The sequence below is a fragment of the Nyctereutes procyonoides genome, unplaced genomic scaffold (genome assembly GCF_905146905.1).
Source record: "Nyctereutes procyonoides isolate TBG_1078 unplaced genomic scaffold, NYPRO_anot_genome, whole genome shotgun sequence".
NCBI lineage: Eukaryota > Metazoa > Chordata > Mammalia > Carnivora > Canidae > Nyctereutes > Nyctereutes procyonoides.
The window spans coordinates 16,068,450-16,138,915 of record NW_026575037.1 but is presented as its reverse complement, the minus strand read 5'-3'; the positions used below and the strand labels follow the sequence as shown (position 1 = coordinate 16,138,915).

Sequence of the window (70,466 nt, the reverse complement as noted above, 5' to 3'; positions counted from 1 at the left end):
AATAATATGGATAGTTCTGTCTCAGTCAGCTCAGGCCACCATAACAAAAATACCCCAGACTGGGTGTGTGTGTGTGTGTGTGTGTGTGTTCATTTTCTCATGGTTCTGGAGGCTGGAATCATCAAGGTGCCAGCAAATTTGGTTTCTGGTGAGAGTTCCCTTCCTGGTCTTGTAGACCGTGGCCTTCTTGCTGTGTCCTCACCTGGCTTTTCCTCAGACTGAGCACTTGGAGGGGCGAGGGAAGCTCTCTGGTGTCTCTCCTTATGAGGACACTGACCCTTTCGGATCAGGACCCCACCTTTAGGCGCTCACTTAACCATAATTACTCCCTTAGAGGCCCCACATCTGAAGAAAGCCACCCTGGGGGGTTAGGCCTTCAACATCCAACTTTAGGGCAACACCAACATTCACTCTGTGACAACGACGCCCACTTCCTAGGGTTGTTGTGTGAGGGAGGGATGAGTCCAGGCTTGAAGAGCACTCAAAACAGCATCTGGCACATAGTACGTTTTGGGTAAATATTAGCAATAATATATGATAAAAATATTGAGGGTGAGGGCTTCCTCTGGCGTTCTGTAGGGCTCCTTCTGCCAAAAGCTACGTCATCATGGACACCCTCTCTGCTTCCCTGTTATCTTTCATAAAAGCCAAGGAGAGTGTTAGAATTAAGAAAGGAAGACGTGCTGGCACATTTCTCCGGCGGACCCCCTTCCTCGAATGGGATACTCAGGGAGCACCAAGGGGGCTGCTCAACGCGAGACACCGGGGTGCTCTCCTCAGGGCAAGCCCAGCCACCTCCTCACAGCGCTGGGCCCATGTTCTTTCTTCAGCACATCCAGGAAGGCCTTGGCCTCGGGACGTGCTTATCCATGGTCTGGCTACGCGTGTTTAGTTAAGTCCTCGTTCCATCTTACCTGCCCTTGCCCTGCGTCTCCACGGGTGTGAGGGTCCCCGGGAGGCACTGGGCCTCTGCCTGGGTCCTGAAGACCGAGGCCAGGGGTCACCTCCGTTCACCCCCAACCTGCTTTCCGCTCTGCCCTCTGCCCTGGAGGCTGCCCTGGGCGCACCGTGCTCCTGTCTCCTGCTCCCCCAGGGCTCCTTCAGGCCCAGGGCAGGGACCAGCTCCGGGCTCCTCAGATACTCAATGATTCCCCCCATCTTGTCGGTGCCTCCGTCAACAGGCCCTTCAAAAGCTTTATTACACATAAACCTTTCACAAATTTTTTGATTTATTTATTCACTAGACACACACAGAGAGAGGCAGAGACACAGGCAAAGGGAGAAGCAGGCTCCCTGTGGGGAGGCTGACGTGGGACTCGATCCCAGGAGCCTGCGATCACAACCTGGGCCAAAGGCAGATGCTCAACCGCTGAGCCACCCAGGTGCCCCTCACTTAAGCCTTCTTGAGACTTCCACCTGTTTCTCACTCGTCTCTGACTGATACAGGAGGAACCAGATCCGCACATAGTTTTTCAGGGGACAGAACAGAGATCTGAATCCAGAGAAACTTCTCAGTGGCCAGGCGTGATAGGGTTTGCATGCATTGTCTTCAGGGAAGGTTGTCCGACTCCAATTTCCCAGAATATTCATAATATTCATCTTGAGGCGTTCCCTACACATCAAGAAGTGGCTTCCTGCCTCACCCAGGATGTTCCAGGCAGAGCTAAGATTAGCAGGTGGTGTGCCTCTCACATCCCAGAGGGTTCCTGGACCGTCAGAAACCCCCCCAGGGTAGCTCCTGTATGACATCAATCCTGTGCCTCTGTAGTAACTGCTTTAGGTCTCATTCATCAGCGGGGCAAGCCGGTCAGTGTGTTCCCATTTTCCTTTGGGACACAGAGGCTATATTGTTCAGCTTACTTCATTTTCACCTTCCTAAAGTACCCAAGAATCAAAAGGAGAGCTTTCTTGGGGCACCTGGGTGGCTCAGTGGGTTAAGCTTCTGCCTTCAGCTCAGGTCATGATCACAAAGTCCTGGGATCCAGCCCTGCATGGGGTTCCCTGCTCAGCGGGAAGCCTGCTTCTCCCTCTCCCTCTCTTCCTCCCCCCTGCTCATGTGCTCTCTCAAATAAATAAATAAATAAATAAATAAATAAATAAATAAATAGCCTTTTTTAAAAAAAGAGCTTTCTCACATAGCCTAACCATCCCACAGCATGTGAGCAACTGGTCCTCTCCATGTGAATCTCAGGAAAATCCCACAGGGGCCAAATCCAAGTATTGGCAAGAGGACTGCTGCTGCAGAGTGAATGTTTGCGTCCCTCTGAAATTCATTCGTGAAATCCTAACCCCCAATGTGATGGTATCAGGAGCTGGGACCTCAGGGAGGGGAGGAGGTCATAAGAGTGGTGCCCTCGTGGAAGGGATCAGCACCCTTATAAAAGAGGTCCCAAGGAGCTCTTTTGTCACTTCCACCATGTGAGGACACAGGGAGAAGATGGCCACCAATGAGGGCCAGGAAGTAGGTCCTCAACCAGCAGCTCCTTGAATCTGCCAGAGCCTTGATGTTGGACTTCCCAGACTCTGGAACTATGAGAAACGAGTGTTTGTTGTTGAAAAGCAATGCAACCTATGGTATTTTTGTTAAGGGGTAGGCACAGAGCCTTCAGCTGCATTGTCCGGAATGGGACAACAGGTTTCTCCTCTGAAAGCAGCCATTGTGACAGAAGGCAGTAATTTTACAGCAGATGATTCTCTTATTTCTCTGGGTGAAAAGTAGCTGTAATCCAAGGAAGTCTTAAATTTCTGCTCCCGTGGGCCAAATGTCCTCAAAGGACCTCACAACCTCAACCTGGTTGGAAGGACCATTGTCCAGGGTCCCCGTGCTGCCAGTGGCCTAGTCAGGCCCCAGCACCATCCTTTCCCTGGTGGCTCCCCTGGTCTTGCTCATCCTGTTTCCCATTCTCTTCATGCTCCCCGCCCTCTGGTACCCTCTCTTCAGGGGATATTAGAAAAAATAAATAAGCTTGAAATTCAAGGGACTCCCCATGAGGTAAAAGTTTGAAGCATCAGGACAGGTAAACTTTTCGGTCATAAGGACATCTGGGAATTATCTGTGATTACCACTTAAGTCCATGTTCTTCCTGCTGTTAAAAAAAAAAAGTGAAAAGAAGGAAAAAGAAAAGCACTGGATCAGGAGGATCTAAGTGTAATTCCCAGTTCTGACACTTACTAATTTTATCATCTTGTGCAAGTTACCTAACCTTCTAAAGCCTCGGCTGCTTCCTTTGTAAAATGGAAATAATACCACCTATCTCACAGGCTTATTTTTTTTCCCACAAGCTTATTATAGTAGACATTTACTCTGTTCTCAGGGGTTATTCAGTTCCCCTGCTTTTTAAAATGTTTTACTTGGAAATAACTGAACTTACGGGAAAATGGTGAGTATAGGAACAGTGCAAAGAATGTCCATATACCTTTTACCCAGATTCATCTACTGTTAACATTTTGCCTTATTTCCCCTCTTTTTCTCTGTACATATGCATGGCAATATGCACACACACAAGTGCGCACACATGTGTGCACACAGACAACAGTGCTTTTGTTTCTGAACCACTTGAGAGTCAGTGGCCCTTTCCTTCTCTATGCCTCGATGTGTGTTTCCCAAGAATGAGAATCGGGATAGTCCCTGGACATCACTAGGGTAGAGTTTATCAACTTCAGTAAAGTTAATATAGATACATACTTTTTTTAAAAAAATTTTTTTACTTATTTATTTGAGAGAGAGATAACACATGCAAAGGAAGGGGCAGAGGGAGAGGGAGAAGCAGACTCCTCACTGAGCAAGGAGCCAGACTCGGGACTCGATCCCAGGACCCTGAGATCATGATCTGAGCCAAAGGCAGGCAGGCAGATGGCTCACCCAGGTGTCCCTCAACATAGACACAATACTTTTATCTAATCATACATCTATATTACTATTTCATCACTTTGTCCAATAATTTCATTCACATCATTTATTTCCCTGCAGGTCAAGAGCTAGTTTTTGGTCAGGTGTCACACTTAGTTGCCATGTCTCTTTGGTCTTCTTTAATATGGAACATTTCCACAGATGTTGTCATTTACTACACTGACAGTTAAAACATACAGTTTTAAAAACAGAATGCTCCTTATTTTGGGTTGGTCTGATGCTTGTTCTTTTTTTTTCTTCTTTTTTTAAAAGATTTTATTTATTTATTCATGAGAGACAGAGAGAGGCAGAGACACAGGCAGAGGGAGAAGCAGGCTCCATGCAGGGAGCCTGATGTGGGACTCGATCCCGGGACCCTAGGATCACGTCCTGGTCTGAAGGCAGGCGCTAAACTGCTGAGCCACCCGGGCTGCCCTAATGCTTGTTCTTTTTTATTTATTTTATTATTTTATTTTTTTAAAGGTTTTATTTATTTATTAATGAGAGAGAGAGAGAGAGAGAGAGAGAGGCAGAGACACAGACAGAGGTAGAAGCAGGTTCCATGCAGGGAGCCTGATGTGGGACTTGATCCTGGGATCCCAGGATCACGTCCTGGGCCGAAGGCAGGCGCTAAACCACTGAGCCTCCCAGGGATCCCCTGATGCTTGTTCTTGATTAGATTTGTGCTATGGATTTAGAAAGACTGAGTTCCCATCAATACCTCTAACTCTAGTTCATCCCACATGGTCCTTCTTTGCTTCTCCCCATCCCATGCTGTTCCCTCTTCCATATGAGGACACTGTCTCCCAACACTATCAAGGCAGAGACTCGTCTGCTTAATCCTATCAGACATTTCAAATAGTTTCAGAATCGTGCAGCCTCTTTTGAACACGCTGGTTATGTCTGGGGGATTTTCTACCATATGAATCTTCTTTCTCAAGGTGAAATCTGGAAAACTCCCTCTCCTATTTTCTTTGCAGATAAGGCATAAAGTGGTGACTTGGGTTCCACCAGTGACACTTACTACATTCAACCAACATGAAATATTGATTTCCAACAAGACAGAGGAGGACAGAAGCTCTGCACTAAATATCTGTTTTGCTGGTGAGGGTGGGTGAATAGTCCAGATTTGGGGATTTACCCTTTTTCCAAGAAAGATACAAATCCCTTCAGTCATGAAGTCTCCTTCAAGGTTGTGGCAAATTACAATCTCCAAGATCATCTAAGGGAAGAGAGTCAATGAGTAGAGCTACAGTTAGTTGGATTCAAGCTACTATAGCTCATCCTAAGGCTGGGATTAATATTCATCATCTCCCTTCCCCGTGACCCATTCTAGACTTCCTTCACTCTTGTCTAACGCTTCAGCTGCTTTATCTGGATTGGTTACCTGACTGGGTCATCTTCATATGTGGGAGAAGGTCACTCTTTTTTTCTTTTTTAAGAATTATTTATTTATTCATGAGAGACACTCAGAGGAGGCAGAGACATAAGTGGAGGAAGAAGCAGGCTCCCTGCAGAGAGCCCGATGTGGGACTCGATCCTGGAACTCTGGGATCACGACCTGAGCCGAAGGCAGATGCTCAACCGCTGAGCCACCCAGGTGTCCCAGGTCTAATGCTTTAATGGAACTGCCTTTAATGAGTTTAATTGCTATTCCTGCAAAATTATTGCTTTCCCTGGAGGTACTCCAGTGAGTCCCTAGAGTTCCCTGCAATCCAGGAGAAGCAATCCAGGCCCCTTGAGGTGATCAGAATCACAATACTGTAACTCCTTTCTTTGCCCTGTGGCCTGAAGTGGCCAAAGCAGCCAGGTGGCAGTCACTGCTTCTAGGGCAGTGGAATCTTACTGTGTACCCTGGCAGAGCTATCTCCCTGGAAACAAGAACCTCGTACCTAACAGACTCCGAAGTTTCAGGGACAAAGAGCCCAAATTCCTCAAGTGGGTCATGGGCTGTAATGGTGAAACGTGCCACTTGTACTTCCATCCCTTGGTTCCGGGATGCATTCTTTCTAGCTATCGAGGATTAAGTGCCATTTGATGGTTGATGGTCATTAGCTGAAAGCACATCACAACCTGGAGGACGTACCACGACTCTGCAAAGTATTATAGGCTAGCTTTGCCTGAACTGATTTTCAATAGGCTTTTTCGCTATATTATGGGGTCAGCTGTTTCTGGGTGTGGGATTTGTGGTAAAACCAGTAGATCATGGTCATGAACTCATCATTGCCCCATTTTTCACCATAAAATGGGTCTCTTGCTCTGAGGAAATGTTGTTGTAAAAAAAAAAAAAAAGAAAGAAATGTTGTTGTATAAGGTAACATGTCAATAGATAAGGTATTCTGGAAACTTTCAGATGGTGGTACTGCCTGAAGCCCTGTGGGCAGGGAAGGCAGTAGATGTTTATATTGATTGTGGTAAAGTCCACTCACTGTCCCCTCCAAGGTAGAAAGTCCATATAAATTTATCTGCTCCCAGGTGGCTGTCTGAGCAATGTTGTGAGACTGAGTGCTTGGCATCAGTCTCTCTGATCGGCCAGTTGGGCTCACTCAGCAATGGCAATAGCTTTGGGCCAGATGCGACTTAGATTTGGAAATGAGGTGAGGATCTATGATCTTTCCCTATGGTGACCACAGTCAGCCTTCTGCTCACCAGCTATTTTTTCTGGTTCTACAAATCAAGCAATAGCCTGAATGGCTGCTCCTCTGTCTCAGCCTCAGTAGGGTGACCACAGGCGTCAGTTTGACTGGGATGGTCCCCGTGTATACCACTTGTCCCCATGTAATCATTACTAGCACACCTTTTCACTCTCGAAAGGAGCTCAATGTGGAAAATAAGTTCTATGAATACCCGTCCCTTAGGGACACCATGATCTATTAGCCAGCATGAGTCTACGCAGAGTCTCATGGATCACTCTTCTCCTCTGTTGTCTGTTGTGATATGTTCACCTTGTCTTTTATGATTAAGTGCTCTCCGCTCACCTCTGCAATTTGGGGATTTTTGTCATCTTTGCTAATAGTAGACCACCCACTTACACAGCACCCTTCCCCCTACCATCATCCCTGGACTACAAGGACAGCCGCTCCCAAGTGCCTCCTTAGCAGTGCATCCTTTATTGCCTTTAGTGAAGTGAGCGTCCTAGGGGCTAGCCCAGGGAACTAGTCCTGTGACCGGTTCTTGAGCCTTGCTTAATAAGACCTTCTAATATTCCCTCCTTCCTGACTCTTCTGATAGCTTCCTCTATATTACACAAGGAAGTCTGCTTTTCCCACTTTGCTATTATGGAGACCAGGCTTCAAAGACCCATCCAAGCCAACAAGGGGATGAGAACAAGCTCCAGGCATCCTTGCTAAAACATTGAATGCTGAGTTCTGTATGAGTAACCCCAAAGCAGTGAATTGTTTCCATTGAGCTCTGCTTCCCGCCCCCACACACTACCCCCAAATAGAACATCTTCAGGATCCACACACTTTTCCACAGTTCCTGCCAGGACACATTAGCCAAGCCCTACAATATCTTTGGCTGGTAGCTTTTTCTCCCTGGAGTGGGGCTTCTTCTTCTTTTTTTTTTTTAAGGTTTTATTTTATTCATGAGAGACACACACAGAGAGGCAGAGACACAGGCAGAGGGAGAAGCAAGCTCCATGCGAGGAGCCCAATGTGGGACTCGATCCCGGGTCTCCAGGGTCACACCCTGGGCCGAACGTGGCGCTAAACCGCAGAGCCACCCGGGCTGCCCGAGTGGGGCTTCTTCTTTCCAGTGTGGGCCATGCTAGCACTTGACTCTGGGTATTGGTGGAGGCAAGAAGTGGTCTCGAGGAGAACAAATCATGGAGAAGGTGGTTTCTCTGGGCAGGAGCATTCACAAGGGATTTGAAGAGTCAAGAACCCTCATCCACTGAGACAGCCCTATACCAGGACCCCGGGTCCCACTCTTCCCCTATCAGGGCTCTGACTATGACACGGAAGCCAGCGAAGTCCCTGTATTTAGTATCCTTTGCAGTTCTGCTACTGTGTGATCAGGTCCTGGGCTTGATTTTAAGAGTCTATCCTATGGTTATAGGAAGTAAGACTCTTAAACTTGCCGTGGAGGCTCTCTGGCTTTCAGAGCATTCCACGAGCTGGTAATTAACTGCTCTGAGCCTGTCATTTTCTGTTTCCAAGGTCTCTCATACCTTATAATTATCATTGTTTCCAAACTGATTGAGTGCCACAGCCACTTGATCTCCTAATGTCTTGCTCTCCACCCAATTCACCCCAATTAAACACAAGTGAAAGCTGTGGTGCTCTTGAGTATCAGAGTTACTACCTTTCCTCTTATCACCAGCAAAGGGTTCCACTGACTTCAGACAGGTAGGCAACTGGAAGTCCATCCTGAGCTCTATAGATACCATTTGTGGAACCAATTGTTTTAGCTGTTTCTCTAGAAAGCAGAATCTGAAGCAAAGATGAAATCTGACCAAGAAGGCAGCAAGGGTGAGAAAAAAGGGAAAGGGGATAGGATAGGATGAGAAGCAACGCAAGGTGGTATGTTATCATGCCAGTAACTGCTTCCTGACCAACTGCAGAGAGCCATGGCCAGTCAACAGGCATGTCTGCTCAGCCACACAGGACGTCTCCAGACAGGCTATGTTGAAAAATCATGACTCCAAATTGTCCACAGAAGGAAGGAAGGAAAGTGACCTTATCTGCCCAGCTCCCTCCCACCTCCTGTTTCTCATTGATCAAGAGGCTCCCCACAGGGAATTGATTCCTTAAGATGCATCATCCAGCCCCTCCGATGGCTGCTCAGAAGCCACATCCTGCAGTGTGGCATTTCCTCTGAGTCTAGAAGTAGTGGGGGAGTCAGAGACTCCGCACATGTGGTTGGCCAGCCTGGCTGTGGAGCAGTGGCCAAGAGGGACTTGCCTGGGGCAAGTGCTTAGTCAGCTCCAGGCGGCTGATCTGCACAGATCTAGTTGGCTGTGGAGGTAGCTGTAGAGCCAGGAGAAGGGTGAGGTTTAGCCAAGCTTGTTTGATACACACTTTGGTAGGCTATTAACATCAACAAGTGGTGGAGCTAGAAATCCATCCAGGTCAGATTTTGTCTGAAGTCTCTTTGAGACCCAGCAGCTGACACTTGAAAAATAAGACACTATTTCGACCCATTTTTCTTGTTCCACACCTTCCACTACACATCTCTGCTACTCTAGTCATTATGTCAACAAATGAAATTGACCGTGCTCTCAGCATCTAGTCACCACGTGTCCCTGTTCAAATCAAAAGTTGGCTCTGTCCCACTGTGTGGATATATATGTGGCTACATCACTCTTACTATTTGAACTTTCAAAACCCATAATCTGTCTGGCCTGGGTTCAGTGTTATATAACACTAAATACACAAGAAAATGAAGAATAGAGTTGGCTGGTCTATGCAATGAGCACAGTTCTCTAATGCAAAAGAATTCTCAACAAAAGGGCCCCTTGTCTCTCCGCCCTTCATTGGGACAGCACAGTTCACTTCAGAAGCCTTCTTACCACCTTTCAGGAAAAGTAGGCAAATCTCCTAGCTCTCTTCCTATGCTATGTCACCTGGGTCCCTACCGTACCCCGCCCCCAGAGAAGAGAACAGACAGTTGGAATTTTGGAGATGAACAACAAAATCTTTTCAGGGAGTTCTGGGGGGGGGGGCCTAGAGCAGGAACGTGAGCTGATAACCTTCTCTGGACCATAGGATTTGATTCAGGTAGCAGGATCCAGGCCCTGGTATAACAGGGTAATTATACTTGTTTGGACTTGGCCTGAGTGGGACACTGGGAATTGATGCCAAGGAAGGTGAAACTTGCCAGACATTCTTTGACGTTCGCCAACTGATCACTTGAGCTTTGAGAGCTCAATTTTCTCCTGTGGGATTGTGAAGCCAAATTCTCATCCCATGCCTACAGGGCTTCATCCTGGTATCCTCGCCTCTTGGGCTTGAAACTGGGAGGAAGTTTCTCCTTGAAACTAAGGAGAGAGGGGGCAGATTGGAGAGACGAATGAGCAGAGAGGAAGGATGTTCACGGTGAGAAAACAGATCACTCACTGAGGCATGTTTTCTTTCAACTGAGAAATAAAACCTGAGACAATTATATGGTGAGAGGATAATTTTCTTTCAGTTTCTTGATTTTTTTCAGGGGTGCTGTTTCATTTGCATCATTCACAGAATTTCCTGAGTCAGCCCATTTTTTGTTGTCTGAATGGACTTAAGTTATTGTTCTCATTGTCCAGAACGCAGGTCTCCCTGCCCAGGCCCGGGCTCTCCGCTGTGCTCCAGGGCCTCTGCTGGCCCTGGCTGCTTACCATGCCCTCCATCATCAGCGGCTGTTTGATGATCATGTTCTAAACTCCAGGTTAACTTGGCATTGCTCTCACAACTGCTTACCCTCTCAAAGCTGGCATGGAGTTTAAAGAGAAAGGACATTATGGCCAGGCTCCTAAGTGTCCCTGAGAGAGGAAGTCAGAGAATCACAGAACCTTAGAGCCAGAACAGAACTGGGTGGGGGTGGGGCGGTGGGTGGGATCTGTTCTTTTCAGACCGAGAAATTAAAGCCTAGAACGGGCAAGTGGCTTGTCCTGGGTCACACAGCTTAGCCAAGTGATAACCCTGGACTTAAAGCCAGCCCCTAGGTCAGTAATCGGGTGCTCTTCCCATCTCGGTTTTCTTTTTCTTAAGGGAAAAAAGGGGAAGGGGATGCCTGGGTGGCTCTGTCAGTTGAGTGATGGACTCTTGATTTCCGCCCAGGTCATGATCTCAGCGTTGTGGGATCAAGCTCCACATCTGGCTCTGTGCTCAGCGTGGAGTCTGCTTGTCCCTCTCCCTCTGCTCCTTCTCCCCTCAGAAATAAAATCCTTAAAGAGAGAGAGAGAGAGAGAGAGAGAGAGAGAGAGAGAGAGAGAGAGAGAGGAGGTGCCTTCTTTAAGGCCAAAGTGTGTCGTGGACAGTGCGGAAAGGCTCCCACTTCCCCACGGCTTTCAAGCATCTCTCCAGCCCCTTCTCTAACTCTAGCTGTGATAGAATACTTGGGGCCTGGCTGACCTCCTGGATTTTAGTGTCGCATATCAGCTTGGGCTTAAAAGGAATTTATTAATCACGACTAATGTCAGAGGGTACACGCTGTGCCCCCTTTGTTGGTTTTGGAAAGTCTGTGAATTGGGTGCCTTCGTGTGACAGCCCCTGCCTAAACCGCCCCTCACTCCCTGCTGGGGGCAGGTGACAGTGTCCAGCCCTCCCGAGGGAACGAAGCTCTAAGGACAGGCCCTCCAGTACCTGGGGGCGGCGGGGTGCGTTTCTCGGGCGGCTTTGTTCCCGCCCTGCGCTGCACACCTGCAGACCTTCGCGGCGCCCCGCTCCGGCCTCAGGGCCCCGGGACCAGCGCTCCGCCCCGCGGCGGCCGCCAGGACCCTCCACCCCGGGACTCCGCGCGCCCGCCGGGCTCCCCCCGCGCCCCGCCCCCCCGGCCCGGGAACCCGCGGAGCCAATCAGAGCGCGGAGCTCGCGGCGCGAGTCCGAGCGCGGGCCGCCCCTCTTTGTTGCGGTGGCCAATGGACGCGTTCGGAACGTCGGCGGCCGCCCGGGTGACTCGGCCTAGGTCACAGGATAACACTCGAGAATGGGACCTGGAGTGAGGCGACGGCCGCTGCAGCCCGCGCCGCCGCCCGCAGAGGCTCCGCGGCCATGAGCCCGGCCGGCCCCAGGTAGGGTCGGGGGCTGCGGCCGCCCGCCTCGCGCCCCGCCCGCAGCCGGTCCCCGGGGCGCCGCGACTCGGGTGAGGGGCGGGAGGGCCTCCGGGCGGAGGGGGGCGCCCCCGAGCCGGGCCGCCGCTGCGCTCACGTGCCGGCGCTGCGCCCGTCCGCCCCGGGACCGCGCCGAGCCCCGCGGGGCCCCCGCCGCCTTCCCGCCGCGCGCTCCGCACCCGCACGCCCCTCGGGTCCCCGGGGCCTGAAGCTCGGGGGCAAGGTGCGGGCCGCCCTCCGCGGAACTGCAGGGCTGCGAGCTCGGGTGCGCGTCCCGGCGCGCGCGGGGAGCGGGGGGCGGGGGGCGGGGAGCGGGGAGTGACGCGCCCCGGGCCACCCCGGGGCCCCGCCCCCGTTGGACACAGCGCCCCCCCCGCCCCCGCCCCCGCCCCCGCCCCCGCCCCGGTCCCCCCGGGGTCCACTCACGGTGGCGTGGGCTGTGTCTCCACCTCCGCAGGCTCGGCCCCTGAGCGGAGCTCCAGCCGCGCTCCCCGTTCGCGCGCCCTGCGGCAGCCTGAGGCATGGAGAAGGCCGTCCCCGCGGGGCGCTGACCCCCGCGCCCCCGCGGCCCCGCGGCCCCGCCCCGGCCCCACCATGACCGGCTCCGCGGCCGACACCCACCGCTGCCCCCACCCCAAAGGCGCCAAAGGCACCCGGTCGCGGAGCAGCCACGCGCGGCCCGTGAGCCTCGCCACCAGCGGGGGCTCGGAGGAGGAGGACAAAGACGGCGGGGTGCTGTTTCACGTGAACAAGAGCGGCTTCCCCATCGACAGCCACACCTGGGAGCGCATGTGGATGCACGTGGCCAAGGTGCACCCCAAGGGGGGAGAGATGGTGGGCGCCATCCGCAACGCCGCCTTCTTGGCAAAGGTCAGAGGCTTCGATGGACGGGGCGGGGCGGGCAGTGATGGGAACACCTGAGACCGTACGTACGTGGCAGGTCCAGGTGATGTCCATTTTCCTGGTCCCGCCATGAACTCCTTTATACTCCCCATTCTTCCGACCAGCCCCCACCCCATCTCGCTTAATTGAGATGTCTGTCTTGGAAGCCTTAGAAATGCGGGAGGGAGAGGTAGCGGGCTTGCTGTCCTGGGACTGTGTGGTCTGGTTGTGCCAAGGTCCCTTTGAATCTCCAGCCGAACTCCGTGTACTCACCACCCCGTGTATATCCTCCTCCAGCGAACGCTGTAGCCGCCAGGTAACACCAGGGGTGCTAAGAACGACCCCCCCCCACCAAGGATCCCACCCTGCTTTTCCTCTTTGGAGACTCTAAGTCCCCCCTGTCTCTCCCTTGCAAATGACTTATCAGGCTGTGAATGAATTTTGCAATCAACCAGTCAGACTTCTCAGCGTGAATCATTTCTAGACTTTTTGCCAATTTTTTTTTTCATGGGGGTGACTTTCACCTCTGAAACTTGCAAAGCAGTGAACGATCTCTTTTCCCAGCTTATCTGGGCTCCTCGTAAGGAAAAAAAAAAAAAAAAAGGAAGAGTTTTGGCTATGGCTTAAAAGGGACTTTCCAGGACACATGGTGCATTAGTCTCACTGGATAGAGAAAGAGGCTCAGGAGTGAAACTCTTTCTACCTTGGAGAGAAGCCAGCGCGCCGACTGAGTTTGGTGGCCAAGGATATAGTTAGTAAGAAGGAGGGAGGGAAGATGTGCGGTGGTCACTATATGAGACATCAAAATGCAGGCTGCGGAGAAATGCTGCAGATGGTTTCCGTCCCCCCCCCCCCCCCCCGGGAACACTGGTGTGGCTGAGAAGATTCCTGGGCTGGTCTAGGAATTCCAGACCTGAGACCTGAAAGGCCATCTGGCTGAGTGCCCAACCTGGAGCATCTGGTGACCTGAGCATCTGAGCCCCGCAGGCTGGAAAGCGGTGTGTGCCCTTGGGGAAGTGACAGAGCCCGGTGAGCTTCCTGCTGCAGCCCGTTAGTGTTTTATTACCAGCAGGTCGAGGAGATCTCCGTTATGCCCCATGAGGCTCTGTCCTGCTCAGTGTCAAGCTGCGATCACTCTTACTGGGTTTTCCTTGAGCATGAGAATGACACTGGTCCTGGCTGGTTGTTCTGACTTCAGATCTCATGCTAACGTGAGTGAGCCTTGCTTTGCTTAGGGAGGACCCGGGGACCCTTTAAACCTGGAAGAGAGGTGGCCACAGGCCTGTTCCTGCTGTCCCATGCTGCCATTCTCATTCAGCCTCCTGAGCACTTGACCCTGCTTCTAACTGTGATGTCATCTTCCTCCTGGCCTTGTGTGTGTGTGTGTGTGGGGGGGACCCCTTTTCCCCGTAGGAATCAGGGGATGTTTGTTTTGGTGGAGACCCGTCTCCCACCTCTCAGCACAATCCCTTCTTTCCTAAAACCTTGTTAGGGCTAGAGGGCTTGCCACCTCCCAGGCAGCTGGCCCTGGGGCCCTGCCAGATTTGGGTCTTGGTGGTTGGGAAACTCTTGGTTGGAACAGAAACTCCCCTTCTTCACCTTTAGCCCCATGTCCCCACTGATTCTCATGCTGCCCTTTGAATCGGGGCAGCACATGTCGTCGACCTCTGAGCACACAGCTCTCAGCTCCCTAGAATGTTAGGACTCGGCGCCCTGGGAGTAAGGAAGGTTGTGGAGTAAAAATCAAGGGCCTGAATTCTAGCCCTGGTTGTGCTCCCTCTAGCTTTGTGGCCTCAGCCACTCATTTAAAATCTCTGGCCTTAAGTTTTCTCATCCATACAATGGGAGTAGACCAGATTTCATGCCAAGTTCTTTCCAGCTCTCCAGTCCCTTGGGGAGATATGACCCATGTGTCTCCAGGTTTCCCGTGCTGATCTGTGTGACAACAGAGTTGACTTGGAACAAGTCCTCAGAACTGTCACCTTCCCTCATTCTGAATATTCCTTTAGTTCTTTGTTCACACTCCTTTAGCTCCTTTCACTGTGTCGTAGTGTCACAGTCCCCAGATCAAAGCACTCTCCTCATCCTCTTTATTTTTATTTTTTAAGATTTTATTTCTTTATTTGAGATAGAGAGCGAGAGAGTGAAAGGGAACATGACTGAGCATGAGTGAACAGAGGGAGAGGGAGAGGGAGAAGCAGCATCCCCACTGAGCAGGGAGCCTCATGTGGGGTTTGATCCCAGGACCCTGGAATCATGACCTGAGCCGAAGGCAGATGCTTAGCCAACTGAGCCACCCAGGCACCCCTCCTCATCCTCTTTCTAGGACCCTGGCTAGTTTGTCACCTCCAAAACAAGCACATGTGAAACACAATATTCGAAATGTTGCCTGAGCAGTTTCGAACACAGATTACTACTCCCTGAGGCCTGTACCTGATGCTTCCATTATTGTGGCTGAATACTGTGTTCTTAAAGAAAAAAAACAAAACAAACCAGATCCCTTTTCTGTATAGCAGTCACACCATATTATATTTTCACAGTGACCTGAAGTCACATGAGAATTCCTGCCAAGCCAGGAAAAACCCTGGCCAAGCATAGGCCTTGGCACTTTGACCCTAAATAAAGAAAAGACCTTTAACATTTCTTTTACATTGCATCATAATAGCTGGTCCTGCACTTCCAGCTCTTCCCTAGGTGTCCCCCTCCCCCAGGTCCTGACATTCCCTGACCCCTACCTAGGTCCTGAGATGGGAACAGCTTCAAAACAGCTCCTGGTTCCAGGGGGTCACTCCTCTCTGGTCCAAGGGCTGTTCATGCACTCAGCTTGGCACACTTCTCCCTTTGGGCCCATGTTCTTTTCTCCTTTAACCAGTGTCTTGCTGAGGACTTTGTGTAGAAGCGGGTTGGGGCAGAGGTAGTAAAGGATTGGAGAGTTTCAGGGAGACTAACATTTTTTGGCAATTAAATATAGACTAAGAAGCAAAAGGTGACTAGGGAAGATACCAGAGTTTAAGAGGAGAACTGAATGACACTTCTTTGCAGGACATTTTGTTAGCAGCGTGGGAAGTTCTGCCCACAGGTCCAGGTACCTCTGCCTGGGGTCCAGGTACCCCTACCTGGGCTGGGGAAGGGGAGGCAGCTACTGCTTCTGCAAACCTCCTTTTAAATGTGTGGCTTCAGGCCTGTCCCCAGGTGGTTACTGGGTCCAAGGTAGCAGCTGACTAGGTGGAGGCCAGGGCTTTTCAGGGAAAGTATGAAAAAGCAGCAGAGTCAGTTGGAAGATGATAGAGGAAGAGAGGGGAGAGGCAGAGACAGTGGATGGCCCAGAAAAAACAGCGAGGTGTGCTAGGAAATAGCTCCTCTTGCTCCTGTACTGGCTGAGCTGGACTCTCCAAGGGGTGACCAGAATGGACTCAGCAGGAAACAGCAGTGGTTTCTTAGAGATCCCATGTTGTTGTGCCTAATCCTCATGTTGATTCTAAATTGGGAAATTAAAAATAAATACAAACAAACAAATAAATAGGGAAATAGGGAAATAATTCACTTTTAGAGGGCTCAGCTTCGCCCGAGTAGAGAAGTGTGAGCCTGAGTGGAGATGTGTAAGTCAGGACCCTGCTGCTGCCCCCCACTCCCCACAAGCTCACACAGGTTGAGCCCACTCCGGCCTCTGTCCTGGATTCAGAACCATGGTCTGTCCTTCCTGCTTGGCCCAAGGTTGAGCCCCCCCTCCCCCAGAGCTCTGTACCAGGCCACCACCGGCAGGTTCCTGGCTGCCCCCGATGCGGAGGCCTGGGGCGTCCATCCTGGGCTCATGAGTGGATGTTCCATGCTGCTTCTCCAAGTTGCCAGAGAAGACTCTTCAGCCTGGTGTCTGCACAGGTACCTGTATTTTCCAGAACAGGGACAGCAAAAGGCTTTGCTTTCTCCGTGTTCTTTCATGTTGAAGATTCCTGATGCCAGTTCTGGCTTGCCTTGCCGGTTCCTTTTCTGGCTTCCCCCTTCTCTTGCTTGTGGGGATGCCAGTTCCACACCTGTGTCCGTTCACATCTCTCTCTGCATTCTTTGGACAGGTAATTACGTTTGCCACGAATGGGATGAGAGAGAGCCTGGCCGCAAAAGCCTTGCCTGTAGTTTGTTTCGTGTTTCTTGAACAACTGTCTTTCTGTCTACCCTGCTCGCTCCTAACCTCCTGCCCCCCACCTCCCGGGGTCCCCCAACTCCAGACCATAAGCACGGTGCCTGTGTAGATCTTCCCTCTGGATTCCACCTTCATCACCTGGACTGTGACGTGAGGGGCTGGGGGCAGGCAGCAGGAACCTTGAGAGGAAGGACCATGGAAGGTCTAGGCTGGGGTTTCGGGTGAAACAGGGCAGGGAAATAACACCAGGAGGGACTCTTAGGACCTGTCAGGGAGAAAAAAAAAAAAAAAAAGGAGTGTGCTATGGGCATAAAAAGGTTGTTACTAATTTATGTTTCGTCATGCTTATAAAGAGCATCCCTGACAGCATTAGGCGTCCACATTTCAGAATATTTCTGCTAATTGGAGGTGAAAGTGGCATTTGATATTTCTTAAATGATCAGTGAGCTTGAATATTTTTTTTCAAATCTTTATTCATTTCCTTTGGGAATTGTCTTTTCATGACTGGTTAAAAAATTGTGGTAAAATGTACATAACATATAGTTTGCCATCTTAACCACCTCTAAGTGTACGGTTCCGTGCATGAAATAATCACACGGTTGTGCACCAACACTGTTCCATCTCCAGAACTTTTCCTTCTTCCCTCGCTGAAACTTCCCTCCCTCCCATCGGTCCCTGGCAACCACCTTTCTGCTGTCGATGTGAACTTGATGACTGTAGGAGCCTCATAACAATTGTCCCCCCTTGTCCACTGCTTCGCTTTCCATGGGTTCTGTCACCCAGTGTCCCCTGCCATCTGGAAGCAGATGATCCTCTTTCTGAATCTGTGATCAAAAGGCTAAGAGTAGCCTAATGCTACGTCACAATGTACCTCATTCTCCTCATTTCATTTCATTATGTAGGCATTTTATCACCTCATATCTCAAGAAGGGTGAGTACAATAAAGAGATTTTGAGAAAGATCATACTCCTATAATTTTCACTAGAGTATATTGTTATCCTTGTTCTTTTTTATTGTTGATTATCATTTTAATCTCCTTAACGTGCCTAATTTATAAATTAAACCTTATCATAGGTATGTATGCATGGGGGAAAAAAACATGGTATATATAGGGTTTGGTACTATCTGCAGTTTTAGGCATCTGTTGGGGGGGGGGGCGGAATCTCAGAATGGATGCCCTGTGGATAAAGGGCGACTGCTGATGAGAGGTGTCATATAATATTTGTCTTTTTGTGTGTGGCTTATTTTCACTTATCATAATGTTCTCAAGGTTCATCCATGTCGCAGCTTGTGTCAAAATGTCCTTTTCTAAGGCCACTGTATGTATATAGTACATTTTAAAGAATAAGGCACACCCAGCGTGGGGCTCAAACTCACCATCCCTGAGATCAGTAGTCGCATGCTTTACTGACTGGGCCAGCCAGGGGCTCTGATACCACATTCTGTTTGTCTGTTTGTCCATTCACCTGTCAGTGGACATTTGGGTTGCTTCGACCTTTTAGGCCTTTTTTTTTTTTTTCCATTAAGGCCTGAAGAGTTTTCTTGTATTTTATATTATTTTAAGTAATCTCTACACCCCGTGTGAGGCTGGAACTCATGATCCCTAGATCAAGAGTCGCATGCTGTGCCCTCTGAGCCAGCCAGGCGCCCCTGAAGAGTTTTCTTATAATTTTGTTGGAGGTCTTCATGAATAAAGGTTATTAGCTCATGGTCAAGACGTGTCCCCATGGGGAAGTGGATGTGTTCTCTTCCATTAGGCTGAGAAGGCATCCTTGTGATGTTCTACGCAGAATCTGTCTTCTAGTTGCAGAAAAGTGAAGACTATTCATGCTTCCCCAGTCTAGATCCTAAAAACACGTCGTTGATGAATAATAACATAGCCAACCCTTCCAGACTTTCGAGGGCTGATCCCAAGTTGCCTGCTTTATACATTAGGTCCTCCAACCCTTACAATTGGCCCAGGAGGTTTGAAGTAGGTGATAGTCTCCTATTTTATCAGGAGAGAAACAGAAGCTTAGAGAGGTCATGGAGCTTGACCAGGGTCCCCTGCGAGTAGGTGACGGAGCAGGAACTCAGATCTTTGTCTCATAATTACCGGCCAAGGAGCCCGTCTGGTTTATTATATAGTCCATCCTCCGGTGGGGGCAATGCTGGCCTGTGGAGCTGGTTGGGAGCCTGCCCCCAGCCTGAGCCCCAGCCAGCTCTCCCAGACAGCGGGGTGAGTTGTAGCCTGATGACATCAGCCCCTCAGCTGTCTCAGTTCGTCTCCCCACTGCAGCCCTGATCCCCAGCTGGGGCTTGTGGAATGTGGCCACAGCTCCTGCATTCTCTCAGCCTGGACTGAGGTAACCAGGCAGCTGTTTTCAAAAGCCCTTGGGCGCCAGGGGGCTGCTATTCTGAGGACCAGCTGCTGCCTGGCTCCCCCCCGCCCCCCCTACCATCATCTGGCTCTTGTGGGCTCTGTTGGGCTTGGGGAAGTTGAAATGATTTGGTGGTTGGCCTCTAGAGACACCCCTGAAACAAGTCTCTCTGGCTATGGCAGGGCTCTGGGCAAGGGACACCCATCTAAGTATCCCTTAGGTGGCCAGTGATTCTTTGGGGACGTTTCTCCATGCCTACCATCTTTTGTGTTAAACAACACTTTTCTGAGTAGAAATACACTCATGCCTTAATGCTGTATAATTTCCCTCCATCCTTCCTCCGTTTCTGCATTCCCTCCCCCTTGAGCTTGGAACGTGGCAGGTGCTAAAGAAATGTCTGTTCACATCTCCCCTTCTCTCCTCACTTCTCTGTGAAATCTCTGGCACGTTCGTACACAGACTTCCAGGTACGGGTAGATCAGTGGATGTTACTGCGAAAAAACAAGATTGAGGCTTCTAGCCTTTGTAAGGGCAGAAATACAAGGATACATAATATATACATTTACATAATACATAATATATACATGTAATCTCTGTGTGCCTGTGTGTGTGTGTGTGTGTGTGTGTGTGGTGTGCGCACAGCTGCCCACATGGGAGGGTCATGGAAGCCAGTGGCAAGTGGGCAGATTTTGCTCCCTAAAATTATTCTCCAAGACAGAAACAAGATTTTTGATGTGTTGTAAACAAGATGTAGTTTGCAGAACCGCTGTGCGTGCGTGTACACACACACCCCCTCACATTCACACACACTCAGCACCTTGGCTGTGAAATAGGACGCGTGACAAGTTTCCTTTCTGCTGAAGGGGCAATTGCTGCGAAGTACAAAAGTTGCAAAGCCAAGAGGAAAGAGAAGCTCCGAGAGGAAAAGAATGTCAGGTGGCGTTCTTGCCGCAAATTGCCACTAAAGGTGTAGAAGGTGTGGAAGGTGCGGGAGTCTGGAACAGGCCCTGCCGCAGGCCCCGGGCAGCGCACCCCTCCAGTGTCCCTGCCGCGCCTGAGCATGCACAGCAGGGAGAGAGCTGGGTCCTTCGACGGTGTCCGTCCCTTGGGGCCCAGCCAGCCTCCCCCGCGGGTGCCTGGATCTCTCCACCAGCCGCTTCACCTTCCAGCAGCTGAGCGCTAAATCCCCAGGGCCTCCCTTCCCTCTTTTCTCCAGGATAAACTAATCCGTCCTGCGGCCCCTTCTGCTCCTCCCTAAGTGGCTTAAGCCGGGAGGAGCCTTTTCTTTCCTTCCTGGCGGCAGCCCTGCTGGAGCCACAGGCTCACGTGGGCCACCAGTCTCTGTCACCAACAGCCCTGCCTCACCAGAGGCCAAGCTGAACAGAGTGAGAAGCGAATGGGGAAAGAAGGTGCTCACCGTCCCTTGCCTCCCAGGAGTGGCTGGATTGGCCGCCCCTGCTTGTTTTTATTCTTGGCCTCGTTGGCAGGGCCGCTCAGAGCTGCCCGGCGTCTCAGAGCTGGTATCTTAGCTCTAAATTCCTGAGAAGAGGCACTTATCTCCCCCTTTCCTTTCTCTTGTTAAGACTTTATTTATTAGAGAGACAGTGAGAGATAGAACTATGGCAAGTGCAGAGGCAGAGGGAAAAGCAGACTCCCTGCTGAGCAGGGGGCCTGACGTGGGGCTCGATCCCAGGACCCTGAGATCATGACGCTTCACCGACTGAGCCACCCAGGCGCCCCTTACCTCCCTATTTCCAGTCCTCACCTGCTGTTGCTCCTTTCTCTTCCCAGCTGTGCTTAGAACTTCGTGCCCTCAGTTGTAGACACTTGGTGAGTGTTGACTCAGGGGCAGGAGAGGAAAGGAAGGGGCTCCTGGGCAGCTGGGAGGGGTGAAAGGTTAAGATGGCTCATGAGTCAGAGGGGCTGCACTTACCTGGAGTCATGCCAAGGGGGGAATCTTTCCTAATCCACTGGGGCCAAACTCAGGGAGGTGGCTCATGAGTGCCATGGGTGTGGTGTTGAGGAGAGATGGCACATGTGGCGCCACGTTGCATTTCTTCAGGGCACCATTCATCTTGTGTTCATCGGTGCCTTGGAGTATAATGGGTCACACCAGCCATGCAATGAGAGGTTAGTCATGCAGAAAAAATGTGAGGGTCAGTGGGGCACCTCTGTGAACATCCTGGGCCGGGCTCAGTGGGGGACGCTATGGGACATGGTCCTTGGTTTCAGGGAGACGCTGAGGCTCCCAGGAGGAAGCTGGCTGCGTTCACATTCACAATACACAGAGGGCCACAGAGAGCTGTGCTGCCCCAGGGCAGAGTGTGTATGGAGGGAACACAGAGAAGCAAAATTTCAACAAGGTGACCACCTGGTCTGGGGAGACCTTGTGCAGGTGGCCGTCTGCTGTCAGGAGCAGCTCTCTGGTGCTCTTAGCCTAGTGCCTGCCTTCAGGCCTTGGGCCCCGGGGCACCTCCTTGATAATGAGCTCTCTCTCTACTTCTTTGCAGCCTTCAGTACCCCAGGTTCCAAACTACAGGCTGTCGATGACGATCCCAGACTGGCTTCAGGCAATCCAGAACTACATGAAGACACTACAGTATCCTTCCAACCAGGGTCTGGGCAGACTCAGCCAGGGGACGGGCGTGGTGATCTTGAGCCTGCTGGCAGGTCTGCCCCTGGCTGCTCCGCAAATGCTCTCTAAGGTTGGTGAGGCCGGGCCTAGAGGGATGCCCCAGTGTGAGTCTAGAAGGCACGATGCTAGAGGATGTACTTGCTGTGATCAGAGCCTTCCCCCTTCAGGGAGGTGTGGGCCGGGACAGCAGGGTGCAGTGAGGCAGCAGTGGCCACCTGGAGCCCTCTTCCTTCCTCCCTCCTCTCTCTCCCCTCTGGGTCATCTTTGTCTCCACACCCCCTTCCTCTACTGTCTTTCTCCCCTTCCCTCCTGGGCCTCTTTCTGCTCTTTTTCTCTCCTTTCTCACCTTTCTGCCTTCATTCTGACCACTCACAGTCTGTAAGAGGCCCACCTCGTGCTGCCTTTGGCTCCCCAGGTGCCCCAGACTGGCGGCCTTGCTCCCTTCCACAAGAATAAATGGTCCTCTCCCCTCATGTGAGTTTGGAGAAGCGTGGAGGAGCCCTGTGGGTGCAGGCTGGATTCAGACCAGCCAGACTTCAGTCTTTCTGTCCGCCAATGTCCTCGGGTTGTTTGTAGCCAGGATTAGATCTGTTCTGCGGGCCGTAGCAGCAGCAGCAACACTGGAGAACAAAGGGGCAGAGGCGGGTGGTTCACTGGCTGCTGCTGGTATTTTTTTCAGGGATGGGAATCAGATGGGAGCTGGGCTGACAGAGGCATCTGTGAGAGGGACAGACCGTTTGCCTGCCAACAGCGAGCATCGCAGAGCTAAGCCAGTATCAGACCCCACCCAACTCCCCGAGGCAGCTGTCAGCACCCTCGTCCCCAGCACGTTGTCCAGGAGGTCAGTTCTCTGCTGACCTCTGTCCTTTGTCCCGAAAGAAGAATTCAGCAGAAAGGATTTCATGGGGCACTGCACACATGTCCCACGTGCCCCAGAAGAGGCCCTTCCTCTCTGTGCTATATGCAAGAATCTTTCCTGTGGATTTTTGTGTCTTCTCTGAAGGGAAGGGCATACCAGAGGGGAATAACACCAATTTCTGCTCATTTGGGCAGGGAGACTACTTCATTAGCCACTCAGTTCCCACTTCACAGAGGATGAACTCCCCTGCATGGCATCTTCCCAGTGGAATCCTGAAGCAATAGTAGAGGGGCAAGTGGCACCAGCCTCCAGGGGTGAGGCGGACAGGACAGCCCTAACCCTGAGCACACTATCTGCTATTGGTGCCAATCCCCAAAGTGGGATCCCTAGGGAGTTCGTGTGGTCCAGAGCATCAGTTTCTGCCAGGGTAGCCTTGGACCCCAAGAGCCAAGCCTTCCTGGGTGTGACGGACTTCTCGTAGAACATTCCAGAAGGTGACAGAAATTAGAAAGGCTCCCCACTTCTTCTTCTTTTTTTTTTTTTTTTTAAGATTGTACTTATTTATTCATGAGAGGCACACAGAGAGAGGCAGAGACACAGGCAGAGGGAGAAGCAGGCTCCAGTGGGGAGCCTGATGCGGAACTCGATCCCAGGACCCCAGGACCACGCCCTGAGCCAAAGGCAGACGCTCAACCACTGAGCCACCCAGGCATCCCTGGCTCCCCACTTCTGTGTAGGACATGATCTTCACAAGGATCATGCAGCCGGAGATTAAAGAGAATAAGCCTGGCTCAGGATGCCCTGACTGGTGAATTTGCATGTGCTTTACATCTCATTTGCTCATTCTCCCATAAACCTTGCAGCACATTCTCAGCCAAGTTTTCATAATTTGCCTGAAGGATCTGCTTTTTTATTCTCTTCTCTGACCCATTATGATGGTCACTGACCTAGATCACCGACTGCGGAGAAGGCCGAAGAGGAAAGCACTGCAGGCTGCTGGGATCGTGCTCCTGGTCACCTAACCATTGGAGCCACCACACAAAGAAGGCAGAGTGTGATCTCTTTGTTTTCTCTTCTGACCAGACTTTTACAGGCACACCTCAGAGACATTGCAGGTTTGGTTCCAGGCCACTGCAATAGAGCAAATATGGCAATAAAGCAGATCAAATGTATTCCCAGTGCATATAAAGTTATGTTTACGCTACCCTAGAACATCTAAAATAACGTGTCGGAAGCATGCAGTAACATATCAAAGATAACAAGCTACATATCTTAATTTTATTTATTATTCTTTAAAGATTTTATTTATTCATGAGAGACACAGGTTGAGAGGCAGAGACATAGACAGAGGGAGAGGCAGGCTCCCTGTAGGGAGCCTGAGGTGGAACTCGATCCCAGGACCCCGGGATCATGCCCTGAGCTGAAGGCTGATGCTGAACCACTACAGGCGCCCCTACATACCTTAACAGGTTTTATTGTCAAGTAATGCTGACCATCATCTGAGCTCTCAGTGAGTCATAATCATTGATCACAGGTTACGATAAGAAATTATAATAATGAAACAGTTTGAAATATGAGAATTACCAAAATGTGGCACAGAGACACAGAGAGAGCAAATGCTATTGGAAAAATGGTGCCAACAGACTTGCTTGATGCAGGGTTGCCACAAACCTTTGGTTTGTTAAAAAACAAACAAACAACTAAACTAAAACCTGCATGGTACCTGCTAAGGGCAGTAAAGCAAAGGGCAATGAAATGAGTAACGCCTGTATTTAGGTTGTTGGGACGCCCCCCTGCTTTGTCCTGGACAGAGTAGCACATCCTACCAGGCCAGCCCTGACTGCAGACATGCTCATGTGGGGATATGAAAAATGAATCCTTCCTTCCCTTCTGACAGCTTCAGAGTGTCAGCCATCAGTGTCAGCTGATCGTGCATGGGCTTCTGGAAAGATAGGTGCGCCCTGAGCTCTGCCGCATGGGGAGAGGCCTTCTGAGGGTCAGCTTGGGCTCAGTCAGTCTCACTCTGAAGGCAATGTTTACAAGAGGCTTCCCCCCTGCCCCCAACTCACTTTCTGGGGCTCATAACTTTAAGGAACTGAGAAAGGAATGCAGGCAATTTTTTGATATTTTATTTATTATAGGTTTGTCTCACTTTACACACAACGTATATAGACTAGATCAATGAACAGGGAGAAAGTTAGGCATACAGAGAGAATTTTTGCCTTTTGAATTCTACTTTAAATATACCGGCATCTCACTGTTTGAATGAGATCTTTGGTAAAGTAAAAGAGTCACTTTATAATGAGGTCATGTAGCCCCTCATTTTTTTTTCTTTTCCCTCTAAGGTTTTCTTTATTGCATTTTTCAAAGGCTGGGCAAGCCTATATACTGTTATGGGCTATTCTTATGGCTCGTGCTGATAATTTCCAGCTTGGTGAGCTTGTTAAAATCATCATCTGGCTCTCACCCTGGAATCTCAACACAACAGTCCAAGGCAGGGTGTCTCTGAATGACATCTAGGGTTGAGACCATGACCTGAGATCGGAATCTCCAGGGGTGGAGCCCAGAATCTGCTTGTAATGAGCCCTTCCCTCCCTACTAGTTGTTATATGTGCTTGTGTCGGAGGACGGGAATCCTGACCCTCCTCGGGAGGGTGTGCAGTGCCTTTAGGTGCTCAGCCCCACCTTCTGCCACTGCCTGTACCACTGTAGGGCCACACATCTAATCTCATACACCCTGTCAGGGTTACAAGTCCTTGATTCATTGGCACCTTCCCAACATGCACTTTTTTCTATAGGATTTTGTTTGAGGCAGGAAAGAGAAACGTGTAAAGCAACTTTTCTTTCGGCTCTGAAAAAATTAAGCTCTAGTCTCAGCATGCCATCAGGGAATCTTTGTTCTCTCTCAGCATGACCTGGTGCAGGCTTGCCAGTCCCTGACACTTTCTGGGCAACCAGCTAAATCCCAAGCTGTGGGCAATAGTGTCGTCTTCTCAGGCTTAGTAATCCTTGTCTAGCGTCAGTCCAGTGAAATGAAGATGATGTCTCCACAGTAAGCTTAGCTGCAGAGACTGTGCACTAGTGAGAAGCCCTACTGCCATCCACCTACCCTTCTACCCACAATTCTTCCATCTTTCCATTCCATCTATCCATACATCTGTCCAACCAGCCACCCACCTGCCTACTTAGCCATGTATCCATCCACCCTTGCATTCCATCTACTCCTTCCGTCTACTCATCCACCTCTTCTATGCATCCATGCACCCTTCCAATCCATCACCCTTCCATTCTATTCATTCTTTCCATCCATCAGCCATCCATCTATCCATCCATCCACCCACCCACCTTTCCATTCCATGTATCCATCAATTCATTCTTCCTTCCTGCCTTCCATTCATCTATCCACCCTTCCACCAATCACCCATTTATCCATTCATCTGCCCACCCATCTATTCATTTATTTCTCATTCATTTAATAATATTTGCTAATGAATATGTTGGACTTTTGCCAGGCTTGTGGGTGATAGAAAGATAATAAATAAATGGTCCTAACTCCCAAAGAGCTTATAGTCTAATAAAATGAATTAAGACATGTATTCAACTAAACAGAATACAGAGCAGATTGAAAGTAGCTATTATAAAGGTCCAAGGCGTTTGGGAGCTTAAGTTAGAAATTAGATTTTCAAGGCAGGTCAGTGAGGAGTAAGAGGCTCTTGGCTATCTTCTGGCCACTGAACTTTCTGGAAAGCCCCTCATTCCTCACTCCTCATCCCTTTGAGAAATCAATGCCTAGCTTCCTCTGCTGAATCACTGGGACCTTTGGAATTTTCTATCACTTTCCCTTTACATACTTCACACAGATACAATCATACAGGGACCCAGTTCTTTGAAATTAGGAAAATGAGACCGCTGAGTGGGTAAGTGGTGCATGATCTGTGGGCCAAGGGTCGTCTCTTCTACTTGAAAGCTGCCAACTCCCTCTCCCACCCTTTCTCCCTGTATCCCCTGCTCAAACATCCTGGTCTATAAGGGTTGGGGGTGAGGGGTGCCCCAGAGCCAGGTTGGCTTGGGCTTAGGGGCTGGGCCACTCTGACAGCTAAGCTCCGTGGGGGAGACTAGCTCTTAACAGGAATGCAGGAAGCCTGTGAAGTTGTTTTTTGTTTTGTTTTTTGAGTAGGCTCCACTCCCAGCATCACACAGTTTCAGGCTTCTTTTTGGCAATGCAATCTCAGAGTATGTTGGTTTTTAAAAATAGCTTCCATGCCCAGCGCAGAGCCCAGTGTAGGGCTTGAACTCATGACCCTGAGATCAAGACCTGAGCTGAGATCAGGAGTCGAACGCTTAAATGATTGAGCCACCCAGGCGCCCCTGAAGTTTGTTTTATGTGGCCTCCTTTACTTGCTCCTTATAATGCCCTTTGTCCTCGGGCAATGGGAGGGTGCTGTGGAGTATAGGCACTAACCTCCAGGAACTAACTCTTGGAGAGGGGAGTGGAGAATTGAGTTCTGCTGGGTCTAGATGTGCTTTGGTTCCATCCTGCACAGCAAGCTCTCCCCTTTCCCCCCATAATCCTGCATGGCACCTAGTGTGGAGACAGGCACGCTGTTGGACTGACGGACAGACTTCATAATTAAAAAACTCCTGAGATACTTTGCTGTGCTCTACCCCACAGGTTAATGGAAACAGCGAAAGAAATGACTCGGGAATCCTTGCCTATCAAATGCCTTGAAGCTGTCATCCTGGGCATGTATCCTTGAAGTTATGTTTGCTCTAGTTCACTCCATAGTTGGTGGCCTCCAACTTTGGGGTTGACTATGCCTTCGTTTGTCCTAGACTCACAGAGAAGATGCCCGTTGTCTCCTTGTGAGAGAGTGTCTTCTCTTTAACTTTCATCTTTTGGAGTTGAACCAAATCAGAGTTGGGCTCCTTAGATCATCGTCATTGTAACCTGAGGCCTGCATTAGGGCCAGCTCTCAGGCCAGATCCACTAGTCACAAGGAGAATTCCAACTTAGAGACCCTACAGAGAGAGCGTGATTCACTATTTTGTGCATTTGTCTGGCATTGCAACAGGATAGACACTCAAGAGGAAATGGCATTAGCCACACGCACCTCTGGGGAAAATTCTAAGAGTGGATGGTGGAGGAGACTAAGCAGTGGTGTAGAGGCTTGACTCTGCAGAACCTAGAGCTGAAACAAGGGTCTGGTCTCTCCCATACTTTCTGTTCCATTTTCTGCCTGACTCCTGGCTCCTCAGCCTGAGGGGAATATGGTCCAGAAAAGCTGTGATGGCACTGACTTGGTGCTGATGGCAATAGAATATGATGTGTTAGGAGAGCAAAGAAACTTGCAGTCCTCTGGGGTGGATGGCCAGAAGGGGCAGTGCCCAAGGCAACACAGCAAGACATGAACTTGGTGGGTGGTCCCAGGAAAGACCAGTTGGGTCCTTGAGTGCTGTGCTGAGAAGTGTGCTGAGAAGTGTGACCTTCCTTCAGGAGGCAATGGGCAGTCCCATGAGCTCTCCGGAGCAGAGGCAGGACACCATCAGGTGTGCATGTTAGAGAGGTGGTTTTGCAGGCAGATTGAAGGGCAGGCTGGAGAAGGAGCCGGGTCTGCAAAGCCGGTTAGGAGCTGCTCCGTTAGGGAATGGTGATGCTCGAACCATGGTCCTTGCCAGAGGAGTGGATGTGAGGGGACATCCAGGACATAGAATCTCCAGGACGTGGAGGCCAGCTGAGTGACAAGTTGATGAGGAAGGAGTCAACCAAGACAGGTTTCTGGATTGGGCGACAGCCTGTGGAGGACAGGCTGGAGCGATGAGGGCGACCGAGAGGTGACATATTTCGGCCTCAAAGCCGTGAAGGTGGAGGAAGGAGCTGGGGGGGGGGTGGTCATTGATGCCTGCTGTGGGCTGGTGAGCTGTCAGAGAGGAGACCGGCAAGGAGCCCACGTGTCCGCCTTGGAAAACTGGCTGGTCGGCTAACTGCGCTGCAGCCTGCTGAAGGACTCAGCGGGGAGAGTCAGATTTATGGGGAGCCGAGTTCAGATTCTAGTGTGTTCAATTTGAGAGGCCTGGAGGAGGTCGGGGTGGGGCATTCAGGGCATGATGCTCAGGAGGGGGTTCCGCACCGGAAATAGAAATTGGGGAGCTGCGAGTGTTCAGGGAGCAGAAGCTGCTCTTCAGGGAGCGAGAAGGGATAAAGATCAAGGATGAAATCACCCTTTTTTGGTTTCGTTGGACACGGTGAGCCCATGACAGAGATGAAGAAGGAAAGTCAAGAGAGGCGGAAGGAAACCCCAGAGAAAGAGGGCAGCATGAGGTCAGTGGAAGGACCAGGGGCTCAGAATCAGACTGGGGACAGTGGGACAGGTGCCGTCTGTTGGCTTGGCCTCCTGCACACGTTCACGGGAAGGCGTTTCTGGCCGTCTGCGGGCGCTGGCGGGCCTCCTCTGAAATGAGATCGTCCACAGGTGCCCAGACTTGAGAGATGGGAACTTGAGCCTTATCGTGGTCCTTCCCCAAAGTTCTGTCCTCCCTCCTCCCCTCTTCCTTGCTCCTCCCAAAGGAGAGGAGATGTGTGCCTGGGGAGCCCAGCCAGAGGGTGAAGGCAGCAGGTGGCTGTGGGGAGCGGGGGCTTCTGTGGCAGGAGTCAGCCACAGCTGTTGGGCAGAGCCTCCTGCAAGGTTAATGGGGGTGAACAGTTGCTGGGGGGGGGCAGTCAGTGAGGGAGAACCCCAGCACAGGCCCTTCCCTGGGTGGACCAGTGACCTGCAGACTGTCTAGGTGCACCTGGGCCATCTTGCTTTACGTGGGTTCTGAGGGCTACACCTGTGACTGGCCTCTGGCCTGGTCCAAATCAGAGGACGTTCTTAGCCGTATGACCCTTTAGGGAAGTGCAGGGGAGGTGGGGAAGGGTGGAGGAATGTGGCTCACGCTGCTGAACGCAGGGAAATTTGACGCTTGGGCACAGACCAGAAACACCGACCCGGATTCTGAAAGTTACAGCATCTTTGTCTTTTCTCTTTGCTCTTTGTCAGCATCCCTGTGGCCTGCTTTTCCCCCGAGCCCAGTGAAGGGCATGACTTGGCCCATCGGTCCGTGTCTCCCACAGGCCCCTCTGCAGGTCCTGGGAAACAAATGGCACCTCAGCAACTTTGAAGCAGGTCAGCTCAGCTGCTGCTTGGAAGCCCATGTCCCCTGTCCTGTCCCCTCCCTTTTTTCCTCCCGTTTGATGCTAGTCCAGGGTTCAGGATTCGCTCACGAAGAGCCCCTTCTTTTGCTCTTGCTTTGCACACTTTCATGTGCTGCCGACAATAGAGACCTTTGGTTCCAAGTCACCTTCAGAATCCTGGCCGCAATTTTGGGGGCCTCACTGACCCTGAAGGGAGTTAATCAGGGTACTAAAGTGTCATGGCGCATTCAAGTGATGGATTTGTTGTTAGAAGTAGATGCTGGGTAGATCTTCCAGGAGCTTGGGCAGCTACCCCCTCCTCCCTAGAAAAGTTCAGGCCACTTCCCAACCCTTCTCTGCACTTCCTTGTCCCTTCCCTCTCCGTGCCCATTTGCTCCAGGTCCCAAGGCTTTCCTGATAGCCATAAAGATGGAGCCAATCCTAGTGATGGTGACTTGTGTCAGGATGGACCGGTGGTCTCTCCCCCCACCCATCTTCACCCTGTGGCTGACACTACTTGTCCCACAAGACAAATGTCAGTATGGGCACCCCGTGGTCTCTTCTCTGCTTTCTTCAGGATGCTGGCTTGCCTCTTGTACAGCACACACCACACTGAGGTGGTTCTTCTCAGTTTCATCAAACACCACTGATGTACATGCTGTGTAAGTTGAAGGTGGACGGCATAATGGCTTGACCTACACATATTGTGTGTGAGTGTGGTGTTTTTCAGTGAAGTAGTCATACCATAAATTTACCATTTTAATGATTTCTCAATGTACAGTTGAGTACAGTTGAGTGAGAACATTCACGTTCTGTAAGCACGGGCACCATGCTTCGTCTTCCCCAGCTGAAATGCCGTGCCCAGTGAGCACTATTTCCCCACTCCCCCCACCTCCACCCCTGGCAACCACCATTCTACTTTGGTCTCCATGAATTTGAGTACTCCAGATATAGAGTGAAATCATATAGTATTTGCCCTCTTGTGACTGGCCTATTCCGCTAAGCCTAATATCCTCAAGGTTCATCCATGTGGTAGCACATGTCATAATTTCCTTACTTTTTAAGGCTAATAACATTCCATTGTATGTATACACCACATTCTGTTTATCCATCCATCCATCCATCCATCCATCCACAGCACGTGTGTTGCTTTCCCCATTTGGCTCTTGTGAACAAGAAATATCTGTTCGAGTTCCTGCTTTTAATTTTTGGGGGTACATACCTAGAAGTGCAGTTGCTGGATCATATGGCAACTCTGTATTTGTTTCTTTTCTTTCTTTCTTTTCCTTTTTTTTTTTTTTTTTGAGGAACTACCATCCTGTTCATACTGTGTCCATGTTGAGGTCTGTCTCCCCAACAGGCTTCCAGAGAAGGGTTGCGTTCTTCATCTTTGGCTCCACGGCCCTACTGGTAGGCGGTCTGGCACAGGAGATATGCACCCTGTTTAAGTGTTTGTTATAACTAAAGATTCCCATTGTTCCAGCCCCAGAGAACTCAGCCCCCCAAAACAAGCAAGAATTGATGTAAGAGGACTCAGAAGGTTGTGATTTCATTCCCTTACTGCTGGTTAATCTCACATGAAGAAGTGAAGAGAAAACAGGTAACTTTTTATAGAGAAGAGCTATCTGTGCTTAAATTAAGGGCAGAGGACAAGGCTGACCTCGAGGCGGTGGGCTGGCTTCTATTAGCGTTTTTTTAAGGGTACTGGATTGGCCCCCACCGAGGCAGTCTTGTTAAGTGTAAGGAAGGTATGTTCACCTGGAGTTCATCCCTGCAGCAAGCATTGGCAAAGCACTTCTGTGTGCCAGGCCTGTGCAACGCCCACGGACGCCAGCTGGCAGGATGCAACTCCCACCCTTACGAGATGCAAACAAATACTTACAATACTGGATGATTAAACACCAAGTGCTACAGGGGTTCTTGGGTGGTAGAGGGAGGTCCTTAACTCATACTGAGAAAGGTCAGGGAAGGGGGTGAGCGGGGAGGGGATGGCACTGAGGATGTTCCAGCCAGGGTGCCGCCCATTAGAAGATAAGCCCACAGCATCCTTCTCACTGATGATTTTTACAAGACCCCAAAGATCTTTGCCAGGTTTGACTCCCCTGCATCAGAAGGCTTCTGTGTGAGTGAAGCCATAAAAGAAGTCATACTACAATAGGAGGCATCGTGTAGTGCACAGAGGGCATTTAGAGGCATTTTGTTGAAAGTTTCGTAGGTCACTTGGTCTCTCAGTTTTGTAATGTAAAGGTTACTTAAAAGTCATTTGAGACTTTCACTTATATGTGACTTCACACTATGAGGGAATATATGTGCCAAGGGTACAGGTGTGGATTCTTTATGGTCTTGGAATAGCCTTCAAAAATGTCTTGGGTTGACTGTAGGTCCATGGGCTAGTCCCGGGTATGGGTTTAATGAAACTGGACAAAGGAATAATGAGCAGGGGCTGAATGGTGGCAGGACTTTGGTAAGGGATTTGGACCAAGTCTGGAGAAGATGAGAGACAACGAAAACTGAAGCAGTAGAGTTGACACATGCCAAATTCGGGCTTGAATAGAACATTCAGGGCTTTGTGTGGAAAGTACATTGGAGTGGGGCAAGAAATAGCGAAGACACTCTCAGAGAGTGGAGAACCGTACCTACTGACCAAGCACTTACCATGCACAAACCACCTCGTGGAGCGCCTGGATTATGATTTACCTTAGAAACACCCTGGAGTCACCAATGGTTTGTAGCAGAAAAGTGACACCATGAGTTTTCAGCATCTCTCTCCAGAAATGCTGGCTCCTTGCTGGAGTATCCTGGGATTTTGAGATGGGCTTGAGCTTGTGGTACTTCTTGTCCATCCCTCCAGCGTGTGGAGTCAGTGGGGTAGTTACTTGATGCTGCCCTCTGTGGGATTGCTGGTCCCTAACCAATATGACGGTGAGAGACGAGGTTGCCCAATCCAAATGGGCTGACTGGTAGAGAAAGCCAATCTTAATACCAGGTGCATTGGGGAATGAGGTTTGGGTGTTGGAGGCAGCTTTCTGTGTGGTACCCATGGCTGTTGGACCCATGAGAGGAGCCGATGAGGGACAGACGTGACTTGTTCTGATGCCTTCCCATCCAGATAATCAGCCAGTCTATTTCTTTTATGGCTCATTACCTTGCCTTGATTCTGGTTTTCATTTCTCTCCTGGAACATTGCAGAGGTCTTCAATTTCTGCTCTGTCCCACACACGCCCGCCAGAATTAAATGTCTGAGAAAATCATTCTGATTACAGAAAAAAAGCCTTTAATACTCACATGCCCTGTAGAAAACCAAGGGAGGGGTAAAGGTCATTATTTTGTTTTGCATTTATCTAATTACTAAAGTGGAAGGCAAGTTTTTCTCATTGCCCTGTTTTAATTTGGCTTCAGCATGCACCGTATAATAAGGTACTCAAAGATACTGAGTGAATAATTTTTATTTATTTATCTATCTATCTATCTATTTATTTAAAAAAGATTTTTATTTATTTATTCATGAGAGACACACATAGAGAGGCAGAGACACAGGCAGAGGGAGAAGCAGGCTCCATGCAGGGAGCCTGACATGGGACTCGATCCCGGTCTCCAGAATCAGGCCCCGGGCTGAAGGCAGCGCTAAACCATTAAGCCACCTGGGCTGCCCCGGAGTGAATCATTTTTAAAAGGATTAGTCTGGAAAGGTAAGATGTGGGCCTGCTCAGAGATAGAGCGACGGACACTTACTTTGCCCATATGGGCCACTTCCCTTCCTGGGAGGGGTCCAAGCTCTGAATTTTCAAGGCCTCCTTTCTCTTCCTTGACTCAGATGGTCTAAGATACCTAACCAATGGACAGCCTTCCATCGAGCGATTCCCCATCAGCTTTAAAACCTACTTCTCAGGAAACTACTTTCACCATGTTGTGCTGGGGATTTATTGCAATGGCCGCTATGGCTCACTGGGCATGAGCCGAAGGGCTGAGCTGATGGACAAGCCGTTGACCTTTCGGACTCTCAGTGACCTCATCTTTGACTTTGAAGACTCCTACAAGAAGTACCTGCACACAGTCAAGAAGGTCAAGATTGGGCTGTACGTCCCCCACGAGCCTCATAGCTTCCAGCCCATAGAGTGGAAGCAGCTAGTCCTCAATGTCTCAAAGATGTTGAGGGCCGACATAAGGAAGGAGCTGGAGAAATATGCCAGGGACATGAGAATGAAGGTAGGTGCTAGGAGGGCGAATGAGCGACGCAAGAGTGTTCCATTCCCATCCTCTGTCTGTCTCCCTCTTGCCTCATGCCCCATGTTTCTGGGATGGTCAAAAAAGCCTCTTGAGGTCATCTTGCTTCGTAGCCACCCTATTAAAACAAAAAAATGTAAATCATCTGCTATTTGACATGGACAATTAAAGCTTCTCATTGTATGTACTGCTTCAAAAACTGGAACTAAAGTCAATTTAGATGTTATCGTTAAAGCAATGTCATGGCCTCTATTTCCTCCTATGAAATCAAATCTAAAATGTTAGATTAAGGCTCTAGTCTTGTTTTGTTTTAGTGTTTATAATAGGGTGACCAGTCCTCCCAGTTTGCCTGAATCTGGGGGGTTTCCTAGGCCATGCAATTTTTGGCACTTAAAACCAGGAAGGCCCTGGGTACATGAGGGGGAGCGGGTCACCCTGCTTTCTAATCTTACGCTGAGTCACCGTATATCTCTGAATTGCAATGCATTTTGGCATGAAATTCTGACCTGGTGTCACAATAACAAAGAAGCATTCACTGTGCTGGCTTCATATAAACTGTACTCATAAGCCCTTCTTCCTTCTATCATGTCACTGCCATGGTGATGTGATGGCTGCTTGTCCTCGTCCCTCTAGGCCTTGTGGAGTCACTGAGAGAAAACCTGTGTGTACCCTGAGGACCACCAGGGAAAGTGATTTTGCTGACCTCAGGCTTGGTTCTGTTTAGTTCCTGGAGACTTTTCCTCTTCACTGTGAGGGACCTGGAGAGGAAATTCTTGACCAGTGAAAGCACTCTGTGCCTGTGGGTGGGGTGGGAGGGTCAGAGGGAGACGAGCTGGTTACTGGGGGCAATGTAGATGGGGCTTTGCCTTCATGGGACAGCACCGGGCCCCAGATGCAGCCCCAGGCGGCTGAGGCATCGGGCTCTGCTCCTCTGCTGTGGAAGGGGGGCACAAAGTCATTGCAGCCTCTGGGAGAGGATACTTTGCTCCTTGCAGGTGCAGACCGAGTGATCCCCCTTGAAGTCTTCCAACTTGGTACCATCTAAGCCTTGCAGTTGTGGCAGGTGGGGGGCTGAGATGCTGTAGGAGGATGTGGGGGTGGTTCCCTTGCGGAGCCGGTGTGGTAACTCCTCACATCTCTTCCAGATCCTGAAACCTGCAAGTGCCCATTCTCCAACCCAAGTGAGAAGCCGGGGGAAATCCCTGTCCCCCCGAAGGAGACAGGCGAGCCCCCCGAGACGGCTCGGCAGGAGAGACAAATCGTGAGTAGTGTTACCTCTTCCCCAGCTAAAGGCCCAGTACACACATCCGGGGGGGGGGGGGTTGTCCTGGCCCGAGGGGACAAACCTCTGTCCTGGGTGTGGCATCTGAAGCAGACAGAGCTCTCTAAGAGGACCGGCCCGCATTCAGGGGGCATCCCTGTAGAGAAGGATCCACTATGCCTCTGATTCCCCTTGCTCTGACGCCACCACTGCCAGTTATGGACTCAGATCAAGGGACAAGCTCCGGACTGCAAGAGATTGAAGGATATCCCCAAATCCTGGCAGTGTGGGAAGAGCAATGGATTTAGAATTAGGAAGCCTGGGTCTGGAGCCGGGTCGGGTCCTTGTGAGCTACATGATGTTAGGCTTACGTTCCCTTAGCCAGAAGATGGGATGGTTAGAACTGATGAAACTTCCCTAAAACCCTATAGCCCTCCGTGCAGAAATCAGCAGAAATCATGACCGTTCTTTGGATCATGGCATCAGAAATACCCACAGGCTCATCCTCTTCCTTGCCGACTCTCCTATCTCTGTCTTAGCTCTGAGGCTGGTGATTCCACACCTACTTTTTAAGGTCAAAATGAACCGCTTGAGAAATGACAGATTGGAGATACTGAGGAAGCCCAGAGTAACCAGTGATAATCCCCTGGCAAATATTTGGGCCATAATTATACAGGGGAAAAAACACCACTTTTCTTCATACCAGCAACATGCTGGGTCACAGTAGGCTCTCGCCCTGCCAGGGACTGTGGGGTTCAGTGGACGGAGGCCTAGGGTGAGCCCGGCTCTGCCGCCTGTGTTAGCTTTGTGGCCTGGGCAAAGCTTTTAGGAACCTTAGTTTGCTCCTCCGTCAAAGAGGACAAGAATGCTTTCCCTGCCTGTCTCTCAAGGAGCCATAAGATCAACTTAGAAGATGTAGTGAGGGCGGTTAGCTCGTGGTGAACTGCTTTTCACACGCATGTAATTGTTGTCGCATCGATCCTGTAGACTAAGGAAGGAGAGTTTGAGTCTTTACTTTCAAAGGAAGAAACCAGAACACAAACAAGGCTTGTTATCTTGTGTTGTCTTGTAGCTGGTCAGTGATGGGACGGGCTGGAACGCAGGTCTCCTGGCTCTGGGAAGGTGGTGGGGGAGGGAAGTGTGGGTTCTGGTTTTGGAAGAATAGGACAGGACCAAGTGTGCGTTCCGAGGAAGATTCCCTGTTGTCTCTACCCTCTTTCCCACTCCCAAAGCCAGGGTGCTGAACTTACAGCCAGAAGGTATTGGCTGAGATAACTGGGGTCCAGGCTTTGAAAGGGGAGGGGAGAAGAGGGTAGAGGGGAGTGTTGGGAGCTCCTGCAGCAAGAGAAGCTGGAAAACATGGAGGCTTCAGCATGGCTTTGTCCTTTCAGGGAGCGAGATGGCTTCGGATCTTTTGTACATGCCCCTGACCCTAATCCTGCCTCTGCTGCTGACTACTGCCCTTGCCTTTTGACCCTAACCTTCACCCCACCCCTATCTCTCCCCCGCTCTGATGCAGTCATCCATTCACTGGCATCCCTGAACAAAGTAGCAGTTGTCTCAGAGGGCTGCGCACATGTGAACCCTTCCCAGAGGGTCATGAAGCATAGAACCAGTGACCCAGAAGTAGGAATCTGGTTACTCAAGAAGCAGAGGAGGGGCCCTTTTCTCTGGTTTGTTAGCTTTTCTGCCCCAGGAGGGCTAAGTCTTCCCTTAGGAGCTTCAAGTCTGCCGCAGACATTGAGCTGTCCATAAAGCCTTGCTTTGCCCTCTAAACCCTAAAGTCCTGAGTATGCCACCTGATGGATTTATGCACGGAATGGCAGTGTGGGTTATTCAGACCATTTTTGTTGCGTGCATTTTACTTGCATCCCCAGGAACTTTGCAGTCCAAGGCATGTTAAATTTTTAACCAGAAAAAGTTAACCGTGAGTGTCCAGAGATGGCAAAGCCAGCAGGATCTCAGACACGGGTCATGGAGACAGAAATCAGATGCCACACTAGGTGGTGGTGGTCTGAGAACAGTAGAAGAAGAAAGTGCATTTGAGCCTGGGCTTGTGGGATTTGAGCCACTTGTCCGGCATCCCAGGCGAGCGTCCTACAAGCAGCTGAGAATGCAGAGCTGAGTTTGAGGAATAGAGATAATGACATTAGAGCCATCTACTTAGAAGTGACAGTTGGAGCCATAGCTGGCTAAGTCGGTGAGGAAGGAAGGAAGAGCTGGCAGGCCCTGAGTAGCCCAGAGGAAGAAGGACCAGAACAGGAGACGGGGAAGGAATAGGCGGAGACGATGGACCAGGAGTGTGAAGGGGCCTGTCTGCACCTGCAGGAGCCAGCTGTTAAGATCATAGGAGCAAGGGAAGGGGGAAAATAAGGGAGAGTTTAAGGTCATGTAGAAGAGGGTAGAAAAGGCATTACGTGGCGTTTATCCTGCGGGGGAAGGAGGTGCGCCGTGAGGTGGGAGTGAGGAAGAGCGGGTGGGTTTTCCACGCGGGGTGGAGAAGGGGCTGCACGCAGCGCAGCCTGAAGGCCCATCTGAGGACAGATGGAAGGATCCTACGCCCTGTTCTCAAAGTTAAGCAAGCACAGAACCCCCAGAGGGCTTGTTAAAACAGACTGCGGGGCCCCTTCCCCCAGTGTTTGTGATTCAGCAGATCTGGGTGGGGCTCCAGAACCTGCTCTTCTGGCAAGTTCCCAGGTGATGCGGATGCTGCTGGTCCAGGGACCACTCTTGGCGAGCCACAGTTTGCTCAATCAGGATGCGAGAACTGATTTGGGGGTTGACTCTAAACACAGCAGCAGAATGTCAGGGTGCAGGCACCCCAGTCTGCTGAGGGGGGCAGATGAGGCTGAGTGTGATTCCGGGGCTCAGCTTTCCCCAGGCCTGCCTGGGCCTCTGGAGACCGAGGTGCTGAGGTGAAGCCTGTGACCCTGGCCTCACTGCCATGGTTGGGCTCTACCGAAGACACTCTGGGAAGGGCCCGTCTGGTCCTAGGGGCCAAGCAGAGAAACTGGTTTTCAGTCCCCGCCAGGCCATGTCCATACCCTAATCTCTGGCTACTTTGTCACACAGCCAAGGCAAGCGACCACGCCTGCGCCTGCAGAGGACAGCTCTTAAACTGCCGCAGTTGTGAGTGCAAAGCCACCTTCTAGTGCCGGGTCCCCATGGGCCCTTGCCCCTCCTGTCGGCCCAGAGGCATGAAGTAGGCCTGGGGATGGGGAGAAAGTCAGTAGGGAGAGGGCAGTCATCACCGGAGGGGTCAGGAAGAAAGACCTGCAGGAAGATGGGGGTTCAGTGCCACCCCCCACTTCCCTCCACGCCCCGAAGTTGATCCCAGCCCCAGCAGGCAGGCCCCGGGAGCACAGAGGTGATGACAGCTTGTGGTTCAGTGAAAACATAAACTTCTCCAAAATGGCGAAGAGTAGTTGCAACCAGTTCTGGAACCCCCCAGACCCTTATCCTTTCCCCACACCTTTCTCCTGGGCACAGCACTGGTTCCCAGGAGTCTTGCTCTATCAACTCCCCCTAGTGGGTCAGGGATTTTCTTTTTCACAACCGGGGGAGGGTGGCTTTGGAAGAGTTTGACCATCGAGGGAGCCCAGGTGGCTTTCAGGTTTCTGTGGACCACTTGACATGAGCCAATCCAGGAAGACCATAACCATCCTTGGTAGTCGAAGCCCCTACCACTTCTTTTCCCAGTTTGGAGGTCAGGAGGGGAATCTAGAGGGCGGGCATCTTGGCTGAAGTTTTCTTTTCTTTTCTTTTCTTTCTTTTCTTTTTTTCTTTTTTCTTTTTTCTTTTCTTTCTTTCTTTCTTTCTTTCTATTTATTTATTTATTTATTTATTTATTTATTTATTTATTTATTTATTTATTTATTTATTTATGGCTGAAGTTTCAAGTGAACTGAGGTGTTACAAGGTGTCCCTGATTCCTCCTAAACCCCACCTTCTGGGTTGCAGGACTGGGTAGGGGATTACAGGGGCCAGAGGGGCCAGAGAGGCAAGGGTGGAAAGTTAAATGGAGGGCTGCGTGAGGAAGGGGTACAGAAAGGACCGAAGCTCCGAGCCCTCCCTCCCCCTCCACATCCCAGGTCCCACCATTGCCACAGACTAGAAACCAGGACACCCTGGTTCCTAGAGGTGCGTCTGGAGAGGAACAGCTTCTCCGCTTCTACCCATGGCCTTCACCAAGCAGGCTGTTCTCTAGGTAATCTTGACTTGATGAGGAAACAAGAAAGGGACACATCTGGTTGTGACCCAGTAACTCCGCCAAAATTCTGGGCATCATACGGTAGAATGGCCAGGGACTAGGGAGGGTTTGGTGGCCCTGTCACCGTGTTATTTTTCCAGCATTACACAAGGCCATCAAATCATTTCTAAATGTGTTGGGTGCCATAATGAAGCTTGGGAGAGGCCCAGAGGGTGGAATATTACCATAACAGGCAAGAGGCCCAGCAGCTGTGGGGTCCCAGCCCCTTTCTGTGCCGGGATAATTTTAGTGGCTTTTTATCCCTGTCAACCTCATGCCTACAGCCGGAGCTACTTGTAGCCCTGCATTCCTCTCCATTTTTGCACTTGTCTGAATAATCTTTCTGGAAAGGAGGATCGGTGTCACTGGGTTGACAGAGGAGTCAGCTGGGAGGGAGGGCAAGCGGCAGAGCCTGCCCTAGTGTCAGCCAAGGCAAGGTTTCAAGAGGGAAGCAGGGACTCTCCCACCCTCCGCCCACAGTCCTTTGTCATACTCTGCCCCCCTCCCTGAAGCCCCCTCCACACAGAGCAGTCACATCGTTCCGTGTGGTTCTAAAAGAGAGAGGGATACCGAGGTTGAGATCAACATTGAAAAGACCTGCTGTGAACCTCTACCGGTTGCTTCCCGATGCCGGGCCTGGGTCCCCTTGCGGCTCTTGGCTGAGGGCGGTCGCAGTGCTTCTCCACGGCAGCCAGGAAGGACATCCTTGGGGCACAAGGGTTAGAAATGAAGTAGGGGGTCAAGTTTTTGCTTATAACCATGATCGGTCCCAGAGGGGGTGCCAGGGATGGTAAACCCCCTGCAAAGCGCATGCTCCCCCATTAAGAACCTTTTCCGCCTAAAATGCCAACAGTTCCCCTGATGAGAACCGCCGATGCTCCTTGGGGTCCTTTTTGTCTCTGACAGTCCACACCTCTTGGCTTACAGTGTTGGCCTCGATCTGGGAGCGTAGGCTTGAGCAGACAGTGGTTTTCTGGCTGGGCTGCCTGTGTCAGCATGAAAGCCGCTCATGCCAATTGGAGTGACTACGTGGAACATTCTTCGCAAGTGGGGCAAGAGTCCCTAAGGACCCCTGGGAAGTCTTTGTTCTCCCTCCGCTTTTGGACTCCTCTCTCCCCCTTCTTGACCCTCCTCTGCTCTTCTTGGCTATTTATGATTCTCTTCTGTCTTTTTCTTCCTTTCTGATTCCCCGTCTTGGTCATCCGTCTCTGTGGTGGTTTGTGGCTTTAGGGGCCTTTCCTCACCCTGTTGGAGACCCTCAGGGTCACAGAGGTTACTAAGCCCCATCTTAAGATAAGGTCTCCTTTCACTGCTGGCCCCAAGCTAGACAAAGGAGTTCCTGCTCCATTCTGTCTTGAAGGATTGCAACGATGCCTCCGGGCGATTGCTCTGGAGTGAGGCCAGGAAGTCATGATGAAGTCATAGAGAATCCATTTGATTCCGTGGCCTAATCCCGTGGAAGATGTTTTGAATGAGGATCAAGAAGGCATTCCATTCTCCTTTGATCCTAGATGAGAAAATGTCCCCAGAGGTGAAAAGGAGGTAATTTCCTTAGCAAGGAAAGTAGAGGGGAAGCAAAAGATAGATAGATAGATAGATAGATAGATAGATAGATAGATAGATGATAGATGTAGAGATAAAAATAAAAAAATAGAAGGAAATAAAAGGATGATTGTGGAAGGAGAGAGAGAAGTAAGCCCTCCTGGATGATGGGGAATTTCCTTCTAGAAGCTCAGACAAAGTAGTTTCTTTTTTTTTCTTTTTTTTTTTTAATATTTTATTTATTCATGAGAGACACACAGAGAAGCAGAGACACAGGCAGAGAGAAAAGCAGGCCCCATGCGGGGAGCACGATGTGGGACTTGATCTCGGGATTCCAGGATCACGCCCCGGGCCCAAGGCAGTTGCTCAACCACTGAGCCACCTAGGCATCCCACAAAGTAGTTTCCAACTCAGTTTAGCTTCCCTGGGATTTTTATAGGGTCTGGGATCCCTGGGGATGCTTGTAAAAACCAGGACGGATGATGAGCCTTATCAGCAAAGACAACATGACCCGGGTGAGCAAGAGCCTCTTGGAGGTCCTAGAGAGGTTCTCAGCAAGGACAGGAAGCTGTGCCCTGGAATCTCCAACAGTGGCCTGTGGCTCTCCGGCTCTGGCCAGAGCCTCCTACCTAGGGAGGTCTTGCCAGAAGGGGCAGGGCCTGGAGAATCTCCTCTGAGCCCATTCTCTTGGGCTGAGGCCTGTCTGCTTACACAGCAACTTCAGCTGTCTTCCCACCCCCCCTCAGCCCCCCACCCCCCACCATCTGGCAACTGCCAGCAGGGTTCCTGCTGTCCTAGGAAGTAGGGAATATGCACAGGGAGCAGGACTGGCTTGGACTGTGGGTGACAAGTGGGAAGAAATCGTCCCTCCTCCTGTGGCCCTCCAGCTGAGGCCTACCCAGACAGGTCCTAAGTCCTAAATCAGTGCCCAGCCTGACCCACTTCCTGCCAGACTAGACAGGAGAGGAGGATCCGGGGTCTGTGCCTGAACTTGTAAATGCTGGGCCGGCCCCATGCCTGATTTAATCTGTTCCACACCTTTAGCACTGAGGACCGAGTGTTCAGTGTTACAGTTTCACCCTTACTGCATATCCCTTTCTAGAACCCCAAGTCCACAAGGAATATAGCTAAACTGGTCCCTGTGGATGTGCTTGTGTGTGCTGGTGAGTGGGTAAACCCAAGGGCAATGCACTGCCCACCCCAAGGGGCCGTGACCTCAGGGGGACAGGAGTAAGAAGCGTGAATAGGCCGGTGGCCCATGGCTCCCAATCAGGCAGCCCTGAACTGGACACAGATGGGCTGCATCCCCCAAAGTATCTCCTACTCATTCGGGAGAAGCAAGAGTTAAACATCCATCAGAAGAAAGGGAATGGACTTTGGGTCCAGTTAGAGCAGGAGCTGCTGTTTGTCCTGGTATAACCCCAAGACCTACAAGGTACTTGGCACAAAGTGTTACTTAACAAATTGTTTTGGGTGAGTAAGTAGAACGCAAGTTGCAGGCGTTTTGTTCTCCCGGCTGCTGCTCAGGCCCCCCAGCAACTGCTTGGGGTGGGGGCAGGAGATGCGCCAGACGCGGGCCATAGTCAGAGGTGCAGAAAAGGGATGGGGGGCTGACGGGGAGCCCTGTAGGCTTTCCCTCCACTTTACTGCTTCCTCTCTTAAACCCAGTCTCACACAGACACAGCAGCTGGTATGTTCAGCCCTAGCATGTGCTGTCCCCACTTTGGTCCTCCACATGCTGCCGTGAGCTCTCGGGTTCTGAGGCTCCTTATGGCTTCACTGACACCAACCTAGAACCTAGCCACGCTCCTCCTGGGCACGGAGGCTGTCTTGGGGTGTCTGCGAGACTCGAGGTGCCACGTGGCGCACCTAGGAGAGAGTTTGCTCTCCCCAGACCGTCAAGGTTTAGGAAGCAGTGGCGAATACTACTAGTTTTTTATATATGTACATTTGGGTCAAGTCGATGAATCACAAGCCTTATAAGATGGAGACAAACTGCAACACTCAGAGACCCCTGTCTCCCCCCCAGCTGCCTAGAACCAAAGATCACATTGAAAATCTAGAGTGTGAGGCCTCTGGCTGGCTCACTTGGTACAGCATGGGACTCTTGATCTAGGGTCATGAGTTCAAGTCCCACGTGGGGTGTCGAGATTACTTAAAAAAAAAAAAGCCACAAATCCAGAGGGTGAATTTCCACCATGTGGCATAAGGATGGAAAACAAGGTTTCCCTGCTACAGAATATCTTCTCTATGGAGCCACCATCCTGTCTTCCTCAACCTACCTCTCCTCTGCTGTAGTTGGCTCTAGGAATGTAGGCCTGAGGTTGGGGTTAAGGGGACACCTGGGACCAGGCCATCAAGCCGTCACCCTAAGTCACCCTGGATATGTTTACACGACAACAGACGAGGCTGGGATTATCCATTTGTGTGCTGAGAGAAGTGCCCCCTCCTTCCATCCACAGAGTCCCCTTCCCTTCAAGTCCCCAACCCTGCTGCCCCTAAAACAGAAGGTGGGCTGAGGAGAGGAACATCCTTCAATAGGAAGATCCTCTGTGATCTTCCCTTTGTTCTGGACTGGGGAGGGGTTCAGAGAAATATATTGTTCAGTCTAAAGTAATAACCGTGATCCGATGAGAGGTTCTGGGCAAGTGCAGATCCAGCTGAATCATCATCCCGGTGCTTGTGTCTCTTAAAAATAAATCCTTTTGCAGAATTCTAATTATAGCCAGGGGAGCACTTGGAAGAGGTCTCTCCACACGCAGGCTCACCCAGCTCTGGCCCTGAGACAAGCTGGCCGGGAGGGAACCGGATTTCTGGCTGGGGTCCACCGGCAGGTGGCAGGATGTGATAATCCCCTTCTGCCCTTCACCAGGCCAGGAAATTGTAGCCAGTATCGCGGTGAGAGAAAAGGGTTTCCTCTTTCAGGCAGTTCACTGGGGCTCTCAGTTGAACTCCTTTTCTGCCAGTATTAACCTTTCGTTCTTCCCTTGGTTCTGGATACCTAGGAGGAGCGGAGAGAGGGGGCTACCGAGGAAGGGGACAATCTAGTCCCTCTCCTTCGGAAGCCCTCAAGCTCTCTGTTGTTTTGGGTCCACATTTAGCTTTTCAAAGAGGCAGCTTCCCCAAGTGGCTTTCAGAGGTTAGGTAAAGCCTCTCCTGTACAGACCAAAAAAAAAAATTTTTTTTTCTTCCTACTTGTTAGTGCTTAGAATGTCATGGGGGTGACTTGAATTCCTGCCTTAGTGTTTTGTTTAAAATAGCCCATGATAAGGGTAACATAATGAGCCCCCTATCAGCCATTTACATGCTAGTGAGAACTTGACCCAAGTTTATTGAGAAGTACAGGCTATTCAACAGTAGGGCTTCGTAGCTGAATTCGACTTGATCTCTGTGCTCAATTTGTCCAGTCCCTGAGGCAGGCCTAAGGATTATGAACCTGCAGGATTCTTTAGCAGATGTGCCCGAGAAAATGCCCTAGCATATAGGGGGCAAGGAGTAATGCATTGCGAGGGAAGAAGTCAGAAAATGCTCCATGGGAGAAATGGTGTTTGGGTTGGACCTTGAAGGGATGACAAGACATGCAGGGAGCCCGATGCGGGACTCGATCCCAGGACCCCAGGATCACTCCCTGAGCCGAAGGCAGATGCTCACCTGCTGAGCCACCCGGGCGTCCCCAAATGTGACTTCTATCTGGATAGGAAAAGTGTGCTCACGTAGTTCTACAACCAGGAAAGGGAGCGTGGAGATTATATTTTAATTGCTCTAGGAAATGACCCCCACGTAATCCTTTTGTAAAGCGACGAATGCACAGGGATACTTCAAGCTTATCCTGTAGAGAGTGATCTTGTTTTTGTTTTTTTTTTTTTTTTTTGATTGCTGGATTTTCTGAAAGTGGGGCGCGTTGAGGAGGGCAGAAGTAGATTTGCCTTTCTAACCGCACTGGCCTCAGGGTGATGCTAACTTTTAGGGGGTCTGTCTTAAGGAGAAAATTCCATATTAGCTGTTTGAAAGGATGACCCGCCTCAGGCAAGCAAACAAAACAGAGACTCCGTTGCAGGCTCTTTGAGAAAGTGAACCAGGTACAAGTGGACTGTGAACCAGGCTGGTCTGCAAGAGCCCTGGTTCTCTGGGTGTCAGTGGCCTGAGGGCTGAGGGCAGAGAGGCACATTTAAGTTTGAACCCTCAGGTGAAAGTGTGCTCCCTTTAGCTGTCAACTCAGGAATGGTCCTCACAGGGGCCCCAGTGGGCTCGGTGTACAGGGAATGGCCGATCTCTAGGGTATATATGGCTGGAGGACACCATCGCCCTGAAGGGCAGAGGCCTTGAGCTCTTTGGTACAGTGAGCAGGGGTCTACATGCAAGGAAGAGCTGGGACTTCTGTCCACTGTCACCTGTATTTGTCAGCACCGTCTGTGTACCTGGGGCACCATGGGCACTGGGCGCAGGACTCCTGACCAGTAAAGCAGGGCACGTGGTCACGCTGAGAAACCAGGCTCGGGCAGCACAGAGGCAAGGCCGTCCGCAGGTTCCTTGGTAATGCCAGCTAGCAAGTCGGGGAGGGTTTCTTGACCACTTTGAATAATCAGGTCCAGAGGGGATGTTCACAGGCTGTTGAGAGAAAGGGAGGGAGGGGTGAAGAGGAAGGGGGAGGAGACGGAGGTGGGTAGAGAGAGAGAGAGAGAGAGAGAATGAGCATTTGTAGGGCGCTAGAACTTGTTGCCAAAATTTGAGCCTCATGGCCTTACGCAGCCCCCTCTCGACGTTTGCAAGCCGTTGATTTCTGTTAACCCCAAAGGAGTTGGAGCACGTTCATACCAGGGGAAGACTGTTTGCTGTTAGGAAACCCTTCAAAGGAGAAACCAAGAAACTTTTAAACAGTTGTATTTTCATCTTGGTCTCTTTTCTTCAAACGCTGAAAACGAGGATCACGTGTGGCCTAAGAATATCTTCAGTCATAAATGAATGAATGAATGAATGAATGAATGAATGAATAAATAAATGTTAAAAAAGAATATCTTCAGTCTTCCGGTAACAATGGCTACCTGTGAAACTTTTGAATTAGAACTCTCTAGTGATACTGAACACACTAAGCTGGTTCATACTCTCGGTTCCCTCTCATCAGAGAAGGTAGGAGGTTCACTAAGTGATGGAAAAACTGAGAGAAGCCGGGAGCATGCTTGGGCGGAATTTTGTAGCGGGAAGTCATTGAGGAAAATGTCTTCAATGAAGACAGGGGATGTGCTTACAGATTTTCTTTTTCCAGCTTGAAGTGCTGTCTGACATGACTTCACATAAATGCTTATTAGTACTTTAGAAAATGTATTCAGGAAGGAGAAGTGATTTGCCATGGGATGACTTACCCCACTGACAGGCTTTTTCAGATGGATTGTAAAGGATTTACCCCAATTTTACGCATTGAGGCCTGAAAGAAGTGACTTTTTTTTTTTTAAGATTTTTATTTATTTAATTTGAGGGAGAAAGAGTGAGAGACAGAGTTTGAGTGGAGAGAGGAGCCGAGAGAGGGACAGACACCTGGCTGGGCAGGGAGCCCTACATGGGGCTCCATCCCAGGACCCTGGGATCAGGACCTGAGCGAAGGCAGACGCTTCACCCACTGAGCCACCCACGGGCCCCTGGAAGAGTAACCGTCCATCGAAGATAGGCGAGCATCTCTCCGTGGGAAACTTGCCTGAGAGGTCCTGTAGTTGCTGGGCTTCCCCCAGGGCACGAGCACCGGGAGGCCAAGGTTTCAAGGAGACTGTGGCTGAGGTGTTTGTTCTGTTGTACTGCGTGTAATTTTTTTAGACCCTTGCAAGGTTTTCCAGAAGTTAGTGTGACCAAATTCAGCTTCGAGTTGGACAAACTCATTTGGCAACCTGTCAGGCCTTTTGAACCCTACGCTGGAAGCCCATGAAAATGTTCCTTTCCTGAAATCCCATCAAAGTGGCCTTGAGGACACGGAGGGGGAGCTGGGGACCGGGGCTGGCGGGGTGGGGTGGGAGCCGGGCAAGCCTCGGAAGGGTTAGAAAACCAAGTCAAGCTCCCTGAATCAAATACTGAGTCATCTTTCTCTCTGTCACCACCTTCCTTTGACCCTTAGGCCTGCACTGCCTGAGAAGAAGGTGACTGACCTCGGCACGCTGAACGAGGTGGGCTACCAAATCCGGATCTAGGCAAGCCATATCAGCCAGCAAGAGGGCTTCCGTGGTGCTTCTCTCTGCACTTTACCGCAGCATCTTCAGGAGGAACTGCAACTATTTATTGAGAACCTGTGAATTTTATTTTTAAGGATTCCCTTGGACGTGGAATCTGAGTGGGTGGTGACAATGAACTCTGGAGAAATTCACGAAGGGGCAGCCCGGAAAGGCTGAAGTAAGAAACCCCACGGGGGTTGGACTGCAGATAGAAAGGGTAATTCGTAACTGTGGTTTTTCTATCTTCCCATTTACCTACTTTTGTTTACTTGCTTTTGAACACGATGGCTCACCAGTAGTAAATGTGGCCGAAACCCTCCCTCCCACTCCAGGTACAGTAAGGTAACTCAGCCAGTAGTCATGTCTTTTTCAGCAATAACAGAGGCAGAGATCGGTGGGATTTTCTTTTTTTTCTAAGCAGTCAAATATTACCTCAGCATCTTGACATCAGATATGCAAACTTAATGGAGTTTTGGGTTTTTGTTTTATATTCTATTTGTATTGTTTCCCCAGTATTTCCAAATGGGGACCTCCACAAAGTTTGGAATTTTTCCTTGGTGCACACCGAATAGGATTTAAGGTATTATATCAAGTGTTTTACTAAAAAAGCACTGCAATTCTTCTGGCAATACGGGAAACTATTTTCAGGACCTTGGAGTTACTTCTTTCTTAATGTTTCTTAAAGCATTCACTGACAGGGGTTTCTGTTCTTTCAAAACACAACAGAAAGCACGTGCAGAAGGCAGTCTACGTTCTGTCATTAATATTTAAACTTTGCAAACTCCAGCAAAAAAAAAAAAAAAGGAAAAAAAAAAGCACAAGGGGTCATGGCAGTGTTACACAAATTTAGCAGTATTGCAATTACCTCCAACAATCACGCACTCAAGAGAGGCAGAGGCCAGGAGTGAATCAGTGGGAGTCTTGAGAGCCGGGTAACCTTTCTGTTCTCGTTCCATCTGATTTCCTAACCTCTGAGTCAGGCCTTGTTCTGAAGGCCTCGCTGTTGTCAGAGGGGTGCTCTGATGTCTTATATTAAGACCAAATGTGGCAGGATGTGGTCACTTTCCAGTCCCTTGCTTTTAGGTACCACTTCATGACATTTAGGAACTGGTATAGGAAAATGCAATGAGAATGCAGAACCTTTTCTTAAATGGAAGTCTTCAGGTGTACAGTGTTAGGCCGGAGAGCGGGATTTTAGTCCGTGAAGTACAGCGTGAGAATCTGTGTAACTTCTGACTGCAGACCACACAGAGTGACTCCAGCCGCCAAGTCTGTCCGTTATCAACATCAAGAGTATGCTTCCGTTTCATCTGTTTCAGCTCGGCGACCGTGCCCGCTCGTGAGACTAACACGCATACTTAAGTGGGGTCTGCTGGTCAATGGAAGTGTTATTTCAGTTGTCAGTGCTCCCTCTCTGGCTTTCTTTGACTGAAGGTGATTTTAGAAAGGGGAATAGAAAAATAAGAATCTGCTTATTGAGATTCTCTACCAGTAAAGCCACTGAAGGTGACTTTGTCCTTTGGCCACATGCACATGAGCTCACTTTACGCTGAAACTCAGTGGTATTAGTGTTTCCATTAATAATATCATTTTCTTGAAAAAGAAGGAAGTTTAGTGTTCTTTACATGAAAAGGACCAAATAAGTGTACATGTCAATTAGGTTAAAATACAGAAGTTAAAAATTCTGAACTTAATCACTGTTTTTAACAATATTATCAGAGTTTAAGATGAAGCATCTTTGTGGATCTTCATAAGGCAAACTCATTTAAATATTTGAATTAATCAACTCATTCTCAAAACAATACTGACTTAGCTCTATGAAAAACAAGCTATATGTATCTTATGTGTATCAATCTGAAACTTTATTATCTCCAATAAGTATACAACTTCTACACTGCAATCAATTCTAAGAGCTTGAAATAGGATTTTCCAAGTATTAGTTAAGTACTGTCCCATCCAAAATATAGAATGTCAGTAGTTGCATAGCCTCGTTTCCCACAAAAAAAGGGTTAAAGAATAGGAACATGAACTATTCTAATATTCTGACGTATAAGCCTTAAAACTGCCAGCTGGTTTGGTGATTCAATTAGTAATCTGATTTTTTTTCCACTCACTTCTTAATTTTAAGATTTATTCCCCCAAAGCAAGGGTTAGTCACAGAAACGTGAAAATTAACTTAAAATCCTCTTAGTTTTCATTCTGTTTTTATTAGCTATGGAATTATGCTAATTTCTAAAAGATTTGAGAAAGGCACCAAACTCTTAAATTCTAGTGCAGGAATTTAATTAAAATGATATTAAGGCAAAAAATAAAAAATAAAACAAAAAGCCATGACATAACCCCCCCCAAATGATTTTAAAACTGGCTGTTATTCAAAAGAAAAAATAAAACTATCAGATGATTTTAATCTAGTTTTTAAAATTCTTAATGCAAGAGAAATTTTATGCTTAAGCCATTATGGGGTTATATGCAAAGTTTAAATCAGATGACAGAAATCTTGATTTTAGACTCCATGTTGTGCTGTTTTGAGTACACTTTATTTCAGAAAGTGATATTTGGTATTTTCTATACACTTTGAAATCATGAGCATTTCACTTTTTCTAAGTCAATTATTTCATAAGGATTTTATTAATAGATATTGGTAAATAGAACTTTGGAAGTCTTAATTCCGTATTCTTACTATACCTGAGGCTTTTGTAAGCTATAGTTTTATGTACAACCTTGTACAGTTTTTTTGACACACAATTCAGAATCTTGTTTATTCTCTTGGACTTTGTTCTGGCCAATACATTTTTTTTAAATCTTTAAGGAAAACTGTGATTGTTTTAGTGGGTATTTTTCTAAGTAAAGGAAAACTTGTATAATGGTATTTTAGAGAATGCCAGATAAGTGCATGTTTCAAGTTAATGTTTTTCTCATCACTTGTATGTTTATACACAGCATGGAACTTTAATAAAACCACCCTGGAAACTTAAGGATTGTTTTTCTTCCAAAAATGTAAGATGGTGTGATTTATTTTTTCTCGTCCTTTTACTACATACTTGTCCTAGTAAACTCATTTATCACTCCCTCATCCCTGTCTTCTTCCAGTTTTCAGACTTTACATTCAACGCTATTGTTTTGCGCATCTTCATTCACTTACTTAGTATCACCCTGAGAAGGTAATGAAATAGTGTAGAAGGGGCAACAGCCCAGCATACACACACATCTACCACAAAATCTCCAGGCACAGACACATTAGAGTAATAATTTATTAGGTGATTCACTGAGACAAAGTGCCAATAACTTGACTTCTCTGTTTCCCCAATCCCTTGAACTCTCTGGATCTCTAACTTGGCTTTTTAGGAAAGCAGAGGGTTAAAAGCAAACAGGTGTTAAATTCCAAAAAAAGGACAAGATTTCAAACATGCATGTTTTCTTGATATCAAAAGGTAAAGTAAAACCAACACTTCTTACCCCACGGCATCTCTTTCCATTTTAACACTTGGCCAGTAGAACACTTGAGAGTGGGGGCAATTTGGCTTCAGCAATTAACCAGATTTAAATGTTTGGGCAGGTAAATACAGGGCTCCAACAGAGTTACCGATTTTTCTGACCAAAAAAAGTAAAGACAAGTGGATAGTTCATTTTAGTGGAGCTTTAAAGACTTGTGAGGCGGGATCCCTGGGTGGCGCAGCGGTTTGGCGCCTGCCTTTGGCCCAGGGCGCGATCCTGGAGACCCGGGATCGAATCCCACATCGGGCTCCCAGTGCAAGGAGCCTGCTTCTCCCTCTGCCTGTGTCTCTGCCTCTCTCTCTCTCTCTCTGTGACTATCATAAATAAATAAAAATTAAAAAAAAATAAAAATAAAGACTTGTGAGGCTATATTGACCCTTTGGCCTCTGGTCTGCAAAATACCATGTCCTATATGCTTAAGTAGAAAGCATTTTTATGGATTAACTCTACAAAGTGAAGCACATGTAAAGGGCCTAAAATCAATGTATTAATCAGGACATAAAAAATTACACTTTCACAGAGGTTTTCAGAGATGTTAGTTTAGCAACAATAACCTATACAAAAAGTTATCTGTTAGTAAACTCACATAACACAAAGCAGTAATTAATGAATTTTCATTTTTCCCCAATATTAAAAGGGGTGATTATACAATTATTTGATGACGACAACATCTACTAATTAGAACATACAATATTCTGCAAACTTACTAGAAAATGTGGAAAATTTTTGAACTAGAGTTAATACTGTAAGTAAAAACCCAAAAAAGTGAGAAATTAAACATTTAAAAATACTTATTATGATTTTTAGTAAATCCTTTTAACACACATGCCTTGTTCAGGTAGTCATTTATTTTCTTAAAAAATAACTGTAGTAAATATACTTTAGTACAAAAACCTTTAAAGTCCAGGACATGGAGTAACTACTGCTTTCTAATTTGAGGCATTCTATGAGGAATATCCACTGTAAAAACTTTTATAATTTAGTATAATACAAAATTACTACCTAGTAAAAATGCACATACTTTTTTGATCTTAATGTCTAAAAAGAGGACATGTTCACTTTTTTTGTTTTAAAATTTTTTATCCAAACATTCACATAGTGCCAACAGTGGGACTTTCTAGGCCTGCTCTTAACCACTTTACAAAAAAAATGTGAGCACCACCTCACACTTGCTGCCTCATGATAAAAGTGACATCTTAGAAACAAAACCACTAAGACAGTTAAAATTACTACTTAAGAGTATTAAGTCTCCAAGCTGGTATCTCCCTGCTAGTTCTGCGGGCTTCCTAAACCTCTGAGGCAAAACCAAAATAATCTTATAGCTGCCACTTTGTTGTAAAGACAAGTTTCCTAATAAATTTCCACAGAATAAAGTCTCTCCCCCAGCCTAGGGAATCTCTTCTTGAAACTGAAGAGAAAAAAAAAAAAACTGCCAGGGAAAGAAAGGTGTTCTAACCTAGTCTCTGCCTCTCTCAGGCATGCTGGTCTCAGGCTCTGTCTGTCACAAGATGGAAAGAGGGCACCTGTAAAGCATCTCACCCACTAGTTATGGTGACCTACATCTCCCAACAAAATGCAGACAATTTTACATGGCCTAGGAGAATAATAAGGTAGATTAAGTAATTAGCACAATTTTAGAAAACATTATCAAGACCCCTCAAAACCAAACTAAAATGGTTGGTTGGACACTTGTGAGCAATCCAATGATTTCTGAGATGAACTAATTAGGACTCAACAAACAGTAAGTCCTCACAATGAAATCAGGCCTTCTGGAAGGGAAATGAGTTGAGGTTTGCAAGAACTCAAAGGTACTTTGGATCCACCATAAAGCTTGCAAAAAAAAACATCAACTGAGATTCTTTACTAACTAAAGAGGATGCACTATATTTAAAAATCACTGTCAATTTTACTGGGATTTAGAATAAAAAATATTTACAACTCTTTTACAATAAGGAGTGTTTAGAGCTCACATGTCAGGAAAATATTTTTTCGTTATTACAAAGAAAATTGTTGTAAACTTGTTTCTTCTGACATCTGTTTCAAGCATTTCACATAACCTCTTCAGAAACTCCATGGCGCAAAAATAAACATGCAGACTCTCAAGAAATATTTTACATTCTTTGAAAAAGAATATAAATTGGAAAGAAAAGTATATATGTAATCAAAGAGTCAGAGTTCAAGTCTGAACTTAGCCAATAAAGGCAGATGATCTGAAGAGTTATTTTCATTTGGAAGTCCATTAACAGTCCATAAGTCTTGTTCCGTAAGGAGTGATAGTCTGGCCAGAAGTTTCAAGCCACCAACCAGAGCAACTTCAGATCCTATATCAAGGAAAACACATATTTAGTGGAACTGTATCAACAGGTCATTAAAAAAATTAAATCATAATCATAAATTAATCACACAAGTCCTTTTTCATTTTTATTATTTTTTAAAGATTTTTATTTATTCATTAGAAACACAGAGAGGGGCAGAGACATAAGCAGAGGGAGAAGCAGGCTCCCCACAGGGAGCCCAATGCGGAACTTGATTCCAGACCCACGGATCGCATCCTGAGCCAAAGGCAGACATTCAACCACTGAGCCACCCAGGCATCCCCAAGTCCTTTTTTAAACGATGATATATAGAACTTCAGAATTTTCTGGAGTCTAATAGGAAACAGCTTTTAGAATATGATTAAATTTCATACTGAGTTATAACCTAATTATAGTTCTCAGGCACAAAGCAGTTTTTGATGTTTGTTTCTTTTTCTGGTTCAGATGTTTTGAGTTCTGCAAATAATCTTTAGAAGAAAATACCAGTGTGTAATACATAAGTATGTTAAAAGTAATTTGAGAAGTGCCTGGGAGGCCCAGTTGGTTGAGCGTCTAATTGTTGGTGTAGGCTCAGGTCGTGATCTCTTGGGATTGCGGATTGTGGGATCAGCCCCATGATGGGCTCTGAGCTCAGTGCAGAGTATGCTCACATACGCTCCCTCCCTCTAAAATAAATATTTTTTTAAAAATGTAATTTGAGATTGACAACTACATGAGAAATTCATCAACTATATATAAAGTAGACCCAGCCACAGCTGAGTAGGAAGTTTATCAGGTGATTGGAGAATAAATTAGTATACTTTGGTCCCACAGTCAGGGCCCACAGTAGAGTTAAGAGGACTGCTAACTGTCGTTTGAGATGCTGGTCCATGGCACACTCCCGCCACCTACTGAACACTTACAGAATGACAACTGCTAGACTTGATCTAGGGAGGAGGGATAAGCCATCTCCTGAGTATTACTAATAAGGTTTTATCATCAATAGGGAGGAAAACACAAACAGAAGAAGAGAAATAGGAAAAAAAAAGAGAATAGAAAAGTAGCACATACACACAAAAGAGAAAATCAGAAAAGACCAAACAGCTGCCCACATTTTGGAGTTGGGAAGTTTTTGGGATGTTATTTTCTGACTTCCAGTCATTTTAAAATGCATTTTCTTCACCACATTAAATACTTTGGTTAATATTTAAAACCTTACTTTCACTGAATCATAGAAGGAAACTGTTTTATCATCTTCACTTTTTGAAACCCCATATTCATATAATGAACTCTTTCCAGAAAGATCCAACATTCCAGAGTCAACATGACAAAACTCAATAGTTGGCAACATAAGCAAGGTCCTGCGATGAAGGCAGTATGCCTCGGTAAAATTTAAGTACAAAATTACCTGATGTTGCTATCATATACACACACAAAAAAAAACCCCAGTAAATTTATCGCAAATAAAACCAAAGGGCAATATGAGAGACCCATAACTCAGAAGTTGATTGGAACTAGAAGAGGGTGCTAAGGATATAATTCTTAGGCAGTAATTTGCTTTGAGGTGCTTCACTGCCTCCATGTTTTACAAGTGATTGACAGATTTACACAATTACATTACCAATTTGAAAATCTTTTTAATTTTTTATTTAATTAAAAAAATTTTTAAAGATTTCATTTATTTATTCATGAGACACACAGAGAGAGGCAGAGACATAGGCAAAGGGAGAAGCAGACTCCCTGTGGGGGAGCCGATGTGGGACTCGATCCCAGCACTCCGGGATCACACCTTGTGCTCAACCGCTGAGCCACCCAGGAGTCCCAATTTTTAACTTTTTTTTGTTTGTTTGTTTTTTGTTTTTTTTATTTATGATAGTCACACACAGAGAGAGAGAGAGAGAGGCAGAGACACAGGCAGAGGGAGAAGCAGGCTCCATGTACCGGGAGCCTGACGTGGGATTCGATCCCGGGTCTCCAGGATCGTGCTCTGGGCAAAAAGCAGGCGCTAAACTGCTGCGCCACCCAGGGATCCCAATTTTTAACTTTTTAATTTAAAACTTCACCTAGTTGTTTAGCACCTCAACGCTGAGGTTGGAGTTAACTGTATTCTCAAGTACAACGTAAGATACACGCATTCTTTACCTGGCTGCTCAGCAACATCTTCCTTTTCAGCAGAATAGAAAATATAATCCACAGTTATGGCACTTCGGGAATGACAAGTGGTCACTTCTGGAATTCCAGTGTCAGGAAAATAATGTGAATAAACAGATGACAAGCTGAAATGGTGCTGTAAATTTGAAGATAATCTAAATTGAAAAGAAAAATTGCTTAGCATCCATCAAGTTTTTCTTTTTAGTATCCCTCCTATTTAAAGTACTCTCTGGTTTAATTTCCAGACAATGTTAGACATTCAGACAAGCTTTATTTAAACAGATCACACCAAAAAATAAAAATAAAATAAAAAAAAAACAGATCACACCACAATTTGGCATTCATTTACTCATGTGGTGATATCCAAAAGCCAGTAACAAGTGGGTAAAAGCTCAATAATTAACATATTAATGTCACTTATTAATTATAACATATCTGAGAGCCTGCACTTCCTAATAAATATGCATTCTAAAACTGTAAGTTGTTGTGTCTTTAAGAAAGAAAATGTGGCCTTTATGAATGTTATGTACAACCCACCAGACTTTTGATGTCAGAAGAACTATATTTTTCTATGATTATTCTTACTTTGTATATATTAGGTAATTTTGTACTGCATCCTAAAACAGCTTCTAATAATGGTTAATATTTATCCCATGTTACAAATACATGTGATGTAACAAAGGGTTTAAAAATCATTTCCAATAAATACATCTTGAAATTTAAAGACCTTTTATACTGTGAAAACAGTTATAAAACTTTTTAAAATTTAACATTTAACAAACATCTAAGTTCCAGGCACTATCTTAGGTGCTTAAGATACACATAAAAAGATGCTGCCCTGCTTTCTGAAGAGCTCAGTGTCAAGGAACAAAGGTTATTCTTCCAAGATGCCCTTACTTTCAAGTTTTAGCAACATTTTATCTCTAAGGACTTATATTTACAGTATCATCAAATATAAAATAGGTTCTCTGTAAACTTCTCTATCAATTTTTTGATTTATAGATATAAGCTATGCATATAAGCACACTATATTTATATATAGATACTTAAAAGTATCTTTTCTTATACCTCATTTTGTTATAAAAAGATTTTAGAATTACTCAAAACCAAGTACTTGTTAGAGTTGTCCTTTTGTTAATCTTACAGAAGTTTTTACTATATTTGAAGGGTTAAAAGTCATGAATTTTTAAATATGCTTTTTTAAAAATTCAAAAAATGTTGCTTCATATCTTACTAGGTTCTTATATGAGATAATATTTTCTCAATACAAAGCATACAAAGTAAAATAAGACCAAGAAGAAAGTAGATAAAATGAGTAAGAGGAGATTCTAATTCAGTCCCTAAATGCAAATGTTAAAACAAAAATTATAACTAATAAAAGAGCCACAATATAAAATCAAGGCATTTCAAGAATCTCCCAAAGAGATGAGATTTAAGTCTCCATCTATTTCTCAACCACAGTCCTAAATATCATGCTTCTTTAATAATAAGGAATCCAGGTATCTTCATCCCTCCACCTTCGATAACTTTCCTCTGTAGTTCAAGAGATGTAAGTATCTATGTAAACTATTTATACTGGCATATCTTCTTTCAATCAATTTTCCTACAGAGATCTAGTAAGTCAAAGGAGGTTAAGCAACCTCTTGAAATCTGAAAGGTATTTTCCTGTGACCTTGACCTTTGTTTAAATATGAAATAGCAAAAAATTTCAGAGTACTAGCTGTAGTACTCTATACTTTAGCTGAAGTACCAAATAGTACTCTATTTGCTTTAACTAACACTGCTTAAGCCTTTACTTACTATGAATTAAACATTAGCTTTCCATGCTTTGTCTCATGTAATCCTCCCAACTACCCAAAGTATAAATATGGAAACTGAATCTCAGAGATAGTGAGTTTCTTGCTCACAATCACACAGCTAAAATGAAGCACAAGTAATACTCAGGTCTCCTTGACTTAGGAGCTAGCATTCTGGGGACGCCTGAGTGGCTTAGTGGTTGGGCACCTGCCTTTGGTCCAGGGCATGATCCTGGAGTCCTGGGATCGAGTCCCACATCAGGCTCCTCACGGGGAGCCTGCTTCTCCTTCTGCCTATGTCTCTGCCTCTCTGTGTGTCTCTCATGACTAAATAAATAAAATCTTAAAAAAAAAAAGGAGCCAGCATTCTTCATCAGCATGGAAAAACATCCTTTTCATTTTTATCCAAGTGATTTTTAAGAAATAATTTTTTTAAAGATTTTATTTATTTATTTATTTGATAAGAGGGAGCACACAAGCAGGGCCAGCTGCAGGCAGAGGGAGAGGGAGAAGCAGGCTCCTCAATGAGCAGGGAAGGGAGCCCAATGTGGGGCTCAATCTCAGGACCCTGGGATCAGGACCTGAGCTGAAGGCAGACGCTTCACTGACTGAGCCACCCAGGGCTCAGGCACCCGAGAAATGAAATAGTAAATGTCACTGTTACTTTGCAGAACTCACTTTTCAGCTGTCACTAGGACCTCTGTTTTGTCCAGCTCTGTCTGTGTCAGATCACTGTCTGTAAGAACAAAAAGAAATACGTTAAACTATCAGTATACTGTTCGGTTCTAGTTTGCCATAGAATAGTCCTCTTACTCTAGGATGATATTCAAGACGTGTCTAGTTTAGACAGATGCCTAGTTAAATGTTCTAACTGGGAATCTATATGTCTTGATGGTCTCCATAATTAGCAAAACTGAAATGCAAACATTTCCAAAGCAACATGCAAGTAATTCATGCAGATAATTTTGGAAGGTCAACTTAAAGTGGTAACTTTAGAGGTCATTAAAAAAAGGAAAAAGTAAGTATTTTGTTTTTATATATGAATATTCATCCCTGAGATGTCATCCCTTAAAAAATTTAGTTTGAGGTCTTCAAAGGGAACACTATTATCAAGGGAGACTGCCAAAATGTACTGCAAACACTTACCTGTCTTTTCTACTTTTGGTAACTGCTGTACCTCATACACACAGTTCTGTGAGATACCTAGGTTTGGGGGCCAAATTGGAATAGATAAAATTCTTTGTCCCCGTGAAGACTGTTCCTGGCCAGATACCTAAACAAAATTTCAACAGGTATCTTAAGTGAAAAGATTTTAAATAATTTATGTATTGAAAAGTTTATGTCTTAAATAAGAGGAAGCCCAAGAATGATAATTACCCTTTATTCATCATAGTAAGTGATTATTTGTGCTTATGAAATCTTATTCAAATACAATCCAGAAAGCAGTTACTATTTACATAAAAATGGCAATATTTCCGTTTCCCGTACATGTTACTCTAATTGGGACATCTATATGATCTCTAACTCAGGACTAATACTGCCTCTCCTTTTTTTTTTTTTTTTTTTTAGGATGCCTCTCCTTTTTGCTTTGTGCAATTATATTAATATAAAATATTACATATTTTATATAATTATTATATGAAATACTAAGAGATCAATTCTTACAAAATTTTAAAACTATCACTCAAAACTTAGTGGTGGAGAGTTTACTTTGGTTCAAATCTGGAAGACCAAATGATCTGAAGTAAGCAACAGAAAGCACAATGAAGATTAAACATGCAAGAAACATGGGATATAGTCAGCTAAGAAATTAAAAAACGTACATAATAAAGAAATATTAGATTACTGTTTGGCCAACTATATTGCCCACATCCAGCATTCAAACTTCTATCAGGCCTCTTTATGAGTAGTTCCCTATTTATGAAGTATTAATGTCTATCAATGCTTTTATTTTTCTTCTTCTCTCCCATTTTGGATTTTTTTCTGCCTGCCAATTCCTCCAAATAGAACGCTGCCATGCGTTAAGATGGGAAAGATGAAATTCCACCGAGTGAGGATCATTACTTATTAGTAGCTGGGGAACATCATCATAGCCTGGTAGAGTGAGGGTACGAGGTCATCAGGTTTTCAAACAGCCACGTGATGGCTCTCCTCACATTACAGTAAACAGAGAGACTAAGTCCACCTCCTAATAATGAGTAACCAGGCACTTACCTTGCCAATGGCAAGTCCTTCATAATTCAATTTTCCTTCCTTTATAAAACTATAGAGCGGAGAACCAGGAACAGAATTAAAGTCACCACACATAACAATAGGGCAGAAGCTGCCATCTTTCTGATGGGCAACACTGGAAATCTCTGCCAGAAGCATTGCCAACTGGGTCAGCTTAATATCACCTCGCCTTGGATTATACAACAGATGTGTGTTAGCTACACAGATCACAGGAGAGGCAGCACTTGGAATTTTGGGCTGCAAGAGTAACACTAATCCAACATTGTCTCTGTCCAACAGAGGAACGTCACGGCGATAGAATTCCACAGGGTTCACTGATAAGAGTGCAAATTTGGAATGTTTGAAGCAGATGGCACAGCCATCAGGTTTCCTTCCTGTCCGCATCTTGTATTCACAGTGATAACCTACGAGGAAGAAAGAAGTTTAACACAAGGACTCCCAAATATTACATATATATGGCAAAACACAGCTCACCTAATATATCTGAACAACATTCACTGAAGAGTAATCTGCAAAGCATTAATAATGTAGGATGTTAAGTTTGGGACTGGGTCTAGGTACTAGGAATGGGTCTCCTTACAGGTAGACTTCAGTATTAAATATGTTAATGTGCATTATCATACTCTCATTTCTGTCCTAGTAAATGTTGTGACAAAGACAGTAGGGCCTTATGATAGTTTACACCCCCTCGACCCACCAACCCATCTATGACCTTTCTGCCTCCAACTCTTCCCTGTTTGCTCCACCCCTCACACACCTCACCACCTGCCTTCAGGCACCTCTATCTCAGGGCCTCTGCTTTGGTATTCCTATTGTCTGAAAGGCTCTAGGCATGGCTTATTCCTTCATCTTTTTCAAGTCTTTGCTCAAATGTGTTACCTTCTCTGATTGTTTAAAATTGAAACCTGACCCCATTCTACTTTCCTGCTTTTCTCCAAAATTATCATTACCTAATGTGCTGTGTAAGTATTTATTTGGTATACTGTTAGCCTTTCTCCACCAGAAATGTGGGCTCCAAGGACAGAGACTTTTTATCTATTTGGCTCACTGCCATGTCACCACGGCCCAGAATACTGCATAGGATATAGGAGACATTAAAAAAAATATTTACTGAGGAATGAATGCAAAGTAGGCATTTCTTAAATAGATGAACTGTTTTGAGAAGTGTTCATTCATCAAACAAGTTTTTAGCTTGTACCCACTAGTTACCGGTAGACACTGGTGTTACAATGATGAACCAGACACAATGGTCCCTGATATGGAACTCAGAAACCTAGAGGTCTAGTGGTGGGTAGAGCAACCCCTGGCAAGGAATCTATTAAGAGATTCTTAGTATTTTCTGTGTGAATTAAAATTACAATTCAAGGGGAATCTGGGTGGTACAGTCAGTTGAGAGTCTAACTCTTGGTTTTGGCTCATGTCGTGATTTTAGGATTGTGGGATTGAGCTCACATCAGCCTGCTTAAGATTCTCTCTCCCTCTGCCCTTCCCCCACCAAAAAGAAAGAAATCTTTAAAAAATAATAAAAAATAAAATTATATATCAACCTGAAAGCTCCCACTTGAAATACCAAATAACCTACCTTTTGAAATGGGTATTAAGTTTTTTCAAAATTAAGATTTTTTTTGCCCAAAATATCACACATCTTTGTTAGCAACTTATACTTTAACATGGGAGTCTTTCAAAACAAATCTGGCTAAAATAGAAGTTACAATGTACCCAAAGATTCCAAACTTGGCCTGATCTCCGCTCCATAATGATCTTCTTGAACTTCTTGCAAACAAAGTACCTTGGAAGAAAAAAATGGCTTGAATTAAAACAGAGAGCAAACATGAATTTTCTGATGCTTTCATCTTTAAAAAAAAACAGACTTCTAAAATTCTAAAAGCCTAATAAAAGTTTAAATAAAAAGACATAATCCTTTTTTCTTGAAACTATTAAATTAACATTTCCAAATCTGATTAGTCCCCAAAAATCTGGCCTTTAATTACATGAAGCTCTGTCTCTTACTATCCCAAACTGGTATTTCCCAAAAGAAATATTTTTAATTTACATGCTGGGATATTTTTACTGAATTAAAATGTTTATTAGCACTAAATTCTTCTAGTCCTTTATCAAGATGATTTCTTTGAATGCATCTAGATTTTTACAAGAATGACTTACATTTCAAATCAAAGGAAATAATTACAGAATATTTAACACACTGCCAGTCCCTGTCTCAAAACTAACTGATAAGCAGAACTTTTTGGATCTTTTTTGAAAATTTAATGATTATTCATAGCAATAACCATTAGCAAATGACTCTTTGGAAGTCATGATACGCTGTTAAAAACTGTTCTATCACTATATTTAAAACTATCTTCCCTTCTTACCCCACAAACAAAAAGGATAAAACCATTTAGTTCACAAATGAACTTTTCCTATGTGAGGAATTTTGATGATATTCTGCACTTACATCTGCATCAAACTGTTTAATTTCTTTCAGAATATTGGGAAACCTAAAGCTCCAGTGTAAAACTGGCCGCCGGCAGTGTCTATAGAGGTGTGAATTGTCTTCCAATAAATCTTGTGAAAGTATATTATAGGACATCACTGAAAAGTCAAACTTGTTATCACTGTCTTCACATGTGGGGTCAACATTTTGGTCTCCTAGGATCTTCGTCTTGTCTTTATTATGGTTACATATATATTCCCAATGTCGTTGTATTGTGCCTGTTGAAATATATTGAACAAAATATAAAGAATTAATGAAAAACAGACTATATATTTTCCTGTATGTAAGTTTTTTCTTGCCTTTTAAAAATTCTTACAGGCAATGAACAGAATGTTTTTCCCTAGGAAATGGCAATACAGCTTTAGGTAACTAGAAGTTGTCATCAAATTGAGTACAAAGGCAGTAAAATGATATAATGACTGACCAACAGGTGTAAAATTTAAAAGGATCTAGCAAGTCATTTTGGAGACAGAGTGTTATTAATAAGGCTAAGACTGTGTAGAGCTTCTCGCTTATGGTTAGGAAGTGCCTCTGTCAGACATGGCCAGCAACTTCATAACCATGATAATATACAGTTGACCTTTGAACAATGCAGGGGTTGAGGGGTGGGTTAAGGCACCATGCAGTTGAAAATTTGCATAAAACTTTTGACTACCTCAAAACTTAACTACTAATATCCTACTGCTGACTGCTGACCTTACCAATACCATTGACGGTAGATTAACATGTACTTTGTATATGTTATATGTATTTTATAATGTGTTCTTACAATAAAATAAGTTGAAGAAAAACTATTAAGAAAATCATCAAGAAAATACATTTATAGTACTGTACTTATCAAAAAGGTCGAGTGTTGTTCAAGGGTCAACTGTATTTGTATGTCACAGTTGAGTTTTCAGTAAGATGATTTCACACTGTGGTTTATTTCCTATTAGTAAGATAAGATCATCAAATGATTAAGTTCTAGAAATAACTCAGAATTCTGGTTTAGACACGAATGAGGGTGTATGATGGCAATATATGGAAGCGGTATTTAGTGGAACAACACACAAAATGAACAAAAGAAATCTTTTTAATGCACACTAAAGCAGAAGTTAAAGGTAACATAGTTACAGGATGCAAGTAAGCGACAAGGACTGGTTGAAGAACCTAGCATGCAGCAACCAGTAATGTGTGAAGGTTTACATTCTACAAAAACACATGGACCCTGACACAGTGATGAAGAGAGAATCAAAAAGCATGAGATTTAACAATTATAGGTCCTCTACTTAGAAATAAATGACCTAGCAACAAACACACACACACAGAAATACACATACATACACCCCCTCTGATCTTGTCTCTCTCACCCCACCATGGAGGATACTCTTACTGCCATGGAATTCATGAAGAAAAATGTAGAACTTTTAGAGATTCTATGAACTCAACAGAAGGGGAAAACAAGAAATGGGACGCACTTGGGAAAACAGATTTGGAGATAAGTTTTTCAAGCATGATTAAGTTTATAGGAAAAATCTCAGTCTTAGAGTATCTCCCTTTCACTGCATGAAGGTTCTTACTCTACTGGATTACAATGCCTAAGATTCTACCAATTAAAAATTAAATTGAGGAAAAATATTCTATACATAGGAGGGAAAAAGATCAAAAGGAAATGCACCAGTATTTTTAAGAGCAGTTATCTCTGAGTGGAAGGACTGTGGCTAATTTTTCTAAATCTTCCACAATGATGATATACTCACAATCAGAATATCAATATACTCTATGAAAATGTCAATAAAGTGGAATTTAAAATGCCCTCTAGTGAGTGAGTTTAGTAAGACTGCTTTCCTCAAAATCTAAATGTTGACTGCGGTTGTACTTGAGGGAATAGACATTTTGACCAGAGGCTACAAGAGGAAGATCCTTTTTATGAATAGTGAGGTCTGGATGGAACAGGGGTGTTGGAGACAGGATATCATGAAGGTACTAAGAGCACGAGGAGAAGGATGAAGGGAAAAAAGGTGGATGGAAAGAAAATCAAAAGCCTTCCAGGATTACAGAACTTAGCCTGGAGCTTGTCCCATACCCAGGAAAGGTACGGAGACTATCCCCTTCTGTATGTATCCTTCACTGAATATGGAGAATCCTATCTGCAAAGGCCCAGAACTAGAGCTAAGTACACTGACTCTGCAGGACTCCTCTGAGATTTTTAACAGTTTCTATGGGGAAAACAGAAGTGGATGGTCGACAACTGATTCTCAAGAACAAATTACCTAGAACACAATTTATTCATAAATTGGGGACTGTCCATGATGGTTTTAGCCATAAAAAAGTCTTCATACGTATGAGAGATGCAAAGGGCTCTAGTCATGCAAACAAAATGCAAGCTACCATCACAAATTTACAGCACTACCCTAGTGTCACCACCACATTAAAATATGAAAGATGAAGGTCCAAAAAAAGTTGTTCATATTTTCTTATAAAATACGTATATGTAAGGGCATATAAATGCATTGAGACTGTATTGTCCTGACAAGCATTGGTAAGCCAGCTCTTTTTGCAATTCCATTTCTGAAGTAACTGAAACCATAAGCTTATGTAATTAATGGAGTGGCTTTCAAACTTCTAGATCTTGTACAACTCTTTGGCATTACTTTTCATGTCATGACCATCAACTCCTGGTATACTGGGGCTGGGATGATGGGGTAAATACATACTTTCTCCTGAGCACATTTGCTTTTAATAAACATATAGAAATGTGTTTGAACGCTAGGGTTCCATGGAAGACAATCTGAAGAGGACTGATAGAGATGACAGTCTTTGGCCTTCATATACTTCACAACATAAAGTCACACTACAAAAGCTTATATACCTTCCATGTCAGGAGGAACAAGGTGATCACAGCAGAGAAGACAGATGAATCAAAGAAAGTAAGCAATAGGCCTGATCAGGTTTTTAGGGTGCCTAATTAAAAAGTCATAATTGTGTCACACAAATCCTTCAAATGCCACTTTAAAGTGATAGGCAAGTTAGAAGGCTGTTCTCTTGATGGAAAAGTATTAGTGAATTATCAGAAGTCACAAATATGGCTTAACGAAGAGCATTTTCCTTATTCACAATACCTAGGAAGAATGGACATATAAAGAGTCAGGTCGCAATCAAAGTTTATCAGTACGTAAATGTAATCCCCCATTCATTAAAGGGAAAACAACAACACCACGATTTTCTGAGTACCTCCTATGAAGCCAACAGTGTATTAGGCACTTTGACATATCTCATTTCATCCTCAACAGGCTTTCAAAGTAGGCATTACTTCACACTAGGAAATCAAGGAGCAGAGAGGTTCCATAACCTGTCCAGGTTCACACAATAAGTGGTGGAGCAGAATGAGAACAGGGGGGGTGGTTCCTGACCGCACACTTAGGTCAGTATGCCGCAATTCTACCTGAGAGCACACCAGATTTACAAAAGGCTAAACAAGAGAGCAGTGTGCTGACCTGATGAACAATGAATACAGGAATGAAAAGCAATCTTATGTCATCATACAGCCCTAGATTTATAGGTTGATTGTTCTCAGGAACCTAATTTTAATCCCTCTAAGTACACCTTTCATTCATTCAAATGAGTATTTGTTGATGAACACATGCTGTGGTCAAGTACTATACAAACAGATTTTCACTTTCAGTGCTTAAAATTTCTACTCAAACGTATAGTAGAATTTCTACTTAAAAGAACACTAATCTTCTAGCTAATCTTCTAACTCTGACTTCCAAGTGAGACTCACTCTGAATGTTTTCCTTTGACAAACTTATGTTAGCTCCCTATACCTTAACACCTACAAGTCTATTTCCAAATACCTTCAGAGGAATTATCTTCACCGAAAACCACAGCTTAGTAAGAAAGACGACTTGAAATTCTACTTAGATAATTCATATATACTTTGGGGGAGGAGGCGGGGCTGGCAGCACAAAGGGAGTCTCGCGAATTATTTGGAGTAAAAAGCATATGACAAAACTAGAAATTATCAACAAACTTAGAAAAATATTTCTCAAAATTGAATAAGATATGGTCCTTAGTAAAAGATAAAACTCCTCACAGATTCTCAAGATTTTATCAATAGAATTTACTATGAGGAAAAAAAAAAAGAATTTACTATGAGAAATACATTGAATAAGCTAAAATCTTATTTTGTAAGAAAATATCTTTCATTTATGATTGTGTCTACTTAAGAATATCTTTTTGTCTTACATAAAAAAGTTAGCATTAAAGTGGTTGGTTCAGTTGGTAGAGCATGCAACTCTTGAACTGAGGGTTGTCTGAGTCCCATGTTGGGTGTGGACATTACTTAAAAATAAAATCTTCATGGGACACCTGGGTGGTTCAGCGGTTGAGCGTCTGCCTTTGGCTCAGGGCATGATCCCAGAGTCCCGAGACTGAGTTTCACATCGGGCTCCTGGCATGGAGCCTGTTTCTCCTCCCTCTGCCTGTGTGTCTCTGCCTCTCTGGCTGTCTCTCACGAATAAATAAATAAAATCTTCAAAAAAATAAAAAAATTAAATTTAATTTTTTTAAAGTTTTTTTATTTTTTTATTTTTATTTTTTTTATTTATGATAGTCACAGAGAGAGAGAGAGAGGCAGAGACACAGGCAGAGGGAGAAGCAGGCTCCATGCACCAGGAGCCCGAATTGGGACTCGATCCCGGGTCTCCAGGATCGCGCCCTGGGCCAAAGGCAGGCGCCAAACCGCTGCGCCACCCAGGGATCCCCAAATTTAATTTTTTTAATAGATATGTGGACTCCCAAGAACATATACCAATTAGGAAGTCTAAGGACCTCTGTTTTAAAAACAGTGGATTTGATAATTATTTTTAATGTTTTAATCTAGTCCTACATTCTTTTGCAACCTATTCTCTCTCTATATATACTTTCTTCTATATTTATTACCAGAAATACACAATAAAAGATAAAAATAGATATAAATAAAGACTTAATTTTTAAAAAACAATTTCCTTTTTCCTAACGGAAAACTACTGGCTGGAAATAAATGCTAAACCCCTCCAAAACCTGGAGGAGGTCTTACGGATTATCAGATAGGAAAGTTTCAGTAATTCTATGGCTTCTGTCTTTCTGCACCAAGATAAACGTCACCTTTACCTTGGTGTTTTCTTCGTTTTGATGAAGGTTCATCTCCCTCAGAGTTCATGATGTAACTAGAGAGATGAATCAAAGAGGTCTGGCTCAGGTTGTCAGGTCTCCAGTTCCAGTACTGAAACGGAGTTCTAGACTCAAACAAACAAGGTGGTCTCCAATTTAGTGAAAAATGCCTACTACTGAAGTATGGGTAAGGAGCACGAGAATAATGTCCAGGCCACCTCATACAACTAGAAATATGTCTGTTCCAGCAACACCTTTGCAGATTCTCCCACGGTGTCGTCCAATCTCTGCCCAGACTCTTCTGGTGATGGGGTAACATGGGGTATCTAAAAGAAATAAATACACTCCTTGAGGTACCACTGTTTGTTCAGCTCTGACACCCAAAATCCATATCCGTTTCCTCAAGGGAAGATAATGTCTAACATTTAAAATCTGACTTCTGAATCTATGAAGGGGGGGGGGAGAAGGGAAGAGCCATGATTTAATTATTAGTAGCAACATCTCAAAACTCTCCCTAAACACCTACGAATGTATTTGAAATAATATAGACTCTAGCAGGCTCCCAAAATACCACACACTTCAAAATGCCCTTAGTTCACTTGAGAGATTAATCAACCACCTGAGAGATTAATCAACCATCAAACCAGTTTTCACAGTAGCTTTCTAGTATCTAATAAACTCTATGGATAAATAAAATCCACAGCAAACATAATACTTGATTCAACAGGGAACACTTTAGCTGAGTACAATTAAAGCGAACCACTCCTCCAACTTGGGTTTGGAGTAGAACCATGTTTTTGAACAGTTTTTTTTTTTTTCTTAAACCAAGATTACATTTTCCAAACATATGTATAGCTAAGAAAACAAAAACCTATCACAATTTCACAAAACTACCTCTCTTGCTAATCAGTAGGTAGAAAATGGATTTTTCCATCCTTTTTTTTTTTTTTTAAGGCATGCTTCTCTTTGAGGGAAATGAAATGGGACAGCGATTACTTATTAATAATTCACCAGTACCTCAAACCCAACAGCACAAATTTACTGATGATCCAAAATCTCTCCAAAGTAGTGTCATCATTAACTTGAATAGATAACGTTGCCCTCCAGCTCCCTTAAGAAAGAAACAATGCCACCTAAGCACCATCTTCTTACCATACTATCGTGGCAAAATTTTCAAATTCAGAGGACTTCTATCCTTTCCCAGAACTCATTAAAGGTCCACTTCCAAGATATGGTTATTAATGCCCACTTCTACCACCAAAGAAGTTTTACTTAAACCGTATTTGACGTTTATATATATGTATATATATTTCATTTTAAAGGCATTTAGGTTTTTTATTATATACTTTTGTTGTTTATGCATTCTCAAATTGTTCTCTAAATTCGACTTGATTGTACATCTTTAAGGGCATGACATGGGCGGACTATTCTGCTTTGTGACAACTCTGAAAGCCGTGGAGATTTAGGTGCTTGCTCCATTCCTTTTCTACCCTAAAAAGCTACCGTACTGAAATACAATTCTTAGGCTGCAACACTTATTCTCTATATGTGTAAGTTACTTATATAGACGTCTTTTTCTCAAGACGATGAGCTCCTTCAAGGCCAGAGCTTCTCTTACTCGTTTTAATCCCGGTCCGTCCCCCAGTGCCTAGCACAGTGCCTGGCACACAGCTGGTACTCAGGAAAACATAGTTGAGCTGAATGGTCACCAAGCCCCGGACGGCAGGTGATTAAAACCAGATCCCCAGAACTCATACGATAATTAACAGTGTTGTGTTTTCCATGCAGCACACAATTACATTTTTTTTTTTGATTTTCCGCATCTAAGTCTTTATCAGAAACGAAACAAAACAACAAAACAAAACCCATCACGAGTGCATCGAATGCAAGATTTCGTGCATACTGCTTAGGGGGCACCATCATAGGGGCGGCAGAAGTGCTTTTTCTTTTCCCCCCAAAAAAAGAATCAATTTCAAAAAAAAAAAAAAAAGAAAATGTAGCACACACAAGTGCGGAACGAGAATTCTACGGACAAACATGTGGGCGTGCGTGCGGCTCGCGCGCCTCCGCCGGGGCCAGGCCGCCCCGGGACCCACCGCGCCCCGGCCGCGTCGCCCGGAGCTCAGCCCCGCGCGGGTGCCGGGGCCTGCGAGGAGGCCGGCGACCCGGGGGCGGGGCTGGGGCGCAGCCAGGTCGGGAAGGCACGAGCCCGCCGGCGACCGCTCGCCCGCCCGCCCGGCCCGGCCCGGCCCGGCCCCCGGCCTCCGAGCGCCCCGCCGGCTGCGCGCCGGGTTTACCTATCCCTCGGGGTCTCCGGAGGCTCGTCCCGGCGGCAGCGCCGCCCGGACGCTCTTCCTCCGCCTTCCTCCCGCCCCGCCCCGGGCTGACCCGGGCCGCCCGCGCCCGCCCCTCCCTCCTCCCTCCCGCCACCCAGCCCTACTGACCGGCCTCTCCCCACCACACAGCGGCCGTAGCCCCTCCTCACACAGCGCCACGCTTCCATCTTCCCCTCTGCGGGCGTCCGGTTCCCAGGCCCGGGGCTCAACCTCAACCTCTACCCGCGACTCGGCGGCCGAGAGCGCCAGGGCTTCCCCATCCCTAGACGTCGGGACTCCGAGCCCGGCTGCAAGGCATGCTGGGAGCCTCCGGCTCGCCGGCCGCCAAGTCCCCATCTTGCGCCGCGAAAGTGCCCGAATTGCTTCAACCCCGACGTGCGTTCAGGTTAGCATGCGCAGAGCGTGCGGAAGTCTGCGCAGCCATTTTGGAACAGGGCAAGCACCCGACCTCTGTGTTAAAGAAACAGGAGCTGAGCCGCGGGCGGAACAGCTCTGTGAAGGCCTACGGGAGGGTCCCGGGGTGGTGACAGCGTGAGAGCTAAGAAGAAAAAAACAAAAAACCCCAAAAAACATGTGTTAGCGTATTTTTATGATGTCCTTGGGAGATTCATAAGGCGGATGCCCGAATACCCTTCTCTGTGTTCCCGTGGAACGGTGGTGCCGGGGATTTTTGCAGTTAATTTTGTGGGAGCACATCTGCAGGGGTCACTTTTAGGTGTGTGTGTCTTTCCCAAATTTAGTAGATTCTAGATTATTGGAAAGCTTTTTTTTTTTTTTTAGCAAAGCAATAGAAGTTTATTAAGCAGAGCTACAAGAGAAAGCTCTCAAAAGAGAGGGGTCCCAGGGTGCCTGGGTGGCTCAGTGGTTTAGCATCTGCCTTCAGCTCAGGGAGTGATCCCAGGATCCAGGATCCAGGATCGAGTCCCACATCAGGCTCTCTGCGAGGAGCCTGCCTCTCCCTCTGCCTATGTCTCTGCCTGTCTCTCTCTGTTTTTCATGAAAAAATAAATAAATCTTTAAACAAAGGGGGGGGGGAAGGGGTCCCGACAGCGTTTCCCTGGAAAGCACTATTTAAGTGGAGACTCTTCAGAGAGACACAGAGAGAAACTGAGGAAGAAGAATAAAGTGGGGGGAGGGGGGGGGAGGATCCTGGAAGGCAGATTCACTGCTTTTGTAGGGAGAGCAGTGGAGTAATTTATCCGGAAGGCAAGTATGTTATCTGGTATGTAAATGAGGAATCAGGTACATTTGAAAGACAGTTTCCCTCTATAAATACAGTTGGTTGCCATCATTTGTTGTAGTTGTGTTCTCTAAAGTGACTGCCCACGCTGAATTAGGGAATACTGAACTTCTAGAGGTCTATTTTCTGTTGAGTGAGAGA

General features: G+C 46.5%; 2 protein-coding genes across 9 annotated transcripts; one reads left to right on the top strand and one right to left on the bottom strand.

The window, feature by feature from the left end:
• The first annotated feature begins 11,455 nt into the window (after nt 1-11,455).
• Nucleotides 11,456-50,129, top strand: VASH2 (vasohibin 2). Of its 3 annotated transcripts, none has more exons than XM_055319105.1 (8): nt 11,456-11,600; nt 12,097-12,509; nt 21,530-21,618; nt 26,374-26,430; nt 27,186-27,260; nt 33,509-33,890; nt 35,054-35,169; nt 47,061-50,129. In XM_055319105.1, the coding sequence occupies exons 2-8, from the start codon at nt 12,234-12,236 to the stop codon at nt 47,131-47,133; spliced, it is 1,068 nt and encodes a 355-aa protein (XP_055175080.1). In that variant the 5' UTR covers nt 11,456-11,600; nt 12,097-12,233; the 3' UTR covers nt 47,134-50,129. The 3 variants fall into 3 exon arrangements, with proteins under 3 accessions (XP_055175080.1, XP_055175083.1, XP_055175081.1); XM_055319106.1 differs by lacking the exon at nt 11,456-11,600 and adding an exon at nt 11,815-11,904; XM_055319108.1 differs by lacking the exons at nt 26,374-26,430; nt 27,186-27,260.
• A 258-nt stretch (nt 50,130-50,387) lies between these two features.
• On the bottom strand, nt 50,388-69,440 carry ANGEL2 (angel homolog 2). Of its 6 annotated transcripts, none has more exons than XM_055319099.1 (9): nt 69,194-69,440; nt 66,750-67,075; nt 61,578-61,834; nt 60,842-60,911; nt 59,105-59,526; nt 58,037-58,163; nt 57,569-57,626; nt 55,086-55,249; nt 50,388-52,970 (listed from the first exon to the last, which is right to left on the bottom strand). In XM_055319099.1, the coding sequence occupies exons 1-9, from the start codon at nt 69,250-69,252 to the stop codon at nt 52,819-52,821; spliced, it is 1,635 nt and encodes a 544-aa protein (XP_055175074.1). In that variant the 5' UTR covers nt 69,253-69,440; the 3' UTR covers nt 50,388-52,818. The 6 variants fall into 6 exon arrangements, with proteins under 6 accessions (XP_055175074.1, XP_055175076.1, XP_055175075.1 ...); XM_055319101.1 differs by having other exon boundaries at nt 69,235-69,439; XM_055319100.1 differs by lacking the exon at nt 69,194-69,440 and adding an exon at nt 69,047-69,096.
• Between the last annotated feature and the right edge of the window lie 1,026 nt (nt 69,441-70,466).

Coding starts and splice junctions, on each gene's coding strand:
- ANGEL2 (XM_055319099.1), bottom strand. CDS start 69,252: ATGGAAGCGTGGCGCTGTGTGAGGAGGGGCTACGGCCGCTGTGTGGTG. Junction 58,164..59,104: donor AAGGACTTGCCATTGGCAAG/GTAAGTGCCTGG, acceptor AATTTTGTTTAG/GTATCTGGCCAGGAACAGTC. Junction 57,627..58,036: donor ACCAAAAGTAGAAAAGACAG/GTAAGTGTTTGC, acceptor TTGTTCTTACAG/ACAGTGATCTGACACAGACA.
- VASH2 (XM_055319105.1), top strand. CDS start 12,234: ATGACCGGCTCCGCGGCCGACACCCACCGCTGCCCCCACCCCAAAGGC. Junction 26,431..27,185: donor AAAATGAGACCGCTGAGTGG/GTAAGTGGTGCA, acceptor TCTACCCCACAG/GTTAATGGAAACAGCGAAAG. Junction 27,261..33,508: donor GAAGCTGTCATCCTGGGCAT/GTATCCTTGAAG, acceptor AGATGGTCTAAG/ATACCTAACCAATGGACAGC.